Here is a 72,089-nt window from a genome sequence, read left to right as displayed (position 1 = left end):
GTTCAAGTGTTTTAGAGAGGAATGAAGGAGGAAGAAGAGATACTGGTCTGTAGTTCTGGATCTCGGTGGTTAAAAAAAAACTTTAGTTTTAGTAGTATTTTTAGAGCAGGTAGAGCAGGTAGAGCAGGTCTTCTTTCTTGGGATTTAATAGAGCGGGTTAACAGACCATTTTCATTGCTTCGAGGAGGTCTGGTGGTCTCCGTATATAATAAATAAATAAATAAATTGGGAATTTATTTTCAACTTCAGAAGGGGGGGCGGGCTGTGCAGGATTCGTCAAAACAAGTACAATAATCCAATTTATGAGAATTTTTCAGCAGACCCCCTCAAAAACTGAAACTGAAACTGAAACTGAAAATGCATTACAATAATGGCTATGAACATGTGACACGCCTACATTTTTTTGGCCCATTCTTTTCAACGGGTCTGCGTCCACGTCACGTGACTTGCTATGGTGGTTGCCATCGATCGCCTCCCATATCTTTCTATTTTCCACAGTTTAGACTTGTATATTAATAAGTTACTTTTGTAATCAACTTGTTTTGTAATCATTTTTTTAAATCTCTGTCTGGTGGCTAGTTACGTCACTCTGAGAGATGCGCACAGACATATTTGGTAGTGATACAGCCTATAACCTATTCGTCAAAGCAAAACACCAAGCTCATTGATTTAACGAGGCAGGGTTACTTGAAATAATTCATTAAGTTATTATGTGTGAGAGGTCATTCCTCCTCCTGAGTGTGTATTGGTTAGCTAACTATTTCTGGTGATCGAAATCCTCATTGCAAGCTTCCTATTTATGTCTAGTGTACCCCTACTGTCCACAAGCACCCCCCCCCCCTCCCCATATGGATATGGAGAATTGTTGCCACGTCCCAGTGGTGGTGGTGTCATATATATTTTGGGGCGCCCCAGTGGCGCACTGGGCTAAGGCGCATACCATATAGGCACAGTCCTAATCGCAGAGACCCAGGAGCGAATCCGGCCGGGGTCATTTACTGCATGTCCTCCCCTCTGTCTCTAGCCCTAAAGGAAGTGATGAAATAGGTAACTTCTGAGTCAAGGACAGTAACAAGTAAGCTATAGACCTGGGGTCTCTTTTTTATCAACGGGGGTCTCAAAGGATGCATACGATTATCAACTTGGGGGCACCAGCCCTACAAGAAATTACTCCATTTGATCTCGTTGCACCTCACCAGCTCGCTTGCAAGATTTTGGCCTGAAGTTCTTCCAAGACCTACACCCTAGCCATCCAACATGCATATCTGAAAATCAGGCCTCTCTTTAATAATGACAAAAAGTTATGAGAGAAATGCACATTAACTTTTTGTTATCTCATAAGGGGCATGGTGCTGACTCTTTTTGACCTTTTGACCCCAGGCTTCAAAAACCTGTCCACAGGCCAGCTGTGTCTACACACCTTAAGGCACACATTTACACCTCCATCCCACTAAAAATGGGGACTAGAAACTAATTCACATTTACCTTACTGTTGGAGGTCACGCCCCCTTTCCCGCCTTTTTGAGAAAGCTAGAGATGCCAAAATGTATATACACATTTCCCAGGGTCCTGCGAATGACATATCTGAGATTTCTAGCCCTTACAGAAATTTTTTTTCCAAAATTGACAGTTTTTTGGACAAAGCATCTCAGAAGTGTTGCGTGCAAGACCTAGTGGATCAGAATGTGGTAGAAATAAAGTTTTTGGGATAGGAAGGTCCTACCGCCCTGAAACTTGACTACCTTATTCTAGTGCCTAACTGGGACCCCCACACCGAAACTTGGCCTTCTCGGACCCCGATGGCAGGGAGGGTTAGGGGTTCGGGTTCGGGTTAGGGTTAGGGCCGGTCTTTTTCCAGAGACCCACAATTTTCACAGAGGAATCCCAAGATGCATGCTGAAGATCTAATGGACAAGATTCTATCTCTTGTCAACTAATTTAGATTCATTTCTATCAACGGCTTGATGCCAATGCGTTTCAATGGAGCATTTGATGATGCTGTGTGAGCCTTTCCTGTAGAACTGGAGCCCCCAAGTTGATAATCACATAGGGTTATGGTTGTCCTTTGAGACCCTCTTTGATATAAAACAGATCCCAGGTCTATAGCTTACTGCTTAATGTCCTCGCCTAAGCCACCTATTGCATCACTTCCTTTAGGGCTTCAGCCTCCTAATGAATCACTTTAGTATATTTGAATGCCCTCTTTCATTTCTATGACACCACCACCACTGGGACGTGGCAACAATACTCATATTGGGTGGGTGGGGGGGGGGGGGTGCTTGTGGACAGTATGGGTACACTAGACATAAATAGGAAGCACACTCAGGAGGAGGAATGACCTCTCACACATGATAACTTAATTAATTGTTTCAAATAACATGCCTCGTTAAATCAATGAGCTTGATGTTTTGCTTTCACGAATAGGTTATAGGCTGTGTCACTACAAAATCTCTCCATGCACATCTCTCAGATTAGAATATCTGTTGTTATCTGTGTATCTGTCTATTTCCTAGCCAGCGGACCCTAGTTACGAAAAAAACAACACTTGACAATTTACAATGTGAACGGTGCATACATTGTGTACATTAATGTTCCTCATCACAGCGTCCTGCTCCTATCACAGGAACCTAGAATCAATATGTTCGGGGGTTTGTTCAGAATATTGTGCATATAACGTGTATATGTATTAAATGCAGGATATATGCGTGGATGTTACAGAAAATTAAATAATGGTCAGGTCGTGTAGTCGATGGCAACCACCATAGCGCCATAGAATCCTGCACAGCCTGCCCTACATTCTCTCGAAAATAAACTCCCGATTCAAATGCATTGGTTTAATATTGAATTAATTAAATAAATGTAAAAAAAAAAATATATATATATATATACAGGTATATATATATATATATATATATATATATAATATAAATAAATATAATATAAATAAATATACAATTATTTAGTCATAATATTATAATAGATCATGTAGCTATGTAGCTTATCGTTATAACAAGATCTGTATCTGACCATTGACATATGTGACGGACACATAAGATTGACTGGCGTCTGGACCAATGGGAGTGGGAAGCAGATACGGAAGAGAGGCGGAGGAGGCGGGTGGCGAGAGAGCGCGGGAGACAGGAGAAGATGGCGATGACTCTGGAGAACGGGAGAGGAAGTTTCGTGGACGGAAAATAACCGCTTGGTCGAGGAGACAAGTGAACCGGACCCTGGAGCGTGTGAGCTGGTGTGGAGTGTGGTGCTGGATGCTTCCAGCTGGAAGACGGCTGGCAGGTCTTGATAGGGAAAGACGGCGCCGGAGTCTACAGTGGATATCGATCCAGACCGGCAGATCCATTGCACGTGTTCCCTCTCCAGTCTCACTCTCTTCCTCCCGTGACCCTATCTGTGGCTACTGTTGATTCATTACTGTGTTGTAAGGAAACTATGTTTACTGTTTGAGGTTTAGGTCATCTGCAAATGATATTTGCAAAGCAAATATTATTATTTATTTTATTGCTATTTTCATTATTTCTTAAATTGCCCAATGGAACTGCAGCTTAATTGAGTTTCAATAAATGTATTGTTACTTTTCTTTAGGATATTCAGTCTGTTTTTCTGGACAAAAGGGGTGGGATATATTCTAATGTTTTCTCACAATATCACTACATTGACCGCATCACTTAGCTGCCCCGCAGTAATTCCCAGTTAATGCTCGCGTTACACATACATATTTATTTATTTATTTATTATATACGGAGACCACCAGACCTCCTCGAAGCAACGAAAATGGTATATTAACACGCTCTATTAAATCCCAAGAAAGAAGACGCCATACCTGCTCGAAAAATGTAATAACGTTTTTTTTTTAGTTGTCAAAGGTCCCATGGCATGAAATATTCGAGGTTTTCTAACATTAATATGAGTTCCCCTAGCCTGCCTATGGTCCCCCAGTAGCTAAAATTGCATTAGGTGTAAAACAAGCAGGGGATATCTTGCTCCGCCTTTGAAAAAATGAACGCTCAAACGTGCAGATTTAGGACCTGGCCCCATATGTCGTCATATGGGGCCAGGTTACCTCCCCTTTCTCTGCTTGGCCCGCCCAGAGAATTTGGCCCGCCAATGAGACAATGAGCTAGGGCCGTGCGATCGCCACATGTGTGTGTGTGAATAGACACACTGTAACGCAAGTGTTCTTTGTTATTTGGATAACCATTCTGCTGTTGGTGTTATGGTGCATAACACACAACACAATAACGCAAGCTTGCATAAAGCTCCCATTTGGTGAAAAGACTAGACTGCGTCAGGTTCTCTGAGGTCTCTGGTATTTCCACAATGAGATTCGTAGTGCGGGTTTTCTAGGCCAGGGTTGAGAAAGAGCCCCGCTGCCCGTTGCCCGGGGTTGTCTCCCACCACTGCCCGCTACCGTGTCTGAGAAACCAACGCAGTCATTTGTGATTCATAATATCATCCAGAGGCACAAACAGCTTTTGACCATGATAATATATATTATATTATATAGATATTTAAATATAATATGATATTATTTAGATATAGAGCTCCAGGACTCCAGCCGGAGCACCCGGAGTGTTCAGTGTTCCACTGTAAACACTAGTGCGTGGCCGCAAGCTGCTCAGGGCCACACCCCCACCCTCCACCTTGACCTGCCTCTAAAAACAGCACATTTGTGGAGAGCTCATTGTGGGACTGGCTCGTAGTGGCTGTAACCATAGATATATATAGAACACTAGATGTCTTACGGCGGAGTCTAGAACTTCCGCACTGGTGGCCATCTTGCCCCAGTAAGCTCGCTCACCCATAACATTGTGTTGGTAGTGGTACATGTACTTTTTAAACAACCATTACTTGCTCAATTTTCAACCGATTTTCAAACGGTTTGGTTTCTTACAAACTACTACTATTTGTAAAGGGAAATCTTGTACCTATTTTAGATTATTGTTGGTTTACTAATGGTGTTAGCAAAGATAGGGTTAGGGTAAACCCTTAAATATTTTCATTTATGTTTAAGTATTGTACCGTTATTGTGTAAGTGTTACCGCTAAGGCACACCACAATCCCAACCAACAATTCAATGCACACCAACATATAATTGTAGTGCATGATTATGAAAAATATCACACACACATTACTACCAGGATATTATACATACTAGGTTCCATTTTCATAATATTTCACAGAAAATCAGTTATTGTATTATTGTAAAATATGTATTGAAATGCAATAACTTGCATGATGTTGAACAAGTAGACAATATTAAAGCAAAAATAAATAGTACCCATTATTTTGTCAGGATTATGTAGAAAATCATGTTACTTCACACTGGTTGGAAACAACTGCTTCAGAGTATTGATAGGTTACAGAAGTGGTCAAAATAATATTAATTCATAAAAACAATAACAATAGAATGGAAATCATTATTATTTTTTTAACGTTTTTTTCATTAATACACAGGATCAGATGTTATAATACCTTGTGCCAAAATCCAAGGAAAACACATATTCAGAGGCCCCTGTCCAAACCAACCTTACAAGCACGCTGGCTACCAAACTACCAACCAAAGGTGAAAAACACGATAAATAATTACCTATCCTAGTACCTATCCTATCCTAAGGCTATCACAGCCTAAAAACAGCAATGCCACCTTCAACAGACCCAGGCTCCGTTTAAGTGCGAGCTCCAGGTAGTGACAATGCCCCCCATGACCAAACCAACCTTATAAGCACACTGGCTACTAAGCTACCAACCAAAGGTGAAAAAATCAAGACAACTAGCCCATCTAACAGCAGTAAATACAGCAGTATGCAGTAAGCAGAATAATAGTGATGAACCCTATTATATTAGACCTGTGGATGCACACTCACCTCAAGCATCAGGGACTTTCCTGGGTGCAGCAGAATGAATGACTTGTATGCAGTATTCCCATCTGGTATTTATTTACGCACACAGATGGAGTATTATCTGAGCATGCGTGTGCTGAGCATGCATGAAAGTTTGTGTATACAGTATATTATGTATTTAATACAATCAAAATAATGAGAACTGTATTGGATTTACACCTAAATATCAGTTTCCTGGAGAGAGGTTTATTTTTAAATAACTTAAAATAAAATCAATCCTCAAAGACACAGTGCAAAGCTACTAAAAGTTTAAGAGTTTAGATAGTTTATTTAAATGATGGTTGTCTCTTTGTAGAAGGGACCCAACACTATAACTAATGACTTTTATTGAGAGAGTTGTCAACAGAATTATGTCAAATGTCTTCTGCACAACAGTTAAACCAATACATTTTTGTAGATAGAAAGAAAAACATTTTAAGCAAGTGTGTTATAGTTCCAGAGTCTCCAGAGTGAAATGCATAAAGTCAGAGCAGATAACTGATATCTGGTTTTCAATAGTTGAATGTTGTTCAGATCTAAATAGATTTTTTAAGGAGATTTAACATGTTGAAAGTGAAATAAGGTGTTCTAAATTAACTTGGCAGAAGACTCTCTAGACTTTAGACTAGATTGAGGGCCAGTAATTTTCCTCTTTTAACACACCAAGTACCTTTTCAGGTACTTCCGGAAGGTCTTGTCTCGCAGCCCATAGACAAGGGTACTGATGAGACGTGGCAGGATATTAATGAATACAGACACAGTGAATTGAATGTCAAGCACTGCAGCAGGGAGGAGGTTGTTGAGACCAATCATGATCAGGTGGCGGACATAGGTGAGCATGCAGAGGACCAGCTGGAAGCCGTGAAGGAGCACAGTGTTCCTGCCTTTCTTGGCATCCGCTGAGGCAGCCTTGGCAGCAAACAGGATATTGAAGTAGGTGTAGAAGAGGACGAGCCAGACCAGGACCAGGAAGATGATGCTACAAGCGTCTTTCTTCTCTTTGAAGTACGGATTTCTGAACACTGCGGTCGGCATACAGATGACCCTGGAATGGAGGAAATCAAGGGGCTCCGTCCCAAGCATCACAAAGAGATCTGGTAGGACCGTGAGCCCACTTAGCAGCCAGATCAAGCCAATGACCAGGTAGGTCTTCTTCACAGTGCAGATTTGGGCATGGTGGAGAGGAAAGCAGATGGCGATGTAGCACTCCACCGCCAGCATTGCGAGCGTGAGGGGTGTGTTACGGTTAGACAGGATGGCCATTAGCAACAGCAGGGTACAGGGCGGCACAGGCAGGGTGATGGAGTAGTTGATGACCTGAATGACGCCAAACAGGGTCAGAAGCATCATATCGTTGATGACCAGGTGGATGAAAAGTATGTAACGGGGGTTCATGTAGAAGATCTGGACAAAAAGGTCATGGGTCAAGGTCATTGCTTGCTTTCTTTCACCTCCTCATCCTCCTCATCGTCATCCGCTTATCCGGGGTCGGGTCGCGGGGGCAGCAGCTTTCTCCCTTTCCCGGGCCACATTGACCAGCTCTGACGGGGGGATCCCAAGGCGTTCGCAGGCCAGTGTTGAGATATAATCTCTCCACCTAGTCCTGGCTCTTCCCCGGGGTCTCCTCCCCACTGGTCGTGCCTGGAACACCTCCCAAGGGAGGCGTCCAGTGGGCATCCTTACCAGATGCCCGAACCACCTCAACTGACTCCTTTCTAAGCAAAGGAGCAGCGGCTCTAATCCGAGATCCTCCCGGATGACTGAACTTCTCACCCTATCCCTAAGGGAGAAGCCAGCCACCCTCCTGAGAAAACTCATCTCGGCCGCTTGTATCCGCGATCTCGTCCTTTCGGTCATCACCCATCCCTCATGACCATAGGTGAGGGTAGGAATGAAGATCGACCGGTAGATCGAGAGCTTTGCCTTGCGGCTCAGCTCTCTTTTCGTCACAACAGTGCGGTAAAGCGAACGCAATACCGCCCCCGCTGCTCCGATTCTCCGGCCAATCTCACGCTCCATCGTACCCTCACTCGCGAACAAGACCCAGAGGTACTTAAACTCCTTCACTTGGGCTAAGGACTCATCTTCACATGCTTTCTTTCACAAAGACCTGAATCCTTCCCTTGACCTTACCTCAAAAAGCATACATAACCTTAAAGGGCCCCTATTTTACCACCAGGTTTGAGGCTTATTAGTCATTGGAAGATATTTCAAAATGGATCCACTGGTGACATCACAAGTAAGGTGTTAATCTATAACAGATAAATGGACTCCCCGGTTCCCCGCATGGTTGACTGTACCAACTGGTAGTCTGGACTGGATTAATCCATTATACATCTAGGGGGGCATCATCCTATGTCGGGATGTCAGTGGAAGTTTTTGAAATGGCTTGCATTCATCAGCCTCAAACTTTAACCACCTCAACCTCACCAACACCCAACATTAACCACAAAAACCTCACCAAGCCTAAGAAACCTGAACCAACTAAACCTCATCAGAACCTAACTGAGAAATACAATCAAATGAAGAGGTTTACATTAATGTTGGCTGATTTCTAAATGGCTTGTGTCCCCACACTTTAATCCCCTAAAATTCACAAAAAAGAGGTAACCACCTAAACCTCACTAAAACCTATGCAGCCTTAAAGTGATGGTGAACAAATCAACTTAAAATAACCATAACATATCACAGACAGATGTATCTACTACAAACCTACCAAATATATAGAAGATAAAAGTGTCAAGAAGATAAAGGTGTGCAAAACATCTAAAATCCGGCTAATAAATGATTGAGGATCGCAGGGGAGTTGTCTGAAGCCCGGCTGACCTGATATCTGGTGAATATGTGGACCAGGGTGCCGTTGATGTAGTTGATGAAGAAGCAGAGCACCACCGCGATGACGTGCTTGATCGCTGTGTTTAGTGTGTCTGTGCCCACGGAGGTCACGCCTGTGGCGTTCCTCTCACTCCTCAGCATGTCCATGGGTCCCACAACACTCCAAAGCTCTGTCAAAAGAACTACTGTGGTTATGAGGAGGGCAACATTCAATTCTGGCACACTGCCAACATAAGTTATTAAACTAATAATAATAATAAAAAGATATATATATATATATATAATATATTTTTAGGCAACAAATGGCAAAGGATCATATATAATTAAGAAGTTTAAAGCATTGTATGAATCACCCATGTTACAAGGACAACATTCAATTCCCTTATAATACATAGTAAAGGCAAGGCAAGGCAAGGCAACTTTATTTATGTAGCACTTTTCATACACAAAGCAGACTCAAAGTGCTTCACATATAAACATTGTCATACAATAAAATAAAATAATAGATAAGTAAAAAGTAAAATAGATAGAAAATAAAGGCAAAGTTAAAAAAAAACATTTTAGAAAGGCAGAGTTAATAAAAATGCATAAAAAAATAAAAGCAAACTGAATAAAAATATACAATTCATAACAGATATGAGATCATTTTCTTGCTTATACTGTATGCCAGGTTATCCTACAACCCCAAAGACACATAGACAGACGGACAGAAGATAAATAGACAGTAGATACATTCAATAGAAAGAATGTAGAAAAAGAGTTACATACCCACTTGAGCCAGGGACATCAGGACCAGAATCTAACATCTGAGGGCCCGCACTCAGAGAGGACTTTATGTAGGTTTGTTCAGAGAAGGGTGGCACGCAAATGTGCCCTTGGGACTTGTTTTACCATGCGTACAGAATAGTTAGTTTGTGTTTGGGTATGTGTGTGTGTGTGTGTGTGTGTGTAAATATGATTTATTTAGTATATCATCCAACTATTTATTATAGTTGGATGATATACTATTTATTAGTGTGGAGTCATGTCATTGCTTGATGTTCAGAATGAGAAACTATGTCAAACTTATTGCTCTTACCAAATCCACAAATAGTAGTATCATCATATTGGATTAACTTATTTCTTATCTTCTTGAGAAGTTAGTGTGGAGGCTCATGGCCTCAAAAAAGAGCACGCTTTCTTCATAATACGAATATAACCATGTGCCTATTTCCCATGATGGATTACAGATGGTTCAGTTTGGATATAAAATAAATGCTTGAATAACTTGAAATAAATCTTTATTCATGTCAAGTTCTGAAACTTTGAACGGTCAAAGCATTCCCGTCTCCAGCCTTTGCAATAATTCTTCGGTAAACCACAAACAGAAATAATTTTTAATTTCTAATGTTTTCAGAAACAAAGTGTGGCACCTTTCAGTAATGTGACCTTTCTAGAAATGACCACATCTGCCCTAATCATTTCATCACTTTTTTTAATGGAAACAAATCAAACTACCAAAGCTCTGAAGAACTATTTGAGCGAGTGCATGGGACACAGCACACTCTTAGTCTTGGTATTTTTCCACAGTATGTCTCTCTTCAGGTACCGTCTGAAGGTCTTGTCCCGAAGGCCGTAGACGATGGGACTGAGGAACCTTGGGAACATCTGAATGACGATGTAACAGATGAACAGTGCATTGCTGTAATGTGTGGGGAACCAGAGGAACAGACTACGCTTCAGCACAGGAGCGACGTAGGTCAGCATGCAGAGCAGCAGCTGGAAGGCGTGCAGCAGGACGGTGTCCCTGGCCTTCTTGGCGTCGGCGTTAGCCCCTTTAGCCGCTACCAGGATCTTCACGTAGACGTAGAACAGGATGAGCCACACCAGCACCAGGAACACAATGTTGTATATGTGGACTTTCTCTATGAGTTCGGGGAAGAGGATATCTCGCACGCAGAACACCCGTGAGAAGAAGTACTTTAGGGGTTTGGTGGCGAGTGTGCGATCAGGACGTCGGGAATAATGGCCGCCGAGCTCACCAACCAGATGAGGCTAATCAGGGTGTAGGTCCTCCTGATGGTGCAGAGCTGAGTGTGGCGCAGCGGCAGAAACACAGCTATGAAGCACTCCATCGCCATGCACACCAGGTTAAGGGGTGTGTTCTGGGTGGTGAGGGCGGCCAGGGTCATCAGTGAGCAGCAAATACACACGTTGATTGAGAAGAAGACGTAGCTGAGGATGAAGAGCAGCACGGAGACGGTCAGTTGCAGCATGTCGTTCAGCACCATGTGGATGAAGAGGATGTAGCGAGGGTTCATGGAGAAGATCTGGAAAGTAACCCATTACCTTTATTATCATCTATCCAAAGTGACTTGAACAGAATTCAGATTCCTATCATTAAGGAACAGGAAGGGCATCTTGCTCTAAGATACCTTCTGCTAAGCAGATGGTGTTTGGAGAAGGCGTGGACATTGGGTAACTGGTGTCTGGGGAAGGCATGGACATGGGGTACCTGGTGTTTGGAGAAGGTATGGACCAGGGTGCCGTTGATGTAGTTGATGGAGATGAAGAGTGCCACAATGATGACATTCTTCGCTGTGGTTATGTAGAGTCCTTCGCGAGAATGCGTTACAGTCACCACAGTGATGTTATTGGATGACAGATTCATGAGGCAGCATGGACGCCGTTCCACACACCTGTAACAACAAACACATACATGTTAGAACACACACACCCATACCTGCAACAACACACAAACAACTAAATACACACACCAGTTAGAACCATATCATTATTATATTAACTTAAAACAGCTTTCATTTACATTGCCAACAGTTAAAGGATTTAACCTGATAAAAATACTGGCACACTGCCAGTGTAAAAATGATAAAAAGAATTATGAAAAATATTTTCAGGCAACAAATGGCAAAGATCATATATAATGAAGAAGTTTGAAGCATTGTTTAAATGATACTCAATGGCAAACGACTCTTTTCGCATCACCCATGTAACACGGAGGATAGAGGCCCATGTCTACAACACAAGAGAACATATTGATCCCCTTGTTATAACACACACCTGTTAGAAGACCCACGAGTTATAACACACGGCTGTGGCAACAGATCTGTTATAATACATGCCCCTGTATCGTCTGTTCCAAGAATACACACCACATTACATTACATTTATTAAGCTTTTATCCAAAGCGACAGCTTTAAACTCCTCCAGCACCTAGCCTTTGGTAATGCGTATCACACTATATTCCTCTCATACCAAACTACAGACAATGCTTCAAACAGGAAACAAAATGTAGGGGCACTTTCACTGCCCGCCTGAGCAGTGGCGTATATGTTAGTTTATTTAACATTTCAGTTCAGTCATTTCATTTTCAGCTGTTGCCATGTGTTCCATCAGGTTTGGGGTGTTGTACATAAGCCTACAATGTATAATAATATCATAATAATCCCCCCAAAAAAGCAAGGAATTAAGTCATTGTTTCGAGTTAAAATGATATCAAGGGACAATATGTAAGATTTGCAATTTCAAAGTAGCTCAAGTCTAAATTAAAAAATCAAAATCACTCTGCTCCTCAACCCTCACTCCCTAATCCCTCCAATCCCTGCCCACCCTAAAGATCTACGAGGCTCACTGAAAAAAACTCTGAATACAATATTTATTTAGCAATATGTTATCAACACTGCCCTCATGTACTGTTAAAACATTGAGCAGACAAAAAGCTGCAACATTTAGGGCCTAATTCAATAACCTAGTAAGTATAACAGTATATAATTAAAGCTGAAAGAAGCATTTTACGGGTGCCAAGCCTAAAGCCGACCAATAAGACCCTGATAGACCATTAGGACCCTGACGCAGAGGGTCTTAATGCCACGCCCATCTCGATGCCACGCCCTAATTGAAAATATGTGGTATTTAATTTTTTAAACGACTGTTGGATTGGACTCAAGATCATAGGAGTCCATCTTGATGTTGATAGCATTTAAGTCTTTACGCGTTTTAAACCTCAACCTTTGTGCTTACCTCCTGAATTTCCTTGTGAGGAAGCTGCACGATTGTGAAGGACCGCACAAATGCAGGAACCCTCGAGTCTAGGACCCCACAAGCTGGAGTTAACCAGAGAGAGAAGATGTTCAGACCCTGAGATGGTGTGGTCTTCAGCTACAGGTCCACCACCCGCACTGTAATTTATATATATATATCAGAGAAAGCAGCACTCAATGGCTTCAGTGAGTGAGTGAGTGCGTGTGGTAGTGCGTGTGTGCGTACCTGCATGCGTGTGTGCATACGTGCATGCGTGTGTGTGTGTCTGTATATACACAAACATTACATTGATTTGTTATGTTGGTTTCTGCATTCGCAGAATGCCCAGTCTCAAACCAAAGTGTAGCATTGCTACATTGATCCACAGAGGAAAACCTAGCAGTTTCACAATAACTGCTCTAAAATTGTGAGATGTGTACTTGTTTTTTCATTCATTAGTCATACCGTCAAACCTTAGGACCCCCTCATGGTTGCTTGCAACTATATTTAGGGGTCCTACGAACCGTAGGAACCCTGTTGTATTCGTTAGTATTATTATTATTTTTATCCTGACTTTTTGGCTCCAAAAGTTATAAAAATCGGCAGGCTTGTAGAACTCGTAAAGTTAGTAAGGGAATCAAAAGATGGGCCAGAATAACACATAGGTGGCGCTATAACAAGGCCTTGAAGTTCAGGAATTCAACAGGCTGCTATTACCACTAGGAAGGTGCAATTTGCATGAAACTTGTTATACATGCACCATTTGTCATGATGAACAACTTTCACATTGCAACCCATATGGTCAGACCATTGGGATATAGTGCAGTGACCACAACTTGACCAAACACCCACAAGTGGGAAAAGCTGCAAACTTGGCACACATGTACCAGGTCACTGTGGGACTATATGGTGTTTAATTCATAGCAATAGGGAAAAAGACGGCAGAGATATGCATTTTAAAGTGAAATACATGCATATGTATACAGCTCTACAACACGTTTAAACAGCTCTAACATTGCATCCAAAACACGTAGGCTCAGCTGTTAAATGTGGCTATTAAGAGGAGATTCCATAGTATATCCATGCCAAATTTGAAGACTATATCTGAAAAAACAACCAAAAAACATTTGTTTGAAGTTCTCCCTTCTGAACCATGGCCTCTCTACAATGCAGGCTGGGCCTTAAAGGGGTACACACGTTATTTCGCAAACATCCGTTTGACAGTGGATTTTGACACAGTAGGCTTTAGAAACGTGGTTGGTGATTGTTTTGCTATGTTAACTGCCGGTAAACCAGTTTGTAAGACATACCAATGCCATATTACCATACCAACCAAGCTCACCATACCTCCACATACAAAAGACTTCTATTTCTCAAAATATACTCCAATCTTCCCTTGGCAGTCTACGGTCATACTGTTGGTCATACTGTCATACTGTCGTTCATACAGTCATACGGTCATACTGTCGGTTATACGGTCATACTGTTGGTCATACTGTCATACTGTCGGTCATACAGTCATACGATCATACTGTCATACTGTCGTTCATACAGTCATACTGTCATACTGTCGTTCATACAGTCATGCGGTCATACTGTCGGTCGTCATACTGTCATACTGTTGGTCATACTGTCATACTGTCGGTCATACGATCATACTGTCATACTGTCGTTCATACAGTCATACTGTCGGTTATACGGTCATACTGTTGGTCACAGTAGCGAACCGTGACTCTTAAACCTTGGCCCTCCGACCGCCCTTCCCCCGTCACAAAAAAAGCAAACCACCAGCTTAGCTTACTGTGTTCTCTCTATAGTACTGCAAAAGTTACCTATGAGAATTCCAGCTCTGAAACAAAAATTAATACGCTAGTCCAGCCTTAGCAATGCAACAAGCAAACAGCACAGAGAGAGTGAGAGTTATCACCAAAACAAAAAACAGCTATCTCTTAAGCTTAAGCAAAATGCAAATCCTCCTGACAAATAATCGCATCATCACACAAGCTGTGTGTGCACTTCAGTAGAATATGACAACGGCCCGGAGTGCCTAACTCTAGCCCCGGGAAAGGAGCGACACACACGGCGAAATGCTGATCTGTGTCCCCCTCGGGAGCGGGTCCGTGGACTCCAGCCACGCCGGACACACACTGCGGTTTCTCACTGTCCATAGTTCTGAAGTCTGTCGCTGCTGTGTGTGCGCTGTCATGATACAGCGCGCACAGCATTACATAAAATATTATGCACATTTACCGTGCATAATGAACGCTGAGTTGGTAAATTTACAGATTGACTGGTAATTCTGCACAATGACCGTTTTCCCAAATAAACCTTAACATACACAAAACAGTGGCAGAGGCGGCCAGAATAAAATCAGTTGGCACGACAGCCTATATGTTTTTAAATAACTTACCCTTTGATGATCGCAGTACTTGAAAACAAAGTCCATCCTCCCGTCCTTTTGGATGAAGTGGTTGATGGCGACTGATCCTTTGCTTTTAATTTAATTTACTTTTGCTCCTTGGTTGATCCCGTCATCCACGGGTATCGCGTATAGTTGGTGGAGTTGAAATGCCTTTCAAAAGCTTTGGTTTTCTGAACCAATTTTAGCTCTGGTGTGGGTCTTCCTGTTACGACTAACTCCAACTATTTATTAAAAGTTAACCTAGAAAACGGCGTAGATAATAAATCAGAAACAATGTCCTCCTCCTCGGTTACGTTACTCGCGGCGGCTGCCATCGTGAAGTAAACCAAATCATGCCCCATAAGCTAGCTAGCTAGTTTATTGGCTTGTGATTCGTGTCCCTCACAGTGGGCGGAACTTGTCATAAAGTTAGCGATAACAAAGCCCACCCATTTAGAGGGAAGATACGATTGGTCAATTTTACTGTCATTTGAAATTAGTCTCATTGAATTACTATTACTCGACCCTCTGTGAAATTAATTAAAATTTTAAAATTTTCCTTCCCAACAACTGCCGAGTCAGCAAACTTCTGATAGGCTGACAAAGGGGCTTCTTTCATTTGACCCTTCACATTCCAACACAAATTGAATAGGCAGGTTTGAAGGGTTTATTTCCTTAGAAACATTTTTGTTTAGATGTTGATTGTCAAATTATGAATTAATAAAATAAAATTAGAATATCTTAGGCCCTCGAGGGCCCTGACGGTTCCCCTCTGGTTGGTCGTACTGTCATACTGTCTGTCATACTGTTGGTCATACTGTCATACAGTCATACTGTCTGTCATACTGTCATACTGTCGGTCATACGGTGATACTGTTGGTCATACTGTCGGTCATACTGTCGGTCATACGGTCATGTGAGAATGTGAAAATCCCTTCTCACTGTCTCTCCCCTCACATCATATTTAATGTGGTATTTGGACTTCCGGAGCACTAGGGGGCAGAAGGTTAACCCAGCCTTGGGAAGTTCCCCTTGTTATTGGTATGACCCAATCAGTCCACCTGGGACTGATTGGCTTATTTAAGGGGAGTCTCATTTTGTGGATGGGGGGAAGGTGCTGGATTGATGAGAGGCCAGTCCTAGAGCATATGGTATATGTTGTTAGGCTAGGCTATGCTGATTGATGCAACCAGTCATTTATTTTTGTAACATTGCTTTATTTTTCTAACTAATGGATTTATTTTGGTTTATTTATTTTGGGACCTTGGTTTTGGAGTAAATAAAACTTCACCTTTTTGTCCTAACACCAGTGCCCTCGTTTTTGGCCCACACTCTCAAACCTGGCTGTCGTCTTCAACTTTTCTTTGCCATCATCCAGCCGCTCACGGGCCGCCTTTCACAGGTCATACTGTCGGTCATACTGTCATACTGTTGGTCATACTGTCATACTGTCAGTCATACGGTCATACAGTAGGACCCCTTCATGGTTGCTTGCAACTATATTTAGGTTTGAATTAATCTTAAAAGGTGCAAATACCTCCCTATTTAGTCATATGTAGGTATATCAGTTATTTTTCACATATACAAATTAGAATTGTTTTCATTTCAAATCTAACAGCTGGTACAATAGTTGGTATTTCAATGTAGTGCAGGCTTTCAATGTATGGTGTCGAGTGTTTCGCCTATAATGGGTTTTCATAGCATGAGGGCTATGTGAGAACCTTCAGTCGCACTAGGTGGGAAGACCTCTCCTGGGCCGTCGCCTAGGAGGGCGGGTACCCTATACTGGTTTCCCTTCGGCCCCGGGGGTTAACCTGTGCTGGCCCTCCTGGTACGTGTTAGAGATCCTCGGAGATCCTCAGCTCGGTAGAGGAAGACTCTGGTTTATGTGTCCAACACGGGTCACTCGTTTAAGCCCCTACAAGGTTAAGCTAAATTCATGCTACACACGTTTCGATCGAACTATCGAATCGGTGTCTCTTACCACCTCAGTCCCTGTGGGCCACGAAGCGGGGAACAATTCTGAACCTCTATATATTACCTCACTCTCCGGACCAGTCGCTATCAACCCTGTTTGTGTCATGCACCACTCACCTATCGTGCAAAGGCTGGGAGAGCTGCGGGCTGTCCGTCGGGCCCCTACCGGGGAGCCGGATCAATCACAGAGGAACGGATTTAATTGCTTACTGCAAAACGTAGTGAGGTAGTTTTATTTAGTTTTAAGAAACTTGTTTACACAATGACAGAGAAAAGAATAGTCAAGAGAAAGGGGATTAAATGTTAACAGAGTAATATATAATACAGTTTTACACAGTTACAGAAAATTACGATTTCATTAAGAGTAAATGTTAAATCACCATTAGGGGTTTTCTTAAGAGGTCTACATGCTCTTTCCTCCGCATGTCTATTAGAGTCAACAATTGAGTCTGTTTAGACTGCGTGGGCAGTGTTTCAATAAACCATACAAGTAAATATTAATAAACAATACAAGCAATTATCAATAAACCAAACAAGAAAACTAGATATAAGAGAAATATTCCCGCCTTCGCAGCTTGGTACTGTGTGGGGGCTATCTCAGTAAACCAAAAGAAAGAAGTATTTCCCGCCTTCGCAGCTTGGTACTGCGTGGGGGCTATCTCAGTAAACCAGACACCAGATAAAATAAGGGGGGGATCCTTGTAGCTCAAGTTCTCCGTAGAGGCTGCTTCGATAAGCTAGCAGGGGGAGAAAAAGCAGGAGAGGAAGAAGCAGTCCTCGGGGTCCGATAGTCAACGAGTGACTCCATCAGACCCCGTGGGTCAGTGAGTAAAAGAAGGCAGGAGAAGAAGTGCTGCCGAGAGGGTCCTGGGTGCGCTCTATATATATAGGTCGCCAGCTGACTTGTGCGTGCGAAGACGCATGCGACGTTGCGATAAAGCTATGTTCCGCTTTCTTCAGGGACAGAGGGGTATGGGGGTTCCTGTTTCTACGAGACAGTTGGTATAATTTGTGCTGACGCAACAGCTCAAAAGTTCAACAATTTAACAGCGCTGAAAGTCTGTTTTTTTTTCCTTGAGCAGATGCGCACGTTTGTTCCTGTGTTCTTCAGAGGCAGTTGGTATACTTAGTGTTGAAACAGTGGACCAGTAGTTACCACAATTCAGCAGTTAACAGATGGCCATGATGGTTCCGTTTTTCTTTGAGGGAGTCAGTACACTTATTGTTGAGACAGCAGATCAGCAACACATCAGTTTAGATACAGCAGATCGGTAATATAACAGTTTAGATACAGCAGATCAGTAGGTACAACAGTTCAGCAATTCACCAGAGTTCATATATTGTCTGGATTAAAAACGGATGTCCTGCCCTTGATTGGGCATCGGGAAGCTTAGGGCTAGGTGCGTCAATGTGTGGCCCACAGGCACACAACAATGGCCATTAGTCCTAGGAACAAAGTATTGATTTATTACGACAAATGACTGTTGCCAGATTTCAAACGAAAACCAAGCATCAGCATTAATTAAATGAACAAGAGGCCATCTGATTAGAAACATTGTGTACAAAAATTATAGTCAGAATAAAATGATAGGTTATAATGAGGCTTAAACTGTTAAGAGTGAACGAACTCAGCGACTTAATGGTTATGATCGGTCATGACTTACCAATATTCTGACTGTCCATTGTGCTTATTTACGAGTAATTTAGAATAATTGGCAAGTTTACAATAAGGGTAAACTTACTTTTAAGGGTAAAATATGAACATTCATTACATTCATGCAGTAATGGTGTTCATGTTTACTAATGGTGTTCATGTTAGCTAAGGTAGGGTTAGGGTTAACCCTTAAATATATTTCATTTATGTTGTACTGTTATTGTAAAGTGTTACCGCTAAGGCACACCACAATCCCAACCAACAATTCAATGCACACCAACATATAATTGTAGTGCATGATTATGAAAAATATCACACAGACATTACTACCAGGATATTATACATACTAGGTTCCATTTTCATTTCCATTATGTAGAAAAAAATCGTTACTTCACACTGGTTGGAAACAACTGCTTCAGAGTATTGATAGGTTACAGATGTGGTCAAAATAATATTAATTCATAAAAACAATAACAATAGAATGGTAATCATTCATTTTTTTTCCCATTGTTCATTCATTTATAGCATTAAGTTTACATGGTTTAAACTAAATATTTCTGAAATTAAATTGATGTTATAAAAGGTTAGGGCTGTTATGATCCTATTTGAACCTGTTGACATTAAATTTCTGTTAATAGTGTTATCTAGGTTTGATTTGTTTAAAACCAGCATTAAAACCATAAAAGTCATAACTTATTAATCTTATACTGACCTAACTTAACTAAAGCTTATATCAGCAGGTTTGTGGCTAATGATGAACCCTATTAGATTAGACCTGTGGATGCACACTCACCTCAAGCATCAGAGACTTTCCTGGGTGCAGCAGAATGAATTACTCGTATGCAGTAGGATTCCCATCTGGTATTTATTTACGCACACAGATGGAGTATTATCTAAGCATGCGTGTGCTGAACATGCATGGAAGTTTGTGTATACAGTATATTATGTATTTGATAATCAAAATAATGAGAACTGTATTGGATTTACACCTAAATATCAGTTTCCTGGAGAGACGTTTATTTTTAAATAACCTAAAATAAAATCAACCCTCAAAGACACAGTGCAAAGCTACTAAAAGTTTAAGAGTTTAGATTATTTAAATGATGGTTGTCCCTTTGTAGAACACTATAACTAATTACTTTTATTGAGAGAGTTATCAACAGAATTATGTCAAATATGTCATCTGCACAACAGTGAAACCAATACATTTTTGCAGATAGAAAGAAAAACGTTTTATAGTGTTATAGTTCCAGAGTTGAAATGTATAAAGACAGAGCAGATGGAAAACTGATATCTGGTTTTCAATAGTTCAGTGTTGTTTAGATCTAAATAGATTTTTTTTAAGGAGATTTAACATGTTGAAAGTGAAATAAGGTGTTCTAAATTAACTTGGCAGAAGACTCTCTAGACTTTAGACTAGATTGAGTGCCAGTAATTTTCCTCTTTTAACAGAGCAAGTGCCTTTTCAGGTACTTCCGGAAGGTCTTGTCTCGCAGCCCATAGACAAGGGTACTGATGAGACGTGGCAGGATATTAATGAATACAGACACAGTGAATTGAATGTCAAGCACCGCATTAGGGAGGAGGTTGTTGAGACCAATCATGATCAGGTGGCGGACATAGGTGAGCATGCAGAGGACCAGCTGGAAGCCGTGAAGGAGCACAGTGTTCCTGCCTTTCTTGGCATCCGCTGAGGCAGCCTTGGCAGCAAACAGGATATTGAAGTAGGTGTAGAAGAGGACGAGCCAGACCAGGACCAGGAAGATGATGCTACAAGCGTCTTTCTTCTCTTTGAAGTACGGATTTCTGAACACTGCGGGCGGATTACAGATGACCCTGGAATGGAGGAAATCAAGGGGCTCCGTCCCAAGCATCACAAAGAGATCTGGTAGGACGGTGAGCCCACTTATCAGCCAGATCAAGCCAATGACCAGGTAGGTCTTCTTCACAGTGCAGATTTGGGCATGGTGGAGAGGAAAGCAGATGGCGATGTAGCACTCCACCGCCAGCATTGCGAGCGTGTGGGGTGTGTTACGGTTAGACAGGATGGCCATTAGCAACAGCAGGGTACAGGGCGGCACAGGCAGGGTGATGGAGTAGTTGATGACCTGAAGGAGGCCAAACAGGGTCAGAAGCATCATATCGTTGATGACCAGGTGGATGAAAAGTATGTAACGGGGGTTCATGTAGAAGATCTGGACAAAAAGGTCATGGGTCAAGGTCATTGCTTGCTTTCTTTCACCTCCTCATCCTCCTCATCGTCATCCGCTTATCCGGGGTCGGGTCGCGGGGGCAGCAGCTCAAGCAAGGGGCCCCAGACTTCCCTTTCCCGGGCCACATTGACCAGCTCTGACGGGGGGATCCCAAGGCGTTCGCAGGCCAGTGTTGAGATATAATCTCTCCACCTAGTCCTGGCTCTTCCCCGGGGTCTCCTCCCCACTGGTCGTGCCTGGAACACCTCCCAAGGGAGGCGTCCAGTGGGCATCCTTACCAGATGCCCGAACCACCTCAACTGACTCCTTTCTAAGCAAAGGAGCAGCGGCTCTAATCCGAGATCCTCCCGGATGACTGAACTTCTCACCCTATCCCTAAGGGAGAAGCCAGCCACCCTCCTGAGAAAACTCATCTCGGCCGCTTGTATCCGCGATCTCGTCCTTTCGGTCATCACCCATCCCTCATGACCATAGGTGAGGGTAGGAATGAAGATCGACCGGTAGATCGAGAGCTTTGCCTTGCGGCTCAGCTCTCTTTTCGTCACAACAGTGCGGTAAAGCGAACGCAATACCGCCCCCGCTGCTCCGATTCTCCGGCCAATCTCACGCTCCATCGTACCCTCACTCGCGAACAAGACCCAGAGGTACTTAAACTCCTTCACTTGGGCTAAGGACTCATCTTCACATGCTTTCTTTCACAAAGACCTGAATCCTTCCCTTGACCTTACCTCAAAAAGCATACATAACCTTAAAGGGCCCCTATTTTACCACCAGGTTTGAGGCTTATTAGTCATTGGAAGATATTTCAAAATGGATCCACTGGTAACATCACAAGTAAGGTGTTAATCTATAACAGATAAATGGACTCCCCGGTTCCCCGCATGGTTGACTGTACCAACTGGTAGTCTGGACTGGATTAATCCATTATACATCTAGGGGGGCATCATCCTATGTCGGGATGTCAGTGGAAGTTTTTGAAATGGCTTGCATTCATCAGCCTCAAACTTTAACCACCTCAACCTCACCAACACCCAACATTAACCACCTAAACCTCACCAAAACCTCTGCAACCAAAACTACTCAAACCTCACCAAGCCTAAGAAACCTGAACCAACTAAACCTCATCAGAACCTAACTGAGAAATACAATCAAATGAAGAGGTTTAAATTAATGTTGGCTGATTTCTAAATGGCTTGTGTCCCCACACTTTAATCCCCTAAAATTCACAAAAAATAGATAACCACCTAAACCTCACAAAAACCTATGCAGCCTTAAAGTGATGGACGACAGAAACAAATCAACTTAAAATAACCATAACATATCACAGACAGATGTATCTACTACAAACCTACCAAATATATAGAAGATAAAAGTGTCAAGAAGATAAAGGTGTGCAAAACATCTAAAATCCGGCTAATAAATGATTGAGGATCGCAGGGGAGTTGTCTGAAGCCCGGCTGACCTGATATCTGGTGAATATGTGGACCAGGGTGCCGTTGATGTAGTTGATGAAGAAGCAGAGCACCACCGCGATGACGTTCTTGATCGCTGTGTTTAGTGTGTCTGTGCCCACGGAGGTCACGCCTGTGGCGTTCCTCTCACTCCTCAGCATGTCCATGGGTCCCACAACACTCCAAAGCTCTGTCAAAAGAACTACTGTGGTTATGAGGAGGGCAACATTCAGTTCTGGCACACTGCCAACATAAGTTATTAAACTAATAATAATAATAAAAAGATATATATATATATATAAAATATATTTTTAGGCAACAAATGGCAAAGGATCATATATAATTAAGAAGTTTAAAGCATTGTATGAATCACCCATGTTACAAGGACAACATTCAATTCCCTTATAATACATAGTAAAGGCAAGGCAAGGCAAGGCAACTTTATTTATGTAGCACTTTTCATACACAAGGCAGACTCAAAGTGCTTCACATATAAACATTGTCATACAATAAAATAAAATAATAGATAAGTAAAAAGTAAAATAGATAGAAAATAAAGGCAAAGTTAAAAAAAAACATTTTAGAAAGGCAGAGTTAATAAAAATGCATAAAAAAATAAAAGCAAACTGAATAAAAATATACAATTCATAACAGATATGAGATCATTTTCAGAACCACAACAGCAGCAGAACTACAAATATAGTTGCACCTGAGCATTGTTGCAGAAATAACTCACACTGTTGACTGGAGGTAATGTATTTTTTTCATTATTGTCAATGCCATGTCTAAAAAAGTGAGTCCATTAACCTTTTTCTATGTATACTTGAGCAATACATTTTTACCCCTTTCAGTCAAAATGAGTATGCCTTGAAATAAATAGTTATATTTTAGTAACGCCATTGTATTTGATGAGATATTATATTATATATATATATATATATATATATATATATATATATATATATATATATAACATACCTTCAAACATCTCCTAGAGCTTATACTGTCTGCCAGGCTATCCTACAACCCCAAAGACACATAGACAGACGGACAGAAGATAAATAGACAGTAGATACATTCAATAGAAAGAATGTAGAAAAAGAGTTACATACCCACTTGAGCCAGGGACATCAGGACCAGAATCTAACATCTGAGGGCCCGCACTCAGAGAGGACTTTATGTAGGTTTGTTCAGAGAAGGGTGGCACGCAAATGTGCCCTTGGGACTTGTTTTACCATGCGTACAGAATAGTTAGTTTGTGTTTGGGTATGTGTGTGTGTGTGTGTGTGTGTAAATATGATTTATTGTTGGATGATATACTATTTATTAGTGTGGAGTCATGTCATTGCTTGATGTTCAGAATGAGAAACTATGTCAAACTTATTGCTCTTACCAAATCCACAAATAGTAGTATCATCATATTGGATTAACTTATTTCTTATCTTCTTGAGAAGTTAGTGTGGAGGCTCATGGCCTCAAAAAAGAGCACGCTTTCTTCATAATACGAATATAACCATGTGCCTATTTCCCATGATGGATTACAGATGGTTCAGTTTGGATATAAAATAAATGCTTGAATAACTTGAAATAAATCTTTATTCATGTCAAGTTCTGAAACTTTGAACGGTCAAAGCATTCCCGTCTCCAGCCTTTGCAATAATTCTTCGGTAAACCTCAAACAGAAACTATTTTTAATTTCTAATGTTTTCAGAAACAAAGTGTGGCACCTTTCAGTAATGTGACCTTTCTAGAAATGACCACATCTGCCCTAATCATTTCATCACTTTTTTTAACGGAAACAAATCAAACTACCAAAGCTCTGAAGAACTATTTGAGCGAGTGCATGGGACACAGCACACTCTTAGTCTTGGTATTTTTCCACAGTATGTCTCTCTTCAGGTACCGTCTGAAGGTCTTGTCCCGAAGGCCGTAGACGATGGGACTGAGGAACCTTGGGAACATCTGAATGACGATGTAACAGATGAACAGTGCATTGCTGTAATGTGTGGGGAACCAGAGGAACAGACTACGCTTCAGCACAGGAGCGACGTAGGTCAGCATGCAGAGCAGCAGCTGGAAGGCGTGCAGCAGGACGGTGTCCCTGGCCTTCTTGGCGTCGGCGTTAGCCCCTTTAGCCGCTACCAGGATCTTCACGTAGACGTAGAACAGGATGAGCCACACCAGCACCAGGAACACAATGTTGTATATGTGGACTTTCTCTATGAGTTCGGGGAAGAGGTTATCTCGCACGCAGAACACCCGTGAGAAGAAGTACTTTAGGGGTTTGGTGGCGAATGCGATCAGGACGTCGGGAATAATGGCCGCCGAGCTCACCAACCAGATGAGGCTAATCAGGGTGTAGGTCCTCCTGATGGTGCAGAGCTGAGTGTGGCGCAGCGGCAGAAACACAGCTATGAAGCACTCCATCGCCATGCACACCAGGTTAAGGGGTGTGTTCTGGGTGGTGAGGGCGGCCAGGGTCATCAGTGAGCAGCAAATACACACGTTGATTGAGAAGAAGACGTAGCTGAGGATGAAGAGCAGCACGGAGACGGTCAGTTGCAGCATGTCGTTCAGCACCATGTGGATGAAGAGGATGTAGCGAGGGTTCATGGAGAAGATCTGGAAAGTAACCCATTACCTTATTATCATCTATCCAAAGTGACTTGAACAGAATTCAGATTCCTATCATTAAGGAACAGGAAGGGCATCTTGCTCTAAGATACCTTCTGCTAAGCAGATGGTGTTTGGAGAAGGCGTGGACATTGGGTAACTGGTGTCTGGAGAAGGCGTGGACATGGGGTACCTGGTGTTTGGAGAAGGTATGCACCAGGGTGCCGTTGATGTAGTTGATGGAGATGAAGAGTGCCACAACGATGACATTCTTGGCTGTTCTTATGTAGAGTCCTTCGCGAGAATGCGTTACAGTCACCACAGTGATGTTATTAGATGACAGATTCATGAGGCAGCATGGACGCCGTTCCACACACCTGTAACAACAAACACATACATGTTAGAACACACACACCCATACCTGCAACAACACACAAACAACTAAATACAAACACCAGTTAGAACCATATCATTATTATATTAACTTAAAACAGCTTTCATTTACATTGCCAACAGTTAATGGATTTAACCTGATAAAAATACTGGCACATTGCCAGCATAAAAATTATTAAAAGAATTTGAAAAATATTTTCAGGCAACAAATGGCAAAGATCATATATAATGAAGTTTGAAGCATTTTTTAAATGATACTCAATGGCAAACGACTCTTTTCGCATCACCCATGTAACACAGAGGATAGAGGCCCATGTCTACAACACAAAAGAACATATTGATCCCCTTGTTATAACACACACCTGTTAGAAGACCCACGAGTTATAACACACGGCTGTGGCAACAGACCTGTTATACCCTGTATTGTCTTTTCCAAGAATACACAACTGTTAAAACATGAATTACATTACATTTATTAAGCTGACGCTTTTATCCAAAGCGACTTACAATCAGTGCATTCAACCACGAAGATATAACCCAGTGCACGAATCATCGGAGTACATTCAATTCATCCCACCTGTTCCCACCTTATTTTGTTAAAGAAGGTTAACTGAAACCTGCCTAGACCGTACGGTGCCTGACTTGGCCATTACCCCGGCTGGATTGTGCATCCAGCACAGGACTACTGAGTTAGGTAAACATAGATGTGGAGGGGTCTGCGTTATGGAAACTCTCGCTTTTAACTATTAAAGTCTGACCCTATTATCTACAGAATGTTACAGAACCTAATTTATCACCAGCACATTGCCATCTCGTGGTGATCAGACTCTTGGCCATTGTTATTCTATACTAAAGGACAGCTTTAAACTCCTCCAGCACCTAGCCTTTAGTAATGCGTATCACACTATATTCCTTTCATACCAAACTACAGACAATGCCTCAAACAGGAAAAAAAAATGCAGGGGCAGTTCAACGCTTCACTGCCCACCTGAGCAGTGGCGTATGTTAGTTTATTTAACATTTCAGTTCAGTCATTTCATTTTAGAGAATTTTCAGCTGTTGCCATGTATTCCATCAGGTTTGGGGTGTTGTACATAAACCTACAATGTATGATAATATCATAATAATCCCCAAAAAAGCAAGGAATTAAGTCATTGTTTCGAGTTAAAATGATATCAAGGGACAATATGTAAGATTTGCAATTTCAAAGTAGCTCAAGTCTAAATTAAGCTAAATCACTCTGCTCCTCACCCCTCACTCCCTAATCCCTCATCCCTCCAATCCCTGCCCACCCTCAAGATCTACGAGGCTCACTGAAAAAAACTCTGAATACAATATTTATTTAGCAATATGTTATCAACACTGCCCTCATGTACTGTTAAAAACATTGAGCAGACAAAAAGCTGCAACATTTAGGGCCTAATTCAATAACCTAGTAAGTATAACAGTATATAATTAAAGCTGCAAGAAGCATTTTACGGGTGCCAAGCCTAAAGCCGACCAATAAGACCCTGATAGACCATTAGGACCCTGACGCAGAGGGTCTTAATGACATGCCCATCTCGATGCCACGCCCTAATTGAAAATATGTGGTATTTATTTTTTTTAACGACTTTTGTATTGGACTCAAGATCATAGGAGTCCATCTTGATGTTGATAGCATTTAAGTCTTTACGCGTTTTAAACCTCAACCTTTGTGCTTACCTCCTGAATTTCCTTGTGAGGAGGCTGCAGGATTGTGAAGGACCGCACAAATGCAGGAACCCTCGAGTCTAGGACCCCACAAGCTGGAGTTAACCAGAGAGAGAAGATGTTCAGACCCTGAGATGGTGCGGTCTTCAGCTACAGGTCCACCGCCCGCACTGTGATGTAATTTATATATACAGTATATCAGAGAAAGCAGCACTCAGTGGCTTCAGTGAGTAAGTGAGTGCGTGTGGTAGTGCGTGTTTGCGTATCTGCATGCGTGTGTGCGTACGTGCATGCGTGTGTGCGTGTCTGTATATACACAAACATTACATTGATTTGTTATGTTGGTTTCTGCATTCGCTATTACAACCCAGTCTCAAACCAAAGTGTAGTATTGCTACATTGGTCCACAGAGGAAAACCTAGCAGTTTCACAATAACTGCTCTAAAATTGTGTTTTGTCTTGTCATACGATCATACCGTCAAACCATAGCACCCCCTCATGGTTGCTTGCAACTATATTTAGTTTTGAAGTTATCTTAAAAGGTAGCCTGGTTCCGCCGGCCTCCGTACTTCCCCTCAATTTTCATTTCACTCCAGTACTTCGGTCTGGGAGTGCTGTATGTTCGAACGATTTCTTTTCCCTCAAGTTTGTCCCTCCAATCAGTGAACAGGAGGCGCGGCCTGAGAACAGTGACGTACAGGTCGTGCGCGAGTTTCAGTTGTAGTCAAACGAATACCAGGAAGCAGCAGGAAGACCATGGAGAAAGATGCTAACGAAGCTATTCGGTCTGTTGTGGAAACTCGCCAAATATAGATAAATTAAAGCCGGAGCAGGAACAGGCTTTGCTTAGTTTTATTGGTGGTCAAGATGTTGTGGCGCTTCTTCCCACGGGATTCGGGAAAAGTTTAATTTTCCAGCTGGCTCCGTTAGTGGTGAAGGAGTTTGCTAAGCATGAAATATGTCACGACCGAACGTTAGTGATTGGTTAAGGCAGATCCGGAGTGACACTGGGCAGAGCCAATAGGTTTTTAACTTCAACAGCACCCGCCTTCAAGTGAGCAATCGTTTGTCTCTATAGCAGTTCTAGACCATCGGTATGAATGAAATGAGTACAAAGGTCTAGTTAGGACTAGGCTACAGTGCCACTCCGGATCTGCCTTAACCAATCGCTAACGTTTGGTTGTGACGTATTTCATGCTTAGCAAACTCCTTCACTAACGGAGCCAGCTGGAAAACTAAACTTTTCCCGAATCCCGTGGGAAGAAGCGCCACAACATCTTGACCACCAATAAAACTAAGCAAAGCCTGTTCCTGCTCCGGCTTTAATTTATCTATATTTGGCGAGTTTCCACAACAGACCGAATAGCTTCGTTAGCATCTTTCTCCATGGTCTTCCTGCTGCTTCCTGGTATTCGTTTGACTACAACTGAAACTCGCGCACGACCTGTACGTCACTGTTCTCAGGCCGCGCCTCCTGTTCACTGATTGGAGGGACGAAATTGTTCGAACATACAGCACTCCTAGACCGAAGTACTGAAGTGAAATGAAAATTGAGCGGAAGTACGGAGGCGGGCGGAACCAGGCTACTTAAAATGTGCAAAGACCTCCCTATTTAGTCATATGTAGGTATATCAGTTATTTTTCACAAATACAAATTAGAATTGTTTTCTTTTCAAATCTCTGTAACAGCTGGTACAATAGTTGGTATTACAATCTAGTGCAGGCTTTCAATGTATGGCCATTAGTCCTAGGAACAAAGTATTAATTTATTACGACAAATTACGGTGTTGCCAGATTTCAAAAGAAAACCAAGCATCAGCATTAGTTAAATGAACAAGAGGCCATCTGATTAGAAACATTGTGTACAAAATTATAGTATAGTATTGTACTGTTATTGTAAAGTGTTACCGCTAAGGCACACCACAATCCCAACCAACAATTCAATGCACACCAACATATAATATAACATATAATTGTAGTGCATGATTATGAAAAATATCACACACACATTTCTACCAGGATATTATACATACTAGGTTCCATTTTCATAATATTTCACAGAAAATCAGTTATTGTATTATTGTAAAATATGTCTTGAAATGCAATAACTTGCATGATGTTGAACAAGTAGACACTATTAAAGCAAAAATAAATAGTACCCATTATTTTGTCAGGATTATGTAGAAAATCATGTTACTTCACACTAGTTGGAAACAACTGCTTCAGAGTATTGATAGGTTACAGAAGTGGTCAAAATAATATTAATTCATAAAAACAATAACAATAGAATAATATAACATGGTAATCATTAATTTTTCACATTGTTCATTCATTTATAGCATTGAGTTTACATGGTGTAAACTAAATATTTCTGAAATTAAATTGATGTTATAAAAGGTTAGGGCTGTTATGATCCTATTTGAACCTGTTGACATAAAATTTCTGTTAATAGTGTTATCTAGGTTTGATTTGTTTAAAACCAGCATTAAAACCATAAAAGCCATAACATATTAATCTTATACTGACTTAACTTAACTAAAGCCTATATCAGCAGGTTTGTGGCTAGTGATGAACCCTATTAGATTAGACCTGTGGATGCACACTCACCTCAAGCATCAGGGACTTTCCTGGGTGCAGCAGAATGAATGACTCGTATGCAGTAGGATTCCCATCTGGTATTTATTTACGCACACAAGAGTATTATCTGAGCATGCGTGTGCTGAACATGCATGAAAGTTTGTGTATACAGTATATTATGTATTTGACACAATCAAAATAATGAGAACTGTATTGGATTTACACCTAAATATCAGTTTCCTGGAGAGACGTTTATTTTTAAATAACTTTTAAAAAAAAATCAACCCTCAAAGACAGTGCAAAGCTACTAAAAGTTTAAGAGTTTAGATGATGATGATGGTTGTCCCTTCATAGAAGGGACCCAACACTATAACTAATGACTTTTATTGAGAGAGTTATCAACAGAATTATGTCAAATATGTCATCTGCACAACAGTGAAACCAATACATTTTTGCAGATAGAAAGAAAAACGTTTTATAGTGTTATAGTTCCAGAGTTGAAATGTATAAAGACATAGCAGATGGAAAACTGATATCTGGTTTTCTATAGTTCAGTGTTGTTCAATTGATTTTTTTTAAGGAGAGTTAACATGTTGAAAGTGAAATAAGGTGTTCTAAATTAACTTGGCACAAGACTCTCTAGACTTTAGACTAGATTGAGGGACAGTATTTTTCCTCTTTTAACACAGCAAGTGCCTTTTCAGGTACTTCCGGAAGGTCTTGTCTCGCAGCCCATAGACAAGGGGACTGATGAGACGTGGCAGGATATTAATGAATACATGCACAGTGAAGCGAATGGCAAGCACCACAGCAGGGAGGAGGTTGGTGAGACCAATCATGATCAGGTGGCAGACATAGGTGAGCATGCAGAGGACCAGCTGGAAGTGATGGGCAAAACAGCTCAACGAGCACACCACATGATATGTACATTACGAACACACCACATGACATGTACATTACGAATATAGTTAACCCTAGTTCTAAACTAACACAGGCATAGTCAGCTATTCGTTCAGGTCAAGGCCTGAGCCGGAGGCCGCATGTCCCAATTAGGGGAGATGCTGGAGACTCAGACAATGCACCACACATTCGCAAGAACAGGAGTGTAGTATGCCTTTCAACTTTTATGTCATGACCCGTAAGATCCAGTCAACCCAGAAGACGGTCAGAAATCCCACCGTTGGACCACAGTCATTAACACATAGTCTAACCGCAGCCCAGGGCGCCTCCCGCCTTTCTCAAGGTTAGGGAGCTGAACGGGGAGCTGGATCCCGGTAACCCCCACGCCAGCACTGATAACATCCAAAAACACACACACCAGCCTAAACACACACACCTCGTTAGGAGGGAAAATACAGCATAAGACTGTACCACACAGATCACCTCATGCTCTTCTGAAGCAGAACTTCCACGGAGGCGAAGCTCCAGACGACCTCAGCGCTGTTAGGGAATTAGAAATATTCGATCTCTCACGCTTTATGAATCTGTATCACCTTTGCTACTTTACTCAATAAATCCGAGGCCCTCGTGCTGACAGACTTTATTACCTCTCTGTCTCATTTTATCTGGTCAAGTAACTAGACAGACAGTTTTTCCCAACAGAAGCTGTGAAGGATCACGCCAGCATTGCGAGCGTGAGGGGTGTGTTAAGGTCTGTCAGGATGGCCATTACCAACAGCAGGGTACAGAGAGGCACAGTCAGGGTGAACATGATGTAGCTGAGAACCTAAAGGAGGCCAAACAGGGTCAGAAGCATCATATTGTTGATGACCAGGTGGATGGAAAGTATGTAATGGGGGTTCATGTAGAAAATCTGGACAGAAAGGTCATGGGTTAAAACTTTTTAACCTAAACTTAATGATTAATCCCATGATTGCTTGTCTTCTTTCACAAATACCTGAATCCTTCCCTTGAACTTACCTCAACAAAACATACATAACCTTAAAGGGCCCCTATTTAACCACCAGGTTTGAGGCTTATTAGTCATTGGAAGATATTTTTAAATGGATCCACTGGTGACATCACAAGTGAGGTGTTAATCTAAAACAGATAAATGGACTCCCCGGTTCCCCACATGGTTGACTGTACCAACTGGTAGTCTGGACTGGATTAATCCATTATACATCTAGGGGGGCATCATCCTATGTCGGGATGTCAGTGGAAGTTTTTGAAATGACTTGCATTCATCAGCCTCAAACTTTAACCACCTCAACCTCACCAACATCCAACATTAACCAGAACCTCAGAACCTGAAACCTGAAACTGAAAAATACAATCAAATGAAGAGGTTTAAATTAATGTTGGCTGATTTCTAAATGGCTTGTGATAATCGTCCCCACACTTTAATCCCCTAAACTTCACAAAAAAGAGATAACCACCTAACCTCACAAAAACCTATGCAGCCTTAAAGTGATGGACGACAGAAACAAATCAACTTAAAATAACCATAACATATGTGTTTGGAATAATGCCGTTTAAAAGAACCGCGTTAGGTAACGCCGTTATTTTTTCGGTAACGGGGTAATCTAACTAATTACAGTTTCCGTCGTTACAACGCCATCGTTGCTGAACGTTAAATGTGGTGCGTTACTGTGAAAAGGCAGCCCTCCTTTTCATGTACCCACAACATTTAACTGATCAACACGCACACACGCATTCACACATATGGTAATGACACGCAGTGCCGGCAACCGCGTCTTGTCATTAAAACATTAAGGATCACGTTCTACTACATTATTCTTCTACATTATACTTTGGTAACTCATCTACACATCCTAGCAATCGGTTAGGTACCAGCCGATCTGCTCCATAACCCATTCTCTGCCATTAATCCATACATTTTGCACGACATAAACAAACACTGACAGTCCTCACTCACTTCCTGGTCCCCTCAAGCATTTCCAATGCCAGGCAACCCAGGCACCTGGAATCACTTAATCGTCTGATTGGGATGCGGGAAGATGACAGTTGTAAGGGGGGGGAATTGTTAGGGCTATAAGGTAATTATTATGGGGTGTTATATTTTTTTGCATAGTAATGTACATAATCATAATGTGAGATATGCGTAGTAGAAGAGAAAAGTGTGTATAAATGTTTGACAATGTTGTTAAGATTAACATAGCATTGTACATGGACCCCTATGCACCCCTATGCAAATGGTATCTCCCAAGGGAGATAATTGAATGGCTTTATTTAAGCCCTGTGTTCATGCCTGCAGGGAACCTGGGGAGGATCGCTTGTTGTGAGGTGGTATATGTAGCACAATGTTTCCTGCAGACCGAGGACTAGTGAACAACCCTCGAGTTGATTTTGTTTTTGTTTCTGTAAGTATTTTTGTTTGGCTTGGACACTTTTTTTTTTGAGTGAGAACTATAAATAAATTTGGCAAAATTTCATGCAAACCACAGTGCTGGCTGAATTCCTGTGACCTCCTCAATCAACCCAGTAGCCCATATCCTGAAGTGGGAGTGAGCCGAGGGGCTCATCGCCACAGTTACTATGAATTGATTGAATAAACTAATCCGAACGCACCCCTGGCTCCATACACAAACTGCTAGTGAGGAGACCGGGTGGGTTAACAACGAGATAAGCGATTATGATTGGCTAAGGCAGAGTCATGTTTCATGGTAGCCAATCGGAGCCAGTGTTTTTACACACAAGCCAGGCCACGGGCACCACACACACCAAACGGATTCGAAGAAGCAGCAGAGATGGCGAGTCCGGAGCGATCCGATGAAAAGTTGGCATTTTCAAGGTGGAGATATAAGCACTACTGTCAAATTCATTGACATAAAGAAAGGTGTTTTTTTTTTACACTAACGCAAATTGTTACTTTCCCTGGTAACAGGGAGTTACTTTTATTATAAAGTAATTCAGTTACTAACTCAGTACTAACTCAGAAATAATGGGACAAAACTAAATCAAGGGACATTTAGCATAGATAAAAATGTGCGATTAATTGTGATAAATTGTGAGTTAACTATCACATTAATGCGATTTATCACGATTCAATATTTTAATCGCTTGACAGCACTACTGATAATTAGGGCTGGGCAAAGATTAAAAGTTTTAATAACGATTAATCGCATAGTATTGGTAGCCTGAAAATCCAGACCCACATCCAGAAAGCTGTAGGGTCTGGCAACGAGTAATGAAAATGGCCCAACTCGAGGGGCGGCCCCAAGCATGCATTTGAAAATATCTGATATAATTTATGAAATATCTAAAATTATATTTGAAATCCACTCAAATTGAAGTTAAATAAGATTATCAAATGGAATGACACATTATCTGAAGTAGCTATTCCAACAAACTTTTTAGCCATGTGGTAGATGCTCCCACGCACGGAGAGCAGAATTCAAGTTGCGCATTTATTCCAACAGTCCGGTAGACTTTCCAGAAGTGCAAATAAAGGATTACAAAATACGGTTTAGCTAAACAATATGCAAGCATTTGAGTCTGCGAAGATGCGGTCGGAAAACTGTTCCTTCTCCACCATCTAACATGCTTCAGTCTCGCTCAAAATGAAGGTCTACACATTCGCGCCATAGAGGCACATAAAGAGGCAGTGGCAACGTCATTATGTTACACACATGCAGATGAGTAAGGTAAGTAAAAGGTACTACAGTCTATCAAGGTAAGCTAAGTATCTAATGTCGCTTTTCCACCAACAGTACCAGCTCGACTCGACTCGACTCAGTTTGGTTCCAGGCACGTCGTGTTTCCATCTAAAAAAGTACCTCTTCAATGTGGGCGGGTCGTAGAAAAGAACCTCTCCAACATGGGCGGGTCGTCATTAGGTTTTAATCACGGGAGACACGATTCCCGGGAAATCTGAATCTGATCAAGACTATTTCATGATTCCCGGGAAAGGTTATGATGGGAAATAAAATAAAAAGCGCAATGACTGCGCGTCTATTGTTGTTATACAGTAACGTTGATGGGGAAAGGAGCGATACACACGGCAAAACGCTGGTCAGTGTCCCCCTCGGGAGCGGGGGGCATTTACAGCCGCTGGCCAATCAGTTGCCAGCAGCCTGTTTACGTCACACAAAAGTACCTACTCCACTCGCTTGGAACCTCGACGGAGGTAGTACTAAAAAAAGTACCCAGTACTAGGTACCGGGTACTTTTTTTGCCAATGGAAACGCAAAAAAAGGCGAGTCGAGTCGAGTCGAGCTGGTACTGTCGGTGGAAAAGCGGCAAAAGGTCCCATGACATGCCACCAGGTGTGATGTGATTAGCCGTGACAAGCTGTTTTGGAAATCTGCCCCTTATGACATCACAAGTGGGCGTGTCCACCTAGATGTGTGCTGGATAGATCAGTCAATCAGCCTACCCAGTTGACTAGCAAACGCTCATCTATCCGTCACACATCAGGGTGGACACGCCCACCTGCGATATCATATGGGGCAGATTTCCAAAACTGCTTGTAATCACTAATCACACCACACCTGGTGGCATGTCATGGGACCTTTAAGTACATTGATTTGTGTGTATTTAAGTTCTTAAATAATTTCTCATAAATAATCCATAAACTTAATTACAAAGAATTATAACGTAACTAAGAATGTCTCAGACCAAATGCAGTAGTCCAGTTATGGCTTCTACATTATCATTTATACCGAATGTACTTAATAAGCAAAAACTAGACCAAGTGATCTTGAGGGAATTTTATAAACAGGCAGTTAATTAGTACAATTGTAAACCAACAGTTACTACAAGTGTAGTTAATTTTGAATAAGTGGCGTCACAGATTTGGGAATTGTAAACAGGCTGTCACTTACTGCAAGTGTAATTGAATGTAAAGTAAGTGGAACTAAAAACAAAAATGAATGTTGACATTCTGTGGGCAAAACCTTTCAAAATCAAAGTAAAAAAATAAATAATAAAAAAGACAACATGCGTTAATGTGTCAATTTGTATTAATCGCGTTAATAATAAGAGTGTCACTTATAATGCAAAGAAAAACAAACTGAATAAATAAACAATTCATAACAGATATGAGATAATTTTCAATTAAACCACAACAGCAGCAGAACTACAAATATAGTTGCACCTGAGCATTGTTGCAGAAACAACTCACACTGACTGGAGTAAAGTAACCATTGTATTTGATGAGATATTATATATATAAAACGTACCTTCAAACATCTCCTAGAGCTTATACTGTATGCCAGGCTATCCTACAACCCCAAAGTAATACCAGGCTATCGCCAGTGGGGTCCTGACCCCAAGGTTGGGAAGCACTACTGTTGATCATTCAGGTTGCAGACAAGACGGACAGGAGATAAATAGACAGTAGATACATTCAATAGACAAAATGTAGAAAAAGAGTTACATCAAGACCAGAATCTAACATCTGGGGGCCCGCACTCAGAGAGGACTATGTAGGTTTGTTCAGAGAAGGGTGGCATGCAAATTTGCCCTTGGGACTTGTTTTACCATGTACCATGCATACAGAATAGTTTGTGTTTGTGTGTGTGTGTGTGTGTGTGTGTGTGTGTGTGTGTGTGTGTGTGTGTGTGTGTGTGTGTGTGTGTGTGTGTGTGTGTGTGTGTGTGTGTGTGTGTGTGTGTGTGTGTGTGTGTGTGTGTGTGTGTGTTTGTGTGTACGTAATTGTGTGTGTTTGGTGGGGCATCTGTGTTCTACTGGTTAAGGAGTTGGACCAGTAACCGGATGGTGGCCGGGTTGAATCCCGACCGGTAGGTAAAAATGTGGACAGTAGTTGTGCAGCACTCTCTCCCTGCAGTGGAAAGTGACAGTAGTTATTTATTTTTTTACCTAACTTTCTACTCTGTTCTTTTGTTTAGGTTAAATTTGAGTCAAGTTCTGGATATGTTGGATCTTGGCAGAGGTGTCAAAAGTATTCACATTCATTACTCAAGTAGAAGTATAGATACTAGGGTTTAAAAAGTCTTCTGTAGAGGTTGTGATGTATCAACTCAAGCTTTTTACTCAAGTAAAAATGTAAAAGTACTGGTTTCAAAACTAAAGTAAAAGTATTGTATGGGAATGCCATTATGGACAAAAGCTCAGGCCACAGGGGCCTATAGTGCACTACCCCACCTCTACAAAAAAAAACATTTTTATTATATTAAAATGTTAATGTTGAACATTTTGAAATACACCTCATTCAGGCGCATTTATGCCCACTGAAAATTAACACATTTTAGTACAATAAAAAGGGGATACATATATTTCCCCCCCCCCCCCCCCCCTATAACTTTGGCTAGGAAAGCGGAAACATGTATATCCTTCATTCAGTGTGTATTATAGGGAAGGTATGCATATTTTGGCCATTTTTGGTATTTATTTGTGCAGGGTAATGAAAGGCTCTACAATTACTATAGGCCTACATTATTAGGCCTGCCATGATAAATGTTATTATTGTTACTTATTCAGGATATTTTGCAAGGACATCTGCAGATTTTACAACTGAAATGTGAATTAGCCTACATGAATAAAATACGATCAGATGGTTTTCAGTAGACTTTCAGTAGATTTTCCATGAAAATGTATGTTAACGTCACCATGAATGGGTTTTAATAAAATGTCTCCCTAGAAATGTTATCAAAACCCATTTTAATGACAAATCATCAAACTATTGCATTTTCCACTGAGAATATGTGTTATGTATTGTGGCGAGTTTTCTGTGTTTTCTGCTGTGGATAACATAGCTATATTACATTTTGGTGTGAGACTGGGTTTGCTCTAATTGTATTCACCATGTAGTAATTTTATTGTATTTTATTGTGCAAATCCGCGCAGAGGTTATTTTCATTTCAAGGGTGCACTGTGATCCAGGAAGCACAGCCAGATTCCCAGCCCAGCCCCATATACTATATATATCTAAGTATTCTGAAATGTCAATATAAATCTGTGTTAATAAAGCTTTGGGTTAGTTGTAGGTAGCCTATAGCCTTTGGCTCCATTTAATATATGCTTCTGAGGATTACCTTAACTTAAACTTGAACTCATATTAATAAACTGTTTGGGTTAGTAAAGTGTTAATAAAATGTTAATAAATCCTCTACCATTGACGAATGAATAAAATACAGCTTTGTGGGATTTCTTCATTTTTATTTGAACTGAAATGTTTAATGTCTAATACATTTCAATAGATATAAATGCTAATTTCAAAACCCCACATTTGAATGAAACTCAATGATCTCTCAGGAAGAGCTCTTCCCCTGGCCGCTGGGACGGCTATTACACAGGACGTACTTCTTCAGGTACCTCCGGAAGGTCTTGTCCCTGAGACCGTACAGGATGGGGTTGACAAAACGGGGGAGGATCTGGTTCAGGACAAAAGCGGTGAACTGCATCCCAGAGAAGCTTCCAGGGTAGAGCTGCACGAGGCCCTTCAGAATCATGGGCTGCACATACATCATCATGCACAACAGCACCTGGAAGCCATGCAGTATGACGGTGTTGCGGACCTTCTTGGCGTCTGCGCTGACCGACTTTGCGGCAAACGTGATGTTGAAGTAGGCGTAGAGGAGCGTGAGCCAGACGATGACCAGTAAGGTGATGTTGGTGGCGTCTCGCTTGGCCAGGCTGTAGCTGCTGCGGAACACTCCGTCCCGGCTGCATAAGACGCGAGAGAGGAAGAAGCCCAGCGGCTCGGTGGCTATAAGTATGAAGAGGTCGGGGAGCACCGTCAGAGCACTGGTCGCCCACATCAGGCCGATGGCCACGTGCGCACGCCGCAACGTGCACACTGTGGCGTGGTGAAGCGGGTGGCAGACAGCCACGTAGCACTCCACAGCCATGGTGGCCAGGTTGAGAGGGGTGTTCTGGGTGGTGAAGACAGCAGCCATCATCAGCAAGCAGCACATTGACACGTTGATTGTGTAGAAGACATAGGTGCAGATGAAGAGGGAGATAGTGAGGAAGAGCTGGATCATGTCGTTGACCACCAGGTGGATGAAGAGAACGTAGCGGGGGTTTTCTCTGAGGACCTCAAGGAAGGAGAAGTATATAAACATTACTATCAGAACTGAAATATAGGACTGCAGCGGGTAGTATGTTTTACAATCTGATCTTTAATAAAACCGATGAAACAGAAGAAAGACATTAATAAGAAAGCAGCAGCTAAACAGCAGCAACATTAAAGAAAAACAGCAACTATATTAAAAATAAGATACAAACAGGCAAACAAAACAAATCATTTGAAATGTAGAAGTTTATCTTGAAGTTTGGCTACCATCATCACAAGATCATTTTCAACTAGACTTTAATTTGGAGTCAGATTTGACAAATCCTCTAGCCATCTCTTTTTTGAAGGCATTCTAACAGAGTGGTTACCTCTTCTTGGTGGAAGGCATGTACCATGCTGGCGTTGATGTAGTTTATAACGATCCCAAGGAGAACAACAGTCAGGTTCTTGATGATGCCGTCGCGATACCATGACTGCTGTTCCTGATTACTCTCAGAAACATTCATCTCTCAGGTGCTCACAATTCAGCCTCTACAAAACAAACAAACAAGTAATCTGAAAAGATTTTACCAACATGCTGTGTATTTAGTCATGAATTGATAAAGATTAGAAAGTAACCACTAATTAAGAACTCAAACCATTTGTAGCCAACCTCACTTAGAATTCACTTTGAACAGAAGCATCTAACAAATAATAAAATAAAAGTATGCACAACACCAACCGCTCATAGTGAGAACCCTCCTCTCCCATACAACTCTTCTTCAAAACAATCCTCAGACAAATAAGGATTTGGATAGAGTTAGAGTTGTAAGAAAAGGCTAAGTACTACGTATTTAACTATCTCTACTTACATAGTGTTGAATGTAGTCTGAAACACAGTTTAAATTACACAACATAAAAAACAAATGACATGAACAGTTAATTATAAGTAAAAAGAAAATACTATTTACATGTCTACAAAAAGGTCAATGCATTTCCAAACTTAATTAATGAGGTTGATTAAAACAAACAAGTGCTACCAAGGCCAGGTAAGTTTTTGTCTATGTCTCTGCTTAGCAAGGCATTTTATATACGATGGGCAGTCTATATTCAAATTGTGTGCTTAGGTATGTTTGTGTGTATGTTTCCCTAATCATATCCCTACAAACTATTACTATAGGTGTACACGTGGTCTGATTAAACATATTGATTACCTTACTCCATGATCTTCATGACTTCACTAGTATATGAGAAATGTTACATTTAAAAGGATTGTATTTATAACCCCCTAGAGCAGGGGTATTCAATTAAAATTCAAAGAGGTCCTCCCCGAAATAGTGTACCCTGATGTAAATAAAATCAACAATGTACGTACATTTCTATATAATTTATTGTCAAACTTCAAGTGTTTTCAAAGTAATATACTTTTATCAATAACAGACAACAGAGACTGAATTTCTCCTGAATAAAATATATTTCAAGTATAACATTCAGAATCTTTCTCAAGTGGCATTACACCCAACAGGTCCTCACACATCTCTTTCTTCTCTTTGTGAAGAAATCTCACATACACCAAAAGCTGGGCATTATCCGTTACATCTGTGGACTCATCAATGTATAAGGATATGCATACGGCGTTCTGAACAGCTGCATCAAGCTGTGCCAGTACATCCTCTGCTAATAGTTCAGATTTTCTGGTTGTTGTTGTTGTAGCTGACAATGGTATTTGGTATTTGGTTTAGAACTGGCTGCAGGCAGGCAGAACGAACATGTATTTGTCTGTCCATTCATCTTTAAAAGTTCGGTTTTCACCTTCTACTTTTCTCACTTTTGAGCAAGCCATCTCTCATCTCCTCACTCTCACTCTGGTGCGTGCGGGAAGGCAAACAATCAATTTGATTGGCTTGGCTATTGATGACGGTCCTGTCGTATTAACTAGATTAGCTGCACATGCACTTATTTATCTTTATAAAAAATTTATCTTTTTTATTTAATATTATAATTTTAACGGGTCCGGGAAGAACCGTCACTGGGTCCGGACCCGGACAGCGGTCCGCCATTTGGTGATGCCTGCCCTAGAGGGCAGTCCAGCTCAGAGCTAGCCCTCACTATCCAGTTTATTCTGTCTTTTTCCTCTCAGTATCTCGATCCCCAGCAGACCCCAGTTTAGGAGATTGCAGATGTCAACACAGTTTCATAAAATGGTATTAACAGGGTCTTGGACACTTGGACACACTGTGAATTGTGTAAATATCCTGCAATGATATCACTTCATGAATTAACTAATATGCATGCCAACAAACAACTAGTTAATGGTTAATATGTGTACCTTAATATAAAGTGGTACCGTGTTTTGATGTTGAGGAAAGTTTGAAAATAAATCAAAACTTTCCCTTGTCTCATTATCCAGGGATGAGATAGTCCCTGGATTCATAACCATTATATTTTAATTGGTGGACTTGCTGTCATGCCATCAAAAATGGTAATACAAAAAGACAAGTGGCATTGCCCCTAAAATGTATTATCATATACTGTATCATCATTTACTTTTCATTTCTATCATTGTATTCAATATGTTATACTTTACTTTAAATATTGCCTGCACACTTTAGAAACAAAAGTGCTGTTCAAATAATGTAAATTATGACAACAATGATAATTATTATTATTATTATCGTTACATCATCCACAGCAAGTTCACTTGATGGGGGACGAGGGACTACGTGACCTTACCAATAATCCTCAGAGTGAGTGAGTGCTTCATGAGTAAAGGTCAATTATGCTCCCAGGTAGCTTGTATGAGAACACAAACATGTGTATCTCGTTAGAGAACGCGTGTGTAGGTGTACATGTTGCACGATATACATGATGCTTGTAAATTCTCTCTCTCTCTCTCTCTCGCTCGCTCGCTCGCTCGCTCGCTCGCTCCCTCCCTCCCTGCTGGGAGACTACAGCGGAAATAATGAGCTTAGTTAGTGGAGGCCCTGTGGCTGTTTGCAACAGAAACATCTCCTGGGAAGATGCTCCTACTTAGCACTTTGTATTGATAAAAGTTTTGTGCTGGGAGTAGTATAATGTCTCTCTGGTTAGCAATGTGTTTCACTTTATTGACTACCTAAATGATTTTATGACAGGATAAAACCATTGAACATTTTTCATTCATAACGATTTAATTTGAAATCCCTTAACATGGGTATAAGGTAGTGCACACAGGGCAGGGCCCTGGCACCATCTGGATCCAGAATCCAGAATACCACCACAGTTGACGCAGAAGATAGTTTATAAGGGTTTCGGTGCCACCGTCACCACGACAATCTGCACATGAGGTGTTTCTTCAGGTACATCCTGAAGGCCTTGTCTCGCAGGCCGTACACCATGGGGCTGATGGAGCGGGGCAGAATACTGATGATGATGTAGCACGCGAACAATGTGTCCGCCAAACTATTGGGGAACCAGTAGTTCAGAAGCGTTTTCAGCAATGGGTCTGCGTACATCAACATGCACAGCAACAGCTGGAAGCCGTGGAGCAGGATGGTGTTTCGAGCCTTCTTTGCGTCTGCGCTGGCGGCCCGGGCGGTGAAGAGGATGCGGAAGTACGTGTAGAGCAAGGTCAGCCAAATGACGACCAGCAACAACACGTAGTAGGCGTCCCTCTTGAGGATGATGTGCGGGCTGCGGAACACCGTCTCCCTCAGACAGAAGACGTCTGTGCTGAAGAACGCCACGGGCTCTGTGGCCAGGGCCACAAACAGGTCCGGGAGGACGGAGAGCGTACTGGTGGCCCAGATCAGACCGATGAAGAGGTAGGTTCTCTGCACGGTGCAGATGCGGGCATGGTGCAGCGGGCGACACACTGCCACGTAGCACTCTAGGGCCATGCAGGAGAGGTTGAGCGGTGTGTTTTCGGTGGTGAACAGAGCCAGCAGGATGATGAAGCTGCACAGGGAGACGTTGATGCGGTAGAGGGTGTAGCTAAGCAGGAAGAGGAGGATGGTGAGGGTCAGCTGGATTGTGTCATTGATGACCATGTGGATGAAGAGGATGTAGCGGGGATTGGTGTTGAAGATCTGAGACCGCGCAGAAAGGGATTTGGAAAAGGTTTATACCGGTAGTCAAAGGTTGTGCAAAGAAACCAATATAGGGGAGGGAGTTTTATGACAAAAAAGGAAGGCCACATTCTGCCAAATTCAAAAAATTATGGCCGCAGCAAAGGAGAGTGTAGCTATAAAACTTTTGAATCATTTTTTTTTATCCGAAATAATCAGAATAACAATGTTAAAAGTTGAACAGAAAACTGCATGCTTTTCTCAGAGTAGAATATGTCTTTGCTTTACTTCCAATATGGCAACCGTTTTGGTTAGAATCTGATTGTCTGGATTATTTTGAGGAGCCAAATCCATAGCCATATTTGTGTGTGACCTTGTTTAATGTATATGGCTTAGTGTAACCTAGACCATAGACATTACATTAAATACAGACAAATTCAGGAAATGGGGTTGAAAGAGATAAAAACGCTGATCTGAATATATACGAGATCACAACAAGAGTCAATGTACATGTACATTAAATGTTTGTTTCACCCCAGTCACATCATGGGTACAGTGGATATGCTCTCTGTACTACAAGTTATATCTATACTGATTATAAGTCACTTTGAATGAAAGCATTTCCTGGTGGGAGGAGCAGCAGACCTGCTGTTTGTGGAAGGTGTGGATCAGGCTGGCATTGAGGTAAATGATAGCGACTCCCAGAGCCACCACAATGACGTTCTTGGTCACAGCTTTGGAGAAAGAGTCCCTCTGTGATGCCCCCAGCGTGATGTTGGCAGAGGTCTGATTCATCCCTAGAACGAAGATGTCATCCAATACTACCATACAAAAAATCGATACATTCATTTATATTCTAAATTATATTTCAAATTAAATGTCTCACTTTGAACAAAGGAAGATTTAGCTATCATCTTTGTTGTGCATCAATAAACAATAGTACATTTAAGAATGTGCACTTATTCCTTTCATAGCCCTCCTAATTTCCCCGGTTTGTCAAATGCAATTCAAGACAATTTCTCTATTAAAGATTCTGATTCCGGAATTATTACATTCATTAACAATCACTTGCATACAAAAAGTATTAAAAACAAACAAAAACAAACAAATATAGCATTTACAATCACATAAATAAAGCATGTTACTTACTGAAAATTATTTCTGATCCAGAACATAAATGCATGTACCAGCAGGATTACCTAAAACAAGATCAAACATACGCATTATAAAATCGAATGTTAAGGGCTATGAACCAGAATGGTTTGTACATAAGTTAAATCCCTACAAATATCTTTAAAACCTCTATGTGTATAGCACTGTTTTAAGATGTGTTGTATTTGTGTATGGTAGAAAGGGGAGAAAGGTGCCTGGCCTACCAGTAATACAATGATACCAAGGCCCACTTACATGACACAAGGGAGTGTGCCAGCATTGATTCGAGGTTTATATATGGTAAGATGGTATATGGCAACCCACTGGTTGTGCCATCCACAGTGGGATGGCACAAAATGGTGTCAATAAAGAGTGCCTAGGGGACATAATCTAAGTTTAAACATTTTTGAGTTTACTAGTTTACGGATCTACGATGTAATGACAGTGTTTCACTGGGTACATCTACAGCACCATTATAATAAAATGTTATAATGAATCACCATATGTTCACCACTTGCAGACTGGATGGTGAAGAATTTCAATACTCAAATAGAATCCATAAGAGAAATTACAGAAATCTCCCATGCATACATATACATGAATGAATCCTTACAATATGTATTCAAAGGACCATGTAGGGGGACATAATTCTTCTGACTATCCGACCGCAACCCTTTGCTACTGTCCTAACCTCTTAACCTTATAAAATAAGACAAAACCTAACCCTTTTACTCAGTTTGGCTTCTAACTGCTCATCTGTAACCATTAAGATAGAGAAAATGAGTTGTTAATTGTTGTGCTCATGTGATTGGTCGAAGATCAACAAGGCTCATGTGTAGTGTAGTAGATATTATGGAAATGAGTAAACACTACCATAATGTTTTTTGATTTTTCTAGTGCTTTTAATACTCTTCAGCCACACATTTTAGCTAAAAAGCTTTGTGGTTATAATCTTAGTAGATCTACTGTCGATTGGATTGCAGACTACCTCACAAGCAGACCTCAGTTTGTGAGGGTTCATGACACCAAGTCTGAGATCATTACCACTAACATAGGGGCACCACAGGGCACAGTTTTATCTCCTTTTTTATTTACACTCTATACTTCTGACTGCAGACATAGCAGTGCCTCCTGTCACTTGCAGAAGTTTTCTGATGACTGCATTAGTGGGCTACATTACCAAGAATGACCATGCAGCGTATCAGAATGAGGTGGATGGCTTTGTCACTTGGTGTGATGATGCCAATCTCATTTTAAATGTAGATAAAACTAAGGAGCTAATATTTGATTTTAAAAGGAAAAAATTAGAAGTAGCCCCTATTTTTATTAGAGGTCAGCCAGTAGAGGTAGTTCCATCATATAAATACCTTGGTGTCCATTTGGACAGTAAACTAGACTGGAAGGAGAACAGCAGAGGTACCTTCAAGAAGGCCCAGTCTAGACTGTTTTTTCTTAGGAAACTGACGTCATTTGATATGGGCAGGCCTATTTTAAACATATTTCATCATGGAATACTGGAAAGTGTCCTTTTTTATGCTGTTGTGTGTTGGGGCGGCAGCCTAACAATTGGAGTCAGGAACAGTCAGGCAACCCAGTCGCCAGAGAAAAACGTTCCCAGAGTACTCTTCTACGAACGACGGATACGTAGCTCAGTCAACGTTTCAGGGCCAAAATACGTTACATGTCAACGTTCGCGTGGAACCCGTGACCCGCGTCTTTGAGGTTTACACCCGCGACTCCGTTTTTAAAACAGCCCAATTTGGTGGAAGTCTCCAAATAATTCCAAATGATGTATTTTTTATAACCAGGAAATGTCCTTGTTGGTAGGTAGGCCTACAACTCGCTATTTTACGTTGAACTGCAACGTTACGTCAGTTCACAACGTTTTGCTGGCAGGAACGATCTATATCCGCGTAACATCTAAACTAAAGCTCATATGCATTCTCTGAATCAAGATTGTGAACATAAAGTACACATTTCTCGCTAAAAATGTTATCAAAAAACCTGAAGATACAGAAACGGCCCTAAAATGTAGCATTTTACACGGCTGGCCGTGTCTTTCTTCTGTGCTGAAATAAGAAACTTGAAAGTCACGTGGTGCGGGCGCAGTCTCCACTCTTTACAATGGAACGTTGACATGTAACGTATTTTGGCCCTGAAACGTTGACTGAGCTACGTATCCGTCGTTCGTAGAAGAGTACTCTGGGAACGTTTTTCTCTGGCGACTGGGTTGCATTACACCCAACAGGTCCTCACACATCTCTTTCTTCTCTTTGTGAAGAAATCTCACATACACCAAAAGCTGGGCATTATCCGTTACATCTGTGGACTCATCAATGTATAAGGATATGCATACGGCGTTCTGAACAGCTGCATCAAGCTGTGCCAGTACATCCTCTGCTAATAGTTCAGATTTTCTGGTTGTTGTTGTAGCTGACAATGGTATTTGGCGTCTTTTTGTTTACCGTCAAGTAAAGACACTGCAGCCGCATTTAAGCACTCCTTCACAATTGTCCCATAGCTGAATGCTTTCTTGTGTTGCAAAATCCACGCAATCTTTAATGAACACTCATTTGCACGTTGCTGGCCTGTAAATGTATGCGTGAGGACACGGGTAGACCTGTCATACTGTGCTTTCAGTTCTATCATTTTACTTGCCCTCACTGCGGACTTCTGCGGGTACCTTTCCTCAAACGACCCGTGTTTGGTCTCATAGTGACGCTTAACGTTGCCACTTTTTTTTATTAACGCCACAGTTTCACAGCATATGAGAGACAGCGGTTTAGAACTGGCTGCAGGCAGGCAGAACGAACATGTATTTGTCTGTCCATTCATCTTTAAAAGTTCGGTTTTCACCTTCTACTTTTCTCACTTTTGAGCAAGCCATCTCTCATCTCCTCACTCTCACCCTGGTGCGTGCGGGAAGGCAAACAATCAATTTGATTGGCTTGGCTATTGATGACGCTCCTGTCGTATTAACTAGATTAGCTGCACATGACATGCACTTATGATTTATCTTATGATTTATCTTTTATCTGCCCTAGAGGGCAGTCCAGCTCAGAGCTAGCCCTCACTATCCAGTTTATTCAGTCTTTTTCCTCTCAGTATCTCGATCCCCAGCAGACCCCAGTTTAGGAGATTGCAGATGTCAACACAGTTTCATAAAATGGTATTAACAGGGTCTTGGACACTTGTGTGAATTGTGTAAATATCCTGCAATGATATCACTTCATGAATTAACTAATATGCATGCCAACAAACAACTAGTTAATGGTTAATATGTGTACCTTAATATAAAGTGGTACCGTCTTTTGATGTTGAGGAAAGTTTGAAAATAAATCAAAACTTTCCCTTGTCTCATTATCCAGGGATGAGATAGTCCCTGGATTCATAACCATTATATTTTAATTGGTGGACATGCTGTCATGCCCTCAAAAATGGTAATACAAAAAGACAAGTGGCATTGCCCCTAAAATGTATTATCATATACTGTATCATCATTTACTTTTCATTTCTATCATTGTATTCAATATGTTATACTTTACTTTAAATATTGCCTGCACACTTTAGAAACAAAAGTGCTGTTCAAATAATGTAAATTATGACAACAATGATAATTATAATTATTATCGTTACATCATCCACAGCAAGTTCACTTGATGGGGGACGAGGGACTACGTGACCTTACCAATAATCCTCAGAGTGAGTGAGTGCTTCATGAGTAAAGGTCAATTATGCTCCCAGGTAGCTTGTATGAGAACACAAACATGTGTATCTCGTTAGAGAACGCGTGTGTAGGTGTACATGTTGCACGATATACATGATGCTTGTAAATTCTCTCTCTCTCGCGCGCGCTCTCTCCCTGCTGGGAGCTTAGTTAGTGGAGGCCCTGTGGCTGTTTGCAACAGAAACATCTCCTGGGAAGATGCTCCTACTTAGCACTTTGTATTGATAAAAGTTTTGTGCTGGGAGTAGCACTCTGAAACAGGTATGTTTTCAGTAAATAAAGATAAATGGAAAGAAAATTAAATTTATTTCAATATTTTTTCAACGGGTTTCGAAAACGGAATTACTGAGGTAAATAAAACCAACCAGTGCTACCAAGCGTGGGTATAATGTCTCTCTGGTTAGCAACGTGTTTCACTTTATTGACTACCTAGTTGATTTTATGACAGGATAAAACCATTGAACATTTTTCATTCATAACGATTTAATTTGAAATCCCTTAACATGGGTATAAGGTAGTGCACACAGGGCAGGGCCCTGGCACCATCTGGATCCAGAATCCAGAATACCACCACAGTTGACGCAGAAGATAGTTTATAAGGGTTTCGGTGCCACCGTCACCACGACAATCTGCACATGAGGTGTTTCTTCAGGTACATCCTGAAGGCCTTGTCTCGCAGGCCGTACACCATGGGGCTGATGGACCGGGGCAGAATGTTGATGATGATGTAGCACGCGAACAATGTGTCCGCCAAACTATTGGGGAACCAGTAGTTCAGAAGCGTTTTCAGCAATGGGTCTGCGTACATCAACATGCACAGCAACAGCTGGAAGCCGTGGAGCAGGATGGTGTTTCGGGCCTTCTTTGCGTCTGCGCTGGCGGCCCGGGCGGTGAAGAGGATGCGGAAGTACGTGTAGAGCAAGGTCAGCCAAATGACGACCAGCAACAACACGTAGTAGGCGTCCCTCTTGAGGATGATGTGCGGGCTGCGGAACACCGTCTCCCTCAGACAGAAGACGTCTGTGCTGAAGAACGCCACGGGCTCTGTGGCCAGGGCCACAAACAGGTCCGGGAGGACGGAGAGCGTACTGGTGGCCCAGATCAGACCGATGAAGAGGTAGGTTCTCCGCACGGTGCAGATGCGGGCATGGTGCAGCGGGCGACACACTGCCACGTAGCACTCTAGGGCCATGCAGGAGAGGTTGAGCGGTGTGTTTTCGTTGGTGAACAGAGCCAGCAGGATGATGAAGCTGCACAGGGAGACGTTGATGCGGTAGAGGGTGTAGCTAAGCAGGAAGAGGAGGATGGTGAGGGTCAGCTGGATTGTGTCATTGATGACCATGTGGATGAAGAGGATGTAGCGGGGATTGGTGTTGAAGATCTGAGACCGCGCAGAAAGGGATTTGGAAAAGGTTTATACCGGTAGTCAAAGGTTGTGCAAAGAAACCAATATAGGGGAGGGAGTTTTATGACAAAAAAGGAAGGCCACATTCTGCCAAATTCAAAAAATTATGGCCGCAGCAAAGGAGAGTGTAGCTATAAAGCTTTTGAATCATTTTTTTTAATCCGAAATAATCAGAATAACAATGTTAAAAGTTGAACAGAAAACTGCATGCTTTTCTAGTAGAATATGTCTTTGCTTTACTTCCAATATGGCAACCGATTTGGTTAGAATCTGATTGTCTGGATTATTTTGAGGAGCCAAATCCATAGCCATATTTGTGTGTGACCTTGTTTAATGTATATGGCTTAGTGTAACCTAGACCATAGACATTACATTAAATACAGACAAATTCAGGAAATGGGGAAATGGGGTTGAAAGAGATAAAAACGCTGATCTGAATATATACGAGATCACAACAAGAGTCAATGTACATGTACATTAAATGTTTGTTTCACCCCAGTCACATCATGGGTACAGTGGATATGCTCTCTGTACTACAAGTTATATCTATACTGATTATAAGTCACTTTGAATGAAAGCATTTCCTGGTGGGAGGAGCAGCAGACCTGCTGTTTGTGGAAGGTGTGGATCAGGCTGGCATTGAGGTAAATGATAGCGACTCCCAGAGCCACCACAATGACGTTCTTGGTCACAGCTTTGGAGAAAGAGTCCCTCTGTGATGCCCCCAGCGTGATGTTGGCAGAGGTCTGATTCATCCCTAGAACGAAGATGTCATCCAATACTACCATACAAAAAATCGATACATTCATTTATATTCTAAATTATATTTCAAATTAAATGTCTCACTTTGAACAAAGGAAGATTTAGCTATCATCTTTGTTGTGCATCAATAAACAATAGTACATTTAAGAATGTGCACTTATTCCTTTCATAGCCCTCCTAATTTCCCCGGTTTGTCAAATGCAATTCAAGACAATTTCTCTATTAAAGATTCTGATTCCGGAATTATTACATTCATTAACAATCACTTGCATACAAAAAGTATTAAAAACAAACAAAAACAAACAAATATAGCATTTACAATCACATAAATAAAGCATGTTACTTACTGAAAATTATTTCTGATCCAGAACATAAATGCATGTACCAGCAGGATTACCTAAAACAAGATCAAACATACGCATTATAAAATCGAATGTTAAGGGCTATGAACCAGAATGGTTTGTACATAAGTTAAATCCCTACAAATATCTTTAAAACCTCTATGTGTATAGCACTGTTTTAAGATGTGTTGTATTTGTGTATGGTAGAAAGGGGAGAAAGGTGCCTGGCCTACCAGTAATACAATGATACCAAGGCCCACTTACATGACACAAGGGAGTGTGCCAGCATTGATTCGAGGTTTATATATGGTAAGATGGTATATGGCAACCCACTGGTTGTGCCATCCACAGTGGGATGGCACAAAATGGTGTCAATAAAGAGTGCCTAGGGGACATAATCTAAGTTTAAACATTTTTGAGTTTACTAGTTTACGGATCTACGATGTAATGACAGTGTTTCACTGGGTACATCTACAGCACCATTATAATAAAATGTTATAATGAATCACCATATGTTCACCACTTGCAGACTGGATGGTGAAGAATTTCAATACTCAAATAGAATCCATAAGAGAAATTACAGAAATCTCCCATGCATACATATACATGAATGAATCCTTACAATATGTATTCAAAGGACCATGTAGGGGGACATAATTCTTCTGACTATCCGACCGCAACCCTTTGCTACTGTCCTAACCTCTTAACCTTATAAAATAAGACAAAACCTAACCCTTTTACTCAGTTTGGCTTCTAACTGCTCATCTGTAACCATTAAGATAGAGAAAATGAGTTGTTAATTGTTGTGCTCATGTGATTGGTCGAAGATCAACAAGGCTCATGTGTAGTGTAGTAGATATTATGGAAATGAGTAAACACTACCATAATGTTTTTTGATTTTTCTAGTGCTTTTAATACTCTTCAGCCACACATTTTAGCTAAAAAGCTTTGTGGTTATAATCTTAGTAGATCTACTGTCGATTGGATTGCAGACTACCTCACAAGCAGACCTCAGTTTGTGAGGGTTCATGACACCAAGTCTGAGATCATTACCACTAACATAGGGGCACCACAGGGCACAGTTTTATCTCCTTTTTTATTTACACTCTATACTTCTGACTGCAGACATAGCAGTGCCTCCTGTCACTTGCAGAAGTTTTCTGATGACTGCATTAGTGGGCTACATTACCAAGAATGACCATGCAGCGTATCAGAATGAGGTGGATGGCTTTGTCACTTGGTGTGATGATGCCAATCTCATTTTAAATGTAGATAAAACTAAGGAGCTAATATTTGATTTTAAAAGGAAAAAATTAGAAGTAGCCCCTATTTTTATTAGAGGTCAGCCAGTAGAGGTAGTTCCATCATATAAATACCTTGGTGTCCATTTGGACAGTAAACTAGACTGGAAGGAGAACAGCAGAGGTACCTTCAAGAAGGCCCAGTCTAGACTGTTTTTTCTTAGGAAACTGACGTCATTTGATATGGGCAGGCCTATTTTAAACATATTTCATCATGGAATACTGGAAAGTGTCCTTTTTTATGCTGTTGTGTGTTGGGGTGGCAGCCTAACAGTTGGAGTCAGGAACAGTCAGGCAACCCAGTCGCCAGAGAAAAACGTTCCCAGAGTACTCTTCTACGAACGACGGATACGTAGCTCAGTCAACGTTTCAGGGCCAAAATACGTTACATGTCAACGTTCGCGTGGAACCCGTGACCCGCGTCTTTGAGGTTTACACCCACGACTCCGTTTTTAAAACAGCCCAATTTGGTGGAAGTCTCCAAATAATTCCAATTGATGTATTTTTTATAACCAGGAAATGTCCTTGTTGGTAGGTACAACTCGCTATTTTACGTTGAACTGCAACGTAATCCAGTGTTCACGAAAACGTATAGGCCTACTGTCAACGTATCCTTGGGCATTAGGCCTATGTCAGTTCACAACGTTTTGCTGGCAGGAACGATCTATATCCGCGTAACATCTAAACTAAAGCTCATATGCATTCTCTGAATCAAGATTGTGAACATAAAGTACACATTTCTCGCTAAAAATGTTATCAAAAAACCTGAAGATACAGAAACGGCCCTAAAATGTAGCATTTTACACGGCTGGCCGTGTCTTTCTTCTGTGCTGAAATAAGAGACTTGAAAGTCACGTGGTGCGGGCGCAGTCTCCACTCTTTACAATGGAACGTTGACATGTAATGTATTTTGGCCCTGAAACATTGACTGAGCTACGTATCCGTCGTTCGTAGAAGAGTACTCTGGGAACGTTTTTCTCTGGCGACTGGGTTGCATTACACCCAACAGGTCCTCACACATCTCTTTCTTCTCTTTGTGAAGAAATCTCACATACACCAAAAGCTGGGCATTATCCGTTACATCTGTGGACTCATCAATGTATAAGGATATGCATACGGCGTTCTGAACAGCTGCATCAAGCTGTGCCAGTACATCCTCTGCTAATAGTTCAGATTTTCTGGTTGTTGTTGTAGCTGACAATGGTATTTGGCGTCTTTTTGTTTACCGTCAAGTAAAGACACTGCAGCCGCATTTAAGCACTCCTTCACAATTGTCCCATAGCTGAATGCTTTCTTGTGTTGCAAAATCCACGCAATCTTTAATGAACACTCATTTGCACGTTTCTGGCCTGTAAATGTATGCGTGAGGACACGGGTAGACCTGTCATACTGTGCTTTCAGTTCTATCATTTTACTTGCCCTCACTGCAGACTTCTGCGGGTACCTTTCCTCAAACGACCCGTGTTTGGTCTCATAGTGACGCTTAACGTTGCCACTTTTTTTATTAACGCCACAGTTTCACAGTATATGAGACACAGCGGTTTAGAACTGGCTGCAGGCAGGCAGAACGAACATGTATTTGTCTGTCCATTCATCTTTAAAAGTTTGGTTTTCACCTTCTACTTTTCTCACTTTTGAGCAAGCCATCTCTCATCTCCTCACTCTCACTCTGGTGCGTGCGGGAAGGCAAACAATCAATTTGATTGGCTTGGCTATTGATGATGCTCCTGTCGTATTAACTAGATTAGCTGCACATGCACTTATGATTTATCTTTTTTATTTAATATTATAATTTTAACGGGTCCGGGAAGAACCGTCACTGGGTCCGGACCCGGACTGCGGTCCGCCATTTGGTGATGCCTGCCCTAGAGGGCAGTCCAGCTCAGAGCTAGCCCTCACTATCCAGTTTATTCTGTCTTTTTCCTCTCAGTATCTCGATCCCCAGCAGACCCCAGTTTAGGAGATTGCAGATGTCAACACAGTTTCATAAAATGGTATTAACAGGGTCTTGGACACTTGTGTGAATTGTGTAAATATCCTGCAATGATATCACTTCATGAATTAACTAATATGCATGCCAACAAACAACTAGTTAATGGTTAATATGTGTACCTTAATATAAAGTGGTACCGTCTTTTGATGTTGAGGAAAGTTTGAAAATAAATCAAAACTTTCCCTTGTCTCATTATCCAGGGATGAGATAGTCCCTGGATTCATAACCATTATATTTTAATTGGTGGACTTGCTGTCATGCCCTCAAAAATGGTAATACAAAAAGACAAGTGGCATTGCCCCTAAAATGTATTATCATATACTGTATCATCATTTACTTTTCATTTCTATCATTGTATTCAATATGTTATACTTTACTTTAAATATTGCCTGCACACTTTAGAAACAAAAGTGCTGTTCAAATAATGTAAATTATGACAACAATGATAATTATAATTATTATCGTTACATCATCCACAGCAAGTTCACTTGATGGGGGACGAGGGACTACGTGACCTTACCAATAATCCTCAGAGTGAGTGAGTGCTTCATGAGTAAAGGTCAATTATGCTCCCAGGTAGCTTGTATGAGAACACAAACATGTGTATCTCGTTAGAGAACACGTGTGTAGGTGTACATGTTGCACGATATACATGATGCTTGTAAATTCTCTCTCTCTCTCTCTCTCTCGCGCGTGCGCGCTCTCTCCCTGCTGGGAGACTACTGCGGAAATAATGAGCTTAGTTAGTGGAGGCCCTGTGGCTGTTTGCAACAGAAACATCTCCTGGGAAGATGCTCCTACTTAGCACTTTGTATTGATAAAAGTTTTGTGCTTGGAGTAGCACTCTGAAACAGGTATGTTTTCAGTAAATAAAGATAAATGGAAAGAAAATTAAATTTATTTCAATATTTTTTCAACGGGTTTCGAAAACGGAATTACTGAGGTAAATAAAACCAACCAGTGCTACCAAGCGTGGGTATAATGTCTCTCTGGTTAGCAACGTGTTTCACTTTATTGACTACCTAATTGATTTTATGACAGGATAAAACCATTGAACATTTTTCATTCATAACGATTTAATTTGAAATCCCTTAACATGGGTATAAGGTAGTGCACACAGGGCAGGGCCCTGGCACCATGTGGATCCAGAATCCAGAATACCACCACAGTTGACGCAGAAGATAGTTTATAAGGGTTTCGGTGCCACCGTCACCACGACAATCTGCACATGAGGTGTTTCTTCAGGTACATCCTGAAGGCCTTGTCTCGCAGGCCGTACACCATGGGGCTGATGGACCGGGGCAGAATGTTGATGATGATGTAGCACGCGAACAATGTGTCCGCCAAACTATTGGGGAACCAGTAGTTCAGAAGCGTTTTCAGCAATGGGTCTGCGTACATCAACATGCACAGCAACAGCTGGAAGCCGTGGAGCAGGATGGTGTTTCGAGCCTTCTTTGCGTCTGCGCTGGCGGCCCGGGCGGTGAAGAGGATGCGGAAGTACGTGTAGAGCAAGGTCAGCCAAATGACGACCAGCAACAACACGTAGTAGGCGTCCCTCTTGAGGATGATGTGCGGGCTGCGGAACACTGTCTCCCTCAGACAGAAGACGTCTGTGCTGAAGAACGCCACGGGCTCTGTGGCCAGGGCCACAAACAGGTCCGGGAGGACGGAGAGCGTACTGGTGGCCCAGATCAGACCGATGAAGAGGTAGGTTCTCTGCACGGTGCAGATGCGGGCATGGTGCAGCGGGCGACACACTGCCACGTAGCACTCTAGGGCCATGCAGGAGAGGTTGAGCGGTGTGTTTTCGTTGGTGAACAGAGCCAGCAGGATGATGAAGCTGCACAGGGAGACGTTGATGCGGTAGAGGGTGTAGCTAAGCAGGAAGAGGAGGATGGTGAGGGTCAGCTGGATTGTGTCATTGATGACCATGTGGATGAAGAGGATGTAGCGGGGATTGGTGTTGAAGATCTGAGACCGCGCAGAAAGGGATTTGGAAAAGGTTTATACCGGTAGTCAAAGGTTGTGCAAAGAAACCAATATAGGGGAGGGAGTTTTATGACAAAAAAGGAAGGCCACATTCTGCCAAATTCAAAAAATTATGGCCGCAGCAAAGGAGAGTGTAGCTATAAAACTTTTGAATGATTTTTTTTTATCCGAAATAATCAGAATAACAATGTTAAAAGTTGAACAGAAAACTGCATGCTTTTCTCAGAGTAGAATATGTCTTTGCTTTACTTCCAATATGGCAACCGTTTTGGTTAGAATCTGATTGTCTGGATTATTTTGAGGAGCCAAATCCATAGCCATATTTGTGTGTGACCTTGTTTAATGTATATGGCTTAGTGTAACCTAGACCATAGACATTACATTAAATACAGACAAATTCAGGAAATGGGGTTGAAAGAGATAAAAACGCTGATCTGAATATATACAAGATCACAACAAGGAGTAGATATACAGAGTCAATGTACATGTACATTAAATGTTTGTTTCACCCCAGTCACATCATGGGTACAGTGGATATGCTCTCTGTACTACAAGTTATATCTATACTGATTATAAGTCACTTTGAATGAAAGCATTTCCTGGTGGGAGGAGCAGCAGACCTGCTGTTTGTGGAAGGTGTGGATCAGGCTGGCATTGAGGTAAATGATAGCGACTCCCAGAGCCACCACAATGACGTTCTTGGTCACAGCTTTGGAGAAAGAGTCCCTCTGTGATGCCCCCAGCGTGATGTTGGCAGAGGTCTGATTCATCCCTAGAACGAAGATGTCATCCAATACAACCATACAAAAAATCGATACATTCATTTATATTCTAAATTATATTTCAAATTAAATGTCTCACTTTGAACAAAGGAAGATTTAGCTATCATCTTTGTTGTGCATCAATAAACAATAGTACATTTAAGAATGTGCACTTATTCCTTTCATAGCCCTCCTAATTTCCCCGGTTTGTCAAATGCAATTCAAGACATTTTCTCTATTAAAGATTCTGATTCCGGAATTATTACATTCATTAACAATCACTTGCATACAAAAAGTATTAAAAACAAACAAAAACAAACAAATATAGCATTTACAATCACATAAATAAAGCATGTTACTTACTGAAAATTATTTCTGATCCAGAACATAAATGCATGTACCAGCAGGATTACCTAAAACAAGATCAAACATACGCATTATAAAATCGAATGTTAAGGGCTATGAACCAGAATGGTTTGTACATAAGTTAAATCCCTACAAATATCTTTAAAACCTCTATGTGTATAGCATTGTTTTAAGATGTGTTGTATTTGTGTATGGTAGAAAGGGGAGAAAGGTGCCTGGCCTACCAGTAATACAATGATACCAAGGCCCACTTACATGACACAAGGGAGTGTGCCAGCATTGATTCGAGGTTTATATATGGTAAGATGGTATATGGCAACCCACTGGTTGTGCCATCCACAGTGGGATGGCACAAAATGGTGTCAATAAAGAGTGCCTAGGGGACATAATCTAAGTTTAAACATTTTTGAGTTTACTAGTTTACGGATCTACGATGTAATGACAGTGTTTCACTGGGTACATCTACAGCACCATTATAATAAAATGTTATAATGAATCCACATAAAACAGATAGCCCTGGCATATGTTCACCACTTGCAGACTGGATGGTGAAGAATTTCAATACTCAAATAGAATCCATAAGAGAAATTACAGAAATCTCCCATGCATACATGGGATACATACATACATACATGAATGAATCCTTACAATATGTATTCAAAGGACCATGTAGGGGGACATAATTCTTCTGACTATCCGACCGCAACCCTTTGCTACTGTCCTAACCTCTTAACCTTATAAAATAAGACAAAACCTAACCCTTTTACTCAGTTTGGCTTCTAACTGCTCATCTGTAACCATTAAGATAGAGAAAATGAGTTGTTAATTGTTGTGCTCATGTGATTGGTCGAAGATCAACAAGGCTCATGTGTAGTGTAGTAGATATTATGGAAATGAGTAAACACTACCATAATGTTTTTTGATTTTTCTAGTGCTTTTAATACTCTTCAGCCACACATTTTAGCTAAAAAGCTTTGTGGTTATAATCTTAGTAGATCTACAGTTGATTGGATTGCAGACTACCTCACAAGCAGACCTCAGTTTGTGAGGGTTCATGACACCAAGTCTGAGATCATTACCACTAACATAGGGGCACCACAGGGCACAGTTTTATCTCCTTTTTTATTTACACTCTATACTTCTGACTGCAGACATAGCAGTGCCTCCTGTCACTTGCAGAAGTTTTCTGATGACTGCATTAGTGGGCTACATTACCAAGAATGACCATGCAGCGTATCAGAATGAGGTGGATGGCTTTGTCACTTGGTGTGATGATGCCGATCTCGTTTTAAATGTAGATAAAACTAAGGAGCTAATATTTGATTTTAAAAGGAAAAAATTAGAAGTAGCCCCTATTTTTATTAGAGGTCAGCCAGTAGAGGTAGTTCCATCATATAAATACCTTGGTGTCCATTTGGACAGTAAACTAGACTGGAAGGAGAACAGCAGAGGTACCTTCAAGAAGGCCCAGTCTAGACTGTTTTTTCTTAGGAAACTGACGTAATTTGATATGGGCAGGCCTATTTTAAACATATTTAATCATGGAATACTGGAAAGTGTCCTTTTTTATGCTGTTGTGTGTTGGGGTGGCAGCCTAACAGTTGATGTCAGGAACAGTCTTAACAAATTCATAAGGAAAGCATGAGGAAGGGTGCTGAGGAAGATGAGGAGTGTGTTGTCAAGGGATGACCACCCTTTGCACAGCATCTTCACTATGAGTGGTATGAGCTCCTTCTACCCAAATGCTCCACTGAGAGATTTAAGAGGTCCTTTGTTCCCACAGCGATCAGACTCTTTAATAAGAGCTGTTAACTATATTTGATGTTGGGATTTATTCTGTTGGTATTGCTGTGATTATTGTGTCCTTTCAGTGTCTATGTGGTGCATACCTATTTGTTGCTGTAGTGTATGTTGTACTGTGCCCTGTATTTACTGTCCTGTTGATGTATGTTGTTGTATGTTGTTGGTGGCAAAAGAATTTCCCCCTTGGGGATTATTAAAGTCCAATCAATCAATCAATCAATCAAGTTTTCTACAGGATTTTGACATGACACATTCCATTTTCATTCATCAAAAGAATGGGTTGCAGGCTGACTCTAATTGAACTATAGAGTTCATTTTATTATTGATTATTATATTTCATTTAGTATCAATAGATTAAGTTAATGTTATGCTTGACTTTTAACGTGCAGTGTAATCTGCCAACAAAAGTTCTGTTCAAATAAAGTAAATGATGATGATGATGAATATTATTGTTAACATTAATCAAGACTTCCTCTGCTGAGGCTAGCTCTACCTGGGGTAAGTGGCCCTCGGGTGTGTGTGGTGGGGGGCAGCAGGCTGGGGTGTTGTCCCACAACAAAGGTCACAAGACACTAGGTGACCTTTCCCATAGTCCTCAGAGTGAATCCAGGAGGGGTCCCTGGGTCCTCAATAAGCATCACGAGTAAAGAGGTCAATATGGTCCCTGGTAGCTCGTTAGAGAACACACACATCTGTAGGTGTGCATGGGTCATGATGTACATGATGCTCTTACGCTCTCTCTCTCTCTCTCTCTCTCTCTCTCTCTCTCTCTCTCTCTCTCTCTCTCTCTCTCTCTCTCTCTCTCTCTCTCTCTCTCTCTCTCTCTCTCTCTCTCTCTCTCTGGCATATTCGCACCACCAAATACATATACACCCAGGAGTTTATTGGGTGTGTCTGTAGAGAGTTGGCTTTAAAGGTCACTGCTCGTTTTACCGTTTTACCTGGTATTGATTAGCAGGACTGGGAGGCTACTGTGGTGAGATAATTAGCTGGGTTATCTCAGGTATCTTAGCCTTCTGGCTGTTCGGGGAGGTGGCCCAGGGGGAGTGCTCTGTTTGTTTTCCAAGCCTCAGGAAATCATGCTTTATGTCGAAGTTTTCATGGAGAGGTTTTATTTCATCATCTGGGTTATAGTCAGTGTATTGCTTCTCTACTGCCCATAAATTCGTCCCCAAAAAAAGTGTATAATGTATGTCAAGCTTCCATTTTCGAAACCTAGCTAGCAGCATCCTATGAAGTACACTGATCATGTACTTGTGCTGCATGCTGTGCTGTATCATGTGTTGTACCCTAACATGGTCAGAATACTACGCAAAAACATAAATGCATGCCTACATGCCATGCCTCTTTCATTTTATCATGGGAATGTTAAAAGACTAAAAAGAGGAATATTGTAGTGAAGAACACTATCCTATAATGAAATCGTAGTCATCTCACTTTTCTGACATGGTCATAATTACTTATTGCTTATTTTGCAGCATCTTTTGAGGGTCCTGGGCCAAAATATCATTCGCAGGTGGCCACACCATGAAAATGTTTGGGAACCCCAACCCTACCTGTTAAGTGCTTAATGTTTAGTACCCTTAATTATAATCAATACCATTACAAATATACACATGCAGTACATATACTTATGTTAAACTTGATAACTTTTAGAGAGTTTAGAGTTCGTTAGAGTCCAGACCCATTCTCTACAGTACACATTAGGTAATATTATCATCATATTATAACAAACACTCCCTAGGGTATTATTATTATTATTATCATCATAATGAATCAGCCCTCTGCAGCAGACTTCAGCTCCTGTGTGACGGAGATCTGTCTGTAGAGATGGTGCGTGTTAAAGGTCACGCTCGTTAGTCTGTTTTCAAACCGGCCCACTCTCTACGGAGGTGATCTTAACAACGCTAGTACTGAGGGAGACCAGTGAATAACAGCTGTTGAACAACAGCAGCTGAGCTAGAAGTTTCCTGAGTCTATTTCTGGAGTTCTGAACTTTAGAAGGCAAGGAACACAACATGATGATATCAAGAAGGGTGCTTTCATCACTGCAGGTTTCTACAATAAACATGTTGTGAAAACTCTACCGGTGAAAACTTTTGAAAAAGTTTGAGGCCGTGATCCACCTGTGATCTTTCTTTAGGACCTGGACCCATAAATTACTTTGTGCTGTAAAATAAGCAATATGTTGTTGTCAATCTATTGTTATTCCTAGGCTTTATTCTTATTCTCAATTCTAAATGTTGGGACCCTACTCCTTCCACAATCACCTAGAGACTCCATTCCACTTTTTAAATGTTAATTTTAGCTTGGAATCGCAGCTATCGTTTTATTTGCTTTTTAATGTTCAATTATTCTACTTTTAAAATCTTATTTATATTATTTATTATTATTAATTGTTCTCTTATACTTAACTCCTCTTAGCATCCGTGGAGGTTAGGATGTCCCTAGTGGACAGACAGGGGTTTGCGCTGCGGTCTACGGAGCTGGGGTCTGAAGGTTGTTGGATGAGCACCCCCCCCCCCCCCCCCCCCCCTTCTCCTCCGGTCTTTCCTGTCAACTTCTCTACAAACTTTTAAATGCTCAGTTTGAACTCTGATGAGAACATCACTATTTTCTAATGTTTTGAGTGTTTAGAAGTTTCTTACAATAACTTTAAGGTTTTATGTCATCTTACTTTGCTGGTGTTAAATAGAGTCAAGAGAAGCTGTAACTCTCTGGGCTTAGCCATCTTTAGCCAGAAAGAAAATGTTGTTGTTTTTTCAAAATATTTATTTCCTTGTGTTGTTGTACAGAGTCCAGAGACAAAACAAAAGGTTTATTATGAAATATACAAAAGGTAAAATAAAAAAACAAAGCCCCTGTGACCTCATTTAAAATACATTCCTTATGAAATATTATTAATTTTGTCTTCCACAGATCACACAGATCCCAAGTAGTGATTAAAGGCTAGCAGAGGCAGACGGCTAATTAACAAAGACAGATGAGCTGGTTGCTTGGTATTGGTAGTGTGTTAGCAAAGCTAATGCTACAATGGTAATATGCTATCAAAGCTAATGGTACAATGGATATATGCTATCAAAACTAATACTACAATGGTAATTTATACAAAATGATTGAGAGCATAAGCTCTAAAACACTTCTTTCAGCACAGAGTTTGAAATAGTTTGTTGTTTAATTCAGCCAAACAATAATGCCCTGACATGATCACCAAATGGACAACCTGAGATTGCCTCTACATTAATCTCCATCAGTCTTCCTATCACTGCTCAGACAGACCTCAAGACCGTTCTCTGTAGTGGAAAATTACTCCTATCCAATCCTTACATAAAGGTAATGATCACCCCCAAAATACTACTTTGGCATAAGTCCTCATTTAAACCGTCCTCTGAGGGGAAACTACAAGTACTTCTAGTTTTACACTGACATTTTAATGTGAAGACAAATTCCACTCTGAGCACTTGAAGCTGATGAGCTGTTGGCTGCTAGCGGTTGACCTGAATCTGTTAGCTATAGGTGTTGGTGAGTTTATGTTCTCCTTTAGTGTCGGCAGTATCAAACTGACCTTAGCACTTCACAAACGTATAATACTAGTAGTACGTTCAAAGGTAAGACTAAGACAAGAACTTTCCACTGAAGTACTCTCAAACACAACTTGTATCAAAATATCCTATAAATACATCATATTTAACAAAAGGTAGCAAAATCAACAAGTATAAATAGAATCAACAAAGGGTCAAGGGTTATGGGATAGAAGTTATAGAGATACAATGGTGTTTTGGACAACAGAATATGGAGTTAATTTCCACAACCCTCATTCTAACATACACAGGCAACTTATTACTACACATGTCACATACATATTATAATTATGTCATCAGCCTATCGAGAGCTTAACATACGTATCTTTCTGGTATTCAAATAGGTATACATCAAACGTCGACAAAGGTAGTTTCTGTAGGAAGTCACGAAAATGTTAAGACTGTAGAAATGTTAAGACTAAATGTGTATTTCTTTACTTGATGTTTATGTAGAAACAAGAAAGCTTGTTAATGAAAGTAAATGTTAAAGGGATATGTTGGATGTTCTACATTGAGATGTTTATTTTCCCTCGTCCTCCACTTCCTACTCTTCCTCTGTCACCACTTCCTTTGTGGAGTTGGAATTTCCTGTTTGACCACAGTGGTGTTTCCTGTTCACTTCCTGGACAGCAGCTGGTTCTCCAGGTCCCCGAGGCGCGTCGTCATGGCAGCCAGTAGTGACAGTTAAGGAAATATATCTATATATATAGATAGATATATTTATATAAAGTATTTAAAAATGTACAATCCAGGACCAGCTCTGCTAAAGTAAAACAAGCCTAACAGCTCTGATACAGTAAAACCGACCTACCAGCTCTGATACAGTAAAACAGACCTACCAGCTCTGATACAGTAAAACAGGCCTACCAGCTCTGATACAGTAAAACAGGCCTACCAGCTCTGATACAGTAAAACAGACCTACCAGCTCTGATACAGTAAAACAGGCCTACCAGCTCTGATACAGTAAAACAGGAACCTACCAGCTCTGATACAGTAAAACAGGCCTACCAGCTCTGATACAGTAAAACAGGAACCTACCAGCTCTGATACAGTAAAACAGGAACCTACCAGCTCTGATACAGTAAAACAGGAACCTACCAGCTCTGCTGCATTACCCCCCCCCCCCCCCCCCCCCCAAGCTATGCTATAGTAAAGAAGCCTCAGCTAGTTCTACAAGAGCTAGTTGTACTCTTTTATTTGTGTGAGGAAACTGTAAACTGGGCTTTACCGTTACCGTTTTGTCAGAAAGACATTTTGGGTCCTCATGTTAAAACGTGTCTATTCGTTTGTAGGGTATGGAAAAGGCTTCCACCTGTAAGGCTATTATGTTGTATGCTTATGTTTCATTCTGTAGGGGTTTTATTTGGAAGGATATGTTTCTGTGTGAGCTGCTCCATTGAGCTCATTGTGGCCTGCTGGAACTCCACCAAGCTCTCACAGGCACACGGGTCCTTCACCTCGATCTCCCCCTGACTCTCCGCTGGAGGGAGGGAAAGTGAGAGTAGGAGTGAGAGGAGAGAGAGATAAATAATAACATGTGTATTGTATTGTCAGAATTTGTCAGCAGATGGCAGCAAACAACAAGCCTGCCTGAGAAAAGTTCAATAGATGTGTGTATATGTAATGTGTGTATATAATAATGTCGCTTCAACGTGACTCTCTACTGTAGTTTTTACTGTACTCTGCTCTGCTCTCCTGCATTGTACTCTCGTTTCAACTGTACTGAAGTCCACACTGATCTACTTTTATGTCTATTTTTATGTCTATCTACTGTCTGCTGTTCTCCGCTGACCTGGGCAGACGTTGAGTTTGAGGTTTTCTGCGATGGTGTTGATGGCGGAGAAGTCAGTGGTGTAGTAGAAATACTTCTCCACGGGATCCGAAGCAATCTCACGGAGCTCATCCTCCACCGCCTTGCCTACACCCACTGCATACATGGTGAGCCCTGCACACACACACACACACACACACACACACACACAGACATATACAGATGCAAAATAAATTGGTTGAAAAGGCATTTCAATGTGTTTTAAGTTAAGCATAAGTTTGAATGACGAGACAGAATGCTGTGTGTCAGTAGAATGTGCGTCATGTCTACAAGGCCACCAGAGGTCTTCCAACTCAATTAAATTCAATTAAATAAAAATATAAGATACAAGAATAAAATAATAAAAAAGTTAGAAATAAGATCAAAATGTATTCCACGTTATATATACTGTTACAGGAAAGGGTAAATGTTAGTCTAATAAGCCTCCTTTCATTAGACGGCATGTCATGTCTAGCTAGTGCTGGCCACCAGATGTCGCCCTTACCAGCCTCTTTAGTCAGCTTGGCCCACTCAGTGATGTCGTCCTGGGAGCGTCCGTCGGTGAACACCAAGCCAATGCGAGGGATGTTCCTGGCAGCCGGCCGAGCCCCCTCTGCCTCAGAGAAGCTGTTCTCCAGCATGTGCTTGAGAGCCAGACCCGTCATTGTGCCCTTCTCCATGTACTCTACCTGTTGTAAATATAATGTTAATATTATGAATATATAGGCTGGTGATGGTGCCCTTCTGCATGTACTCTGCCCGTTGTAAATATTCCTACTAATATAGTTAGTAGTACTACTAATAATAGTAGGGATGCACGATAACTTTTTTTTTTAACAGATACCGATAACTTTCAGCTCCTAAAGGCCGATACCGATATCAATAACCGATAACACACACACATACATATATATGATCATGACATTGTTGCTCAGACATCAGTAGAATCAACGGGGGGTTTAGGGGGGCGGGCTTGCAAGGGGCTGGATATGACGTAGGGTCCACGACGGCCCCTGTCACTCAGGTGTGTTTTGGTCTGACCGCAGCAACAGAGGCAGAATGGGCAGAACTCATCGCGATCATGTTAAATGTTGCTGCAGCGATGCATCATATATTCCGTTGCATCCACAACATCTGTATCGATCGATGAAAGATTGGAGCATTGGAGTCACAGACAAATAGAAAAAACGACGAATAAGAAAGGCGTCGCAAACGACTGCGTTACCGGAGGAAGAGCGTCTTTTTTTGCTTCATTTCACATCAAACACTGGGACAAATGTAGTTGATCTCTGTGTTATCGTGCACCCCTAAATAATAGTATATATTGTCTCATTCTATATGTGGCCCTTGGCCTTATACTTATACTATCCTATTGATATTTGTACTGTTATAAATACACTATGGAGACCTTATACTATTACTATTACATTACGGTTGTAATGGTGTATGTTTGTGTGTGTGTGTGTGTGTGTGTGTGTGTGTGTACCTTCATGACAGCAGCTTTGATGTCCTCCGCGGTGTGGTACATGTTGAGGGGGAACTCTGTCCGGACGCGGCTGGAGTACTGGACCAGACCCACCCGGGTTCCCTGGGCCGACACATCTAGAGAATCCACCACCTGGGAGCAGGTAGGGGTTGGACAGTACAGAGATGGGTCATTAAGGAGCAGGTAGGGGTTAGACAGTACAGAGACGGGTCATTAAGGAGCAGGTAGGGGTTAGACAGTACAGAGACGGGTCATTAAGGAGCAGGTAGGGGTTAGACAGTACAGAGACGGGTCATTAAGGAGCAGGTAGGGGTTAGACAGTACAGAGACGGGTCATTAAGGAGCAGGTAGGGGTTAGACAGTACAGAGACGGGTCATTAAGGAGCAGGTAGGGGTTAGACAGTACAGAGACGGGTCATTAAGGAGCAGGTAGGGGTTAGACAGTACAGAGACGGGTCATTAAGGAGCAGGTAGGGGTTAGACAGTACAGAGACGGGTCATTAAGGAGCAGGTAGGGGTTAGACAGTACAGAGACAGGTCATTAAGGAGCAGGTAGGGGTTAGACAGTACAGAGACGGGTCATTAAGGAGCAGGTAGGGGTTAGACAGTACAGAGACGGGTCATTAAGGAGCAGGTAGGGGTTAGACAGTACAGAGACGGGTCATTAAGGAGCAGGTAGGGGTTAGACAGTACAGAGACGGGTCATTAAGGAGCAGGTAGGGGTTAGACAGTACAGAGACGGGTCATTAAGGAGCAGGTAGGGGTTAGACAGTACAGAGACGGGTCATTAAGGAGCAGGTAGGGGTTAGACAGTACAGAGACGGGTCATTAAGGAGCAGGTAGGGGTTAGACAGTACAGAGACGGGTCATTAAGGAGCAGGTAGGGGTTAGACAGTACAGAGACGGGTCATTAAGGAGCAGGTAGGGGTTAGACAGTACAGAGACAGGTCATTGTGTAGCAGGTAGGGGTTAGACAGTACAGAGACGGGTCATTAAGGAGCAGGTAGGGGTTAGACAGTACACAGACAGGTCATTGTGTAGCAGGTAGGGGTTAGACAGTACAGAGACAGGTCATTAAGGAGCAGGTAGGGGTTAGACAGTACAGAGACAGGTCATTAAGGAGCAGGTAGGGGTTAGACAGTACAGAGACAGGTCATTAAGGAGCAGGTAGGGGTTAGACAGTACAGAGACGGGTCATTAAGGAGCAGGTAGGGGTTAGACAGTACAGAGACGGGTCATTAAGGAGCAGGTAGGGGTTAGACAGTACAGAGACAGGTCATTAAGGAGCAGGTAGGGGTTAGACAGTACAGAGACGGGTCATTAAGGAGCAGGTAGGGGTTAGACAGTACAGAGACGGGTCATTAAGGAGCAGGTAGGGGTTAGACAGTACAGAGACGGGTCATTAAGGAGCAGGTAGGGGTTAGACAGTACAGAGACGGGTCATTAAGGAGCAGGTAGGGGTTAGACAGTACAGAGACGGGTCATTAAGGAGCAGGTAGGGGTTAGACAGTACAGAGACGGGTCATTAAGGAGCAGGTAGGGGTTAGACAGTACAGAGACAGGTCATTAAGGAGCAGGTAGGGGTTAGACAGTACAGAGACAGGTCATTAAGGAGCAGGTAGGGGTTAGACAGTACAGAGACAGGTCATTAAGGAGCAGGTAGGGGTCAGACAGTACAGAGACAGGTCATTAAGGAGCAGGTAGGGGTTAGACAGTACAGAGACAGGTCATTAAGGAGCAGGTAGGGGTTAGACAGTACAGAGACAGGTCATTAAGGAGCAGGTAGGGGTTAGACAGTACAGAGACGGGTCATTAAGGAGCAGGTAGGGGTTAGACAGTACAGAGACGGGTCATTAAGGAGCAGGTAGGGGTTAGACAGTACAGAGACAGGTCATTGTGTAGCAGGTAGGGGTTAGACAGTACAGAGACGGGTCATTATGTAGCAGGTAGGGGGTAAGGGCATCTTGCTCAAAGATGCCTACAGGTAGGCTGTGGACACCTTAGCCACAAGACTATGTAACAAATATATCTCATATAACATTACTAAGGAGGTCCCAATCATGCTAGGAGCCTCTACAACTAGCTATCCCAGTTTAGTGATTTGTCTTTTCATTATATTGCTATATTATCATGTTATTGACACACATTATACATAGAAATCCCAAATCCTCTGACCTGGTTGACAAATTTCTTGACCAGCTCAAAGTTCTGGGGCCGAACACTCTTGGAGCCATCGATGAGGAACACCAGGTCGATGTTAGCTGACTTACAGGCTGCGAGAGGAGCGGTTCAGCACCAAGGATTTAGTAGAGAGTGGCAAGTAAGTGGAGATGATGTCAGAGTAGTTAATGTTATTAGTAATGAGTAGTAATTCTACTTCTACTACTATATCATCATATTGTTATAATGATATAGTAGTGTTCTTTATATAATTAAATTGGTGTCACACTTTTCAAGGTACCCAAAGATGCTATACAAAGTCATAGAACACTAGAGAGAAAAATACAAATGAATTGGGTTTGATTGGAGTGCTGCGTACTTCCACAGCTCTTCCCGTTGTCCTGGAGCAACTGTCCCTCGGGACAGATGCAGTAGAAGGACCCTGGAGTGCTGACACACTGGAAGTCACAGCCATGTTCCACCGAATTACACAGGTCCATGTCTGCAACACAGCACAGGACACGCTAGGAGATCCTGGGACAGGCTAGAACAAGAGAGGCTAGGCCACAACATGGTAGGGTGCGCTGCGACATGCTAGGACATGGTAGAACAAGCTTGGAAGCGCTAGGATAAGCTACGACGCATTAGGGCAGTCAAAGACAGGCTAGGATACACTAGGACAACCAGGATCCGCTAGGAGATGCTAGTATACTCTAGGATGTGCACTGTAACATGCTACCACATAATAGGACATACTAGAAAACCATGCCAAAAATATGCCATAATCAACTAACATTTTATAATATATGATATTATATATATATATATATATATTTTTTTTTATATATGAATGGATATTTATGGATGGGTATAATAAAGCGATTCTGATAAAGCATTTCAAATGTTACTCTAATGTGTACGTTTGTGTGTGTTTATATACATATATTGATATATGTGTGTGTCTGTCTGTCTGTCTGTCTGTCTGTCTCTGTGTGTGTGTGTGTGTGTGTGTGTGTGTGTGTGTGTGTGTGTGTGTCTGTGTGTCTGTGTGTATATATGTTTTTCTGTGTGTGTGTGTGTGTGTGTGTGTGTGTGTGTGTGTGTGTGTGTGTGTGTGTGTGTGTGTGTGTGTGTGTGTGTGTGTGTGTGTGTGTGTGTGTGTGTGTGTGTGTGTGTGCCTGACTGACGTGTGCAGGTCTTCTTGTCTGCGTTGAGTGTGTATCCTTTGTTGCAGTCACAGGTGTAGACGCCCGGCGCACTGACACACACCTGTTCACACTCATGCTTCCCCTGCGCACACAGATCTATAGCTACACACACACCCACACACACACACACACAAGGACATAAACAAACAGAAATCCATATATTTACCCACACACACACACACACACACACAAAAAAGGACACACACAAACACAGACATATATATTTACACACAAACAAGAACATTTACACACACACACACACACACACACACACACACACACACACACACACACACACACACACACACACACACACTAAGAGGTTACTACTACTATTTACTATGTAGTGCACATGCGGAACAGGGGTTAGGGTATCTGGTAAGGATGCCCACTGGACGCCTCCCTTGGGAGGTGTTCCAGGCACGACCAGTGGGGAGGAGACCCCGGGGAAGACCCAGGACTAGGTGGAGAGATTATATCTCAACACTGGCCTGGGAACGCCTCGGGATCCCCCCCCCATCAGAGCTGGTCAATGTGGCCCGGGAAAGGGAAGTCTGGGGCGCCCTGCTTGAGCTGCTGCCCCCGCGACCCGACCTCGGATAAGCGGATGAGGATGAGGATGAGGATGAGGATGAAGATGAGGGTTAGGGTGTTTTCCTAAGGGATGCTTACAGGTGGACTCTGGACATTGGGTTTCAAAACCAGAACCCACGCCTATTGTGAGGGGTCTGCTGGTATCCCAGAGAGAAGAGCTAGGTAGCAGTGACCAGGTAACTAGGTAGCAGTCACCAGGTAACTAGGTAGCAGAGCTCTAGGTAGCAGATAGTATTAGAGTTGTGTGTGTGTGTGTGTGTGTGTGTGTGTGTGTGTGTGTGTGTGTGTGTGTGTCTGTGTGTATATATGTTTTTCTGTGTGTGTGTGTGTGTGTGTGTGTGTGTGTGCGTGTGTGTGCCTGACTGACGTGTGCAGGTCTTCTTGTCTGCGTTGAGTGTGTATCCTTTGTTGCAGTCACAGGTGTAGACGCCCGGCGCACTGACACACACCTGTTCACACTCATGCTTCCCCTGCGCACACAGATCTATAGCTACACACACACACACACACACACACACAAGGACATAACACACAAGGACATACACACACAGTCACAAACAAGGTCACACACACACACACACATATATTTATTTACACACACACACACACACACACACACGCAAACAAGAACATATCAATTGACATACACACACACATACACACACAAGGACATACACACACAGTCACAAACAAGGTCACAAGAACATATCAATTGACATATACACACACACACAAACACACACAAACAAACACACACACAATCATAATATTAATATGATCTAGAACATGTATCATATTAAATCATGTTAAAAGCAATAAGTGCCACATCTGTAGGAACACATGCATGTTTGCGTGTGCACATGGAGCAACAGGCCATCTGTTTAATGCAATATATCTGAGATGAAACAGGTTTGTGTGTGTTTTTGCAGTCGATACACACATACAAACATACAAACTCACAGGCATGGCAATATTTCAGAGGCAACAGATAAACATACATGGGTCAATACAAGGGAGCAACAAGCAGCGGTAAATCAAATAAAACGTTTAGTTATATACAAATAAAAACATTTTTAATAATGTAACAGTAATTTTTTTTCAGGACTCCTGTTGCCGTTTAATAGCCTGATAGCGCAAGCAATTAAAGGTGTGTGTGTGTGGGGGGGGGGGGGGGGGGTTTGTGTGTGTGCATCACTGTGTGTCCACGTGTGTCTAAATGAGAGCCTGTGCTCCTCTTGAAGTTGTGAAGCAGATGTTTGAGCAGCTGGAAAACCCAACATTCCTCCATACTCTCTCTCTCTCCTCCTGGGACGCCCTGTGGTATCTGGGTCAACCAGACCTCCTACTGGGGCTTAGCAGGTCGTAAACCCATTACCGGCAACCCTACCTCTCTACCTGGTGCCTACCTGGTGTATACCTGGTGTAGGGCCTACTTACTCTACCTGGTGTATACCTGGTGTAGGGCCTAGGCCTACTTACTCTACCTGGTGTATACCTGGTATAGGGCCTACTTACCCTACCTGGTGTATACCTGGTATAGGGCCTACTTACCCTACCTGGTGTATACCTGGTATAGGGCCTACTTACCCTACCTGGTGTATACCTGGTATAGGGCCTACTTACCCTACCTGGTGTATACCTGGTATAGGGCCTACTTACCCTACCTGGGGTATACCTGGTATAGGGCCTACTTACTCTACCTGGGGTATACCTGGTATAGGGCCTACTTACCCTACCTGTCTACCTGGTGTAGGGCCTACTTACCCTACCTGTCTACCTGGTGTAGGGCCTACTTACCCTACCTGTCTACCTGGTGTAGGGCCTACTTACCCTACCTGTCTACCTGGTGTAGGGCCTACTTACCCTACCTGTCTACCTGGTGTAGGGCCTACTTACCCTACCTGTCTACCTGGTGTAGGGCCTACTTACCCTACCTGTCTACCTGGTGTAGGGCCTACTTACCCTACCTGTCTACCTGGTGTAGGGCCTACTTACCCTACCTGTCTACCTGGTGTAGGGCCTACTTACCCTACCTGTCTACCTGGTGTAGGGCCTACTTACCCTACCTGTCTACCTGGTGTAGGGCCTACTTACCCTACCTGTCTACCTGGTGTAGGGCCTACTTACCCTACCTGTCTACCTGGTGTAGGGCCTACTTACCCTACCTGTCTACCTGGTGTACTGGGCGAACCCACCTCTCACAGGGGCGGGGGGGGGAGGGGGGATTCTAGTGGGCCAAGTCTACCTGTATTTACCTGGAACATGCAGACATGTCTACCTGGTAAAGGGGACGTGACTACCTGATCAGGGGTGTGTGTGTGTGTGTGTGTGGGGGGGGTGATCTACCTCTTTCTACCTGGGACATGGGGTGTGTCTACCTGCTTCAGAGTGTGCACACCTGTTAGAGGGATTTTTGCATGCCTTGCTTTTACCATGTTTGTACATGCTGTGTGTGTGTTTGTGTGTGTGTGTGTGTGTGTGTGTGTGTGTGTGTGTGTGTGTGTGTGTGTGTGTGTGTGTGTGTGTGTGTGTGTGTGTGTGTGTGTGTGTGTGTGTGTGTGTGTGTGGCGCGTGTGCGCGTGTGTGTGTGTGTGTGTGTGTGTGTGTGTGTGTGTGTTTGTGTGTAACTTACGCTGGCATTTCTTGCCGTTGTCAAGGAGATGGTATCCATCGTTACACTTGCAGTGGTAGCCGTTAAGAATGCTCACACACTGGTGGTCACAGCTGTGGTTCCCGAATGAGCAGTAGTCGATCACTGGGAGGGAGACGGGACGCAGGGGAAACCCTTCAACACTCAACAACACCTCAACCTCGCTTTGAACCTCACTTTTTCTGGGAAAAAATGGATGTTGTTGTGGTTGCATTTGTGTGTGTGTGTGTGTGTGTGTGTGTGGAGGGGAGGGGGGGGGCGGGGGGAGGGGGGGGTGAGTGAGTGTGTGTGTGTGTGTGTGTGTGTG

The 72,089-nt window shown here is 42.0% G+C and overlaps 7 protein-coding genes across 7 annotated transcripts in view; all 7 read right to left on the bottom strand.

The window, feature by feature from the left end:
- Positions 1-6,551: 6,551 nt before the first annotated feature.
- Positions 6,552-8,879, bottom strand: LOC311339226 (odorant receptor 131-2-like; the record flags this gene model as incomplete). The annotated part of the gene is made up of 2 exons (XM_084464604.1): positions 6,552-7,301; positions 8,724-8,879. 2 exons carry the CDS (start codon positions 8,877-8,879, stop codon positions 6,552-6,554), a joined length of 906 nt encoding a protein of 301 aa, XP_084320730.1.
- A 15,396-nt stretch (positions 8,880-24,275) lies between these two features.
- LOC311339223 (odorant receptor 131-2-like) lies at positions 24,276-25,460 on the bottom strand (the record flags this gene model as incomplete). The annotated part of the gene is made up of 3 exons (XM_084464602.1): positions 24,276-25,070; positions 25,255-25,355; positions 25,439-25,460. The coding sequence occupies 3 exons, from the start codon at positions 25,458-25,460 to the stop codon at positions 24,276-24,278; spliced, it is 918 nt and encodes a 305-aa protein (XP_084320728.1).
- A 12,437-nt stretch (positions 25,461-37,897) lies between these two features.
- On the bottom strand, positions 37,898-39,170 carry LOC311339222 (odorant receptor 131-2-like; the record flags this gene model as incomplete). The annotated part of the gene is made up of 2 exons (XM_084464601.1): positions 37,898-38,686; positions 39,033-39,170. The coding sequence occupies 2 exons, from the start codon at positions 39,168-39,170 to the stop codon at positions 37,898-37,900; spliced, it is 927 nt and encodes a 308-aa protein (XP_084320727.1).
- Positions 39,171-41,945: 2,775 nt separating this feature from the next.
- LOC311339221 (odorant receptor 131-2-like) lies at positions 41,946-43,517 on the bottom strand (the record flags this gene model as incomplete). The annotated part of the gene is made up of 2 exons (XM_084464600.1): positions 41,946-42,710; positions 43,335-43,517. 2 exons carry the CDS (start codon positions 43,515-43,517, stop codon positions 41,946-41,948), a joined length of 948 nt encoding a protein of 315 aa, XP_084320726.1.
- Positions 43,518-48,184: 4,667 nt separating this feature from the next.
- LOC311339219 (odorant receptor 131-2-like) lies at positions 48,185-49,761 on the bottom strand (the record flags this gene model as incomplete). Its single annotated transcript, XM_084464597.1, has 2 exons — positions 48,185-48,949; positions 49,579-49,761. The coding sequence occupies 2 exons, from the start codon at positions 49,759-49,761 to the stop codon at positions 48,185-48,187; spliced, it is 948 nt and encodes a 315-aa protein (XP_084320723.1).
- A 4,818-nt stretch (positions 49,762-54,579) lies between these two features.
- LOC311339213 (odorant receptor 131-2-like) lies at positions 54,580-56,165 on the bottom strand (the record flags this gene model as incomplete). The annotated part of the gene is made up of 2 exons (XM_084464593.1): positions 54,580-55,344; positions 55,983-56,165. 2 exons carry the CDS (start codon positions 56,163-56,165, stop codon positions 54,580-54,582), a joined length of 948 nt encoding a protein of 315 aa, XP_084320719.1.
- Positions 56,166-61,114: 4,949 nt separating this feature from the next.
- Positions 61,115-72,089, bottom strand: part of matn4 (matrilin 4) — a 19,258-nt gene continuing 8,283 nt past the window's right edge. Inside the window, exons 8-17 of the mRNA XM_084463787.1 lie at positions 71,765-71,887; positions 69,500-69,622; positions 68,518-68,640; positions 67,710-67,832; positions 67,346-67,443; positions 65,171-65,302; positions 64,190-64,373; positions 63,667-63,819; positions 63,252-63,354; positions 61,115-62,549 (exon numbers count right to left, since the gene is read on the bottom strand). Coding sequence (XP_084319913.1) covers positions 62,489-62,549; positions 63,252-63,354; positions 63,667-63,819; positions 64,190-64,373; positions 65,171-65,302; positions 67,346-67,443; positions 67,710-67,832; positions 68,518-68,640; positions 69,500-69,622; positions 71,765-71,887 — 1,223 coding nt within the window. The 3' untranslated portion in view covers positions 61,115-62,488. The remainder of the gene's footprint in view (positions 62,550-63,251; positions 63,355-63,666; positions 63,820-64,189; positions 64,374-65,170; positions 65,303-67,345; positions 67,444-67,709; positions 67,833-68,517; positions 68,641-69,499; positions 69,623-71,764; positions 71,888-72,089) is intronic.

Source organism: Micromesistius poutassou (genome assembly GCF_964030765.1).
Source record: "Micromesistius poutassou genome assembly, chromosome: 2".
NCBI lineage: Eukaryota > Metazoa > Chordata > Actinopteri > Gadiformes > Gadidae > Micromesistius > Micromesistius poutassou.
This window is presented reverse-complemented; position numbering and strand designations above follow the sequence as displayed.